General features: G+C 45.6%; 3 protein-coding genes and 1 long non-coding RNA gene across 13 annotated transcripts; 3 read left to right on the forward strand and 1 right to left on the reverse strand.

Moving 5' to 3' along the window:
- Positions 1-981: 981 nt before the first annotated feature.
- On the forward strand, positions 982-4,378 carry LOC109458229 (uncharacterized). The gene is made up of 2 exons (XM_019751681.2): positions 982-1,467; positions 3,035-4,378. Exons 1-2 carry the CDS (start codon positions 982-984, stop codon positions 3,719-3,721), a joined length of 1,173 nt encoding a protein of 390 aa, XP_019607240.2. The 3' UTR covers positions 3,722-4,378.
- A 6,835-nt stretch (positions 4,379-11,213) lies between these two features.
- Positions 11,214-39,153, forward strand: LOC141571589 (uncharacterized). The gene is made up of 2 exons (XR_012496446.1): positions 11,214-11,897; positions 37,739-39,153. It is a non-coding gene; the product is annotated as an uncharacterized LOC141571589 (long non-coding RNA).
- On the forward strand, positions 13,563-16,500 carry POU3F3 (POU class 3 homeobox 3). Its single transcript, XM_019751680.2, is given in 3 exon segments — positions 13,563-13,719; positions 13,722-14,133; positions 14,135-16,500. Coding segments are annotated over 3 exon segments (1,473 nt in total). The 5' UTR covers positions 13,563-13,598; the 3' UTR covers positions 15,075-16,500.
- Positions 23,408-31,273, reverse strand: LOC109458238 (uncharacterized). 10 transcript variants are annotated; one of them, XM_074332469.1, is made up of 5 exons: positions 31,097-31,273; positions 30,049-30,181; positions 27,084-28,356; positions 25,346-25,941; positions 23,408-23,556 (listed from the first exon to the last, which is right to left on the reverse strand). In XM_074332469.1, the coding sequence occupies exons 3-5, from the start codon at positions 27,175-27,177 to the stop codon at positions 23,488-23,490; spliced, it is 759 nt and encodes a 252-aa protein (XP_074188570.1). In that variant the 5' UTR covers positions 27,178-28,356; positions 30,049-30,181; positions 31,097-31,273; the 3' UTR covers positions 23,408-23,487. The 10 variants fall into 10 exon arrangements, with proteins under 10 accessions (XP_074188570.1, XP_074188569.1, XP_019607247.2 ...); XM_074332468.1 differs by lacking the exon at positions 31,097-31,273 and adding an exon at positions 30,930-31,090; XM_019751688.2 differs by lacking the exons at positions 27,084-28,356; positions 31,097-31,273 and adding an exon at positions 30,886-31,090 and having other exon boundaries at positions 25,351-25,663; positions 25,783-25,941.
- Positions 39,154-71,046: the final 31,893 nt, after the last annotated feature.

A 71,046-nucleotide genomic window follows, 5' to 3' on the forward strand; every position in this document is an offset into this window, starting at 1 on the left:
ATCAAGATACTGGCTGGTGAGGTTCTCTTGAGTTGAGTGCGTGCAAATTTTACTGCGAACCTTTCTCCAAGACAGGAGGGCTTATAAAGAATTATGACTAATAGTAAAACCACTGAATATTAATAAATCCAAGACACAAAAAATATACACAATTTCTAAATTATTGAAAGCAACATTAGGGCCAAAAGAGGACAACTAAAAGTATTCATAAAGTTTCTTTTTAGGATACTCTGAATCTCATGTTATCAAAAATACAGTTTGGCAATTGGAGTCATATTCTCAGTGACAGAGAGAAACATTTCGGCTTTTTCTGAATTCTCTCTGTCCTGCTTTTCCCTTGAGCGTTGAACAGTCTGGATGGGACTGGTTAATGTTTTCAGGAGGGGGAGTGTCATTTGGCCCAAGTTTTCTTCTGCTAGTCTGCTTTCCTCTTTTCTAATGAGAGATAACTGACAGCCCTGTTTTGTAATGAAATTATGGAAATCACAGACTGGAGGAAAAGGCAGTCATTATTTTAAAACTGAAAAGGTGTGGGTGTCTTCACTTCTACCCCTCCCCCCAAAAAAAATTCCCATCACTGGAAAGAAGCCAGTACATTGTAAAGGGGCTGAGGACAGTGGTACATAACAGAACACCCAAAAAGTGATTTTTCAGTTGATTTCTTCCGTCTCAGTATGCCTCAAAAATAAAAACAACCTCCATGCAAGCAATGTTTAAAGCCAAGACAGAGAGGACGAAGATTCACAAGCCCCTGAAACGTGGTTTCCCAGAGGGAAAAATTCAGTCTAAAAAACAGGCTGGACGATGGAAAAGCTCTCCGTGGCATTTCTCAGCGAACACTGTCCCTTTCAGCCTAACACTCGCTCACTTGAGTCAGGGTGTCCATGAATATCCCTGGACCACAAGAGGGATCTCTTTGGGAATCAGATGGAATGGAGGCGAAAGAAGTAGAAGCACGTGTAGAGAATGGGGGGGGGGGGGATGAGCTCTAGGGTTGCAGATTTAGATCTCAAGGCTGAAAAGGTTACACTCGCACCAGAGCATGCTGTAACGCCTCCTGCCCTGCCCTGCGCGCGCACCGCACTCACCCGCACACCCGCCCTCGCCCACACTCGCACACGCACACTGCTCCAAGCCGCTCTCCTCGCCAGACTGCCGGGGAAGCGGCCCCTCCAGGGCGCGCTTGCACGAGGTGAGGCGGCCCAGCTACGCCGAGCGCACAGCGCGGCTCTCCGAGCTCTGAAGCCCGCAGACGGGGAACGAGGCGCGCAGCCGCTGGCACCAGCTGGGGATGCACGGCGCGGACCGGAGAGGAAGCAGGAGCGGAGCGGCAGACCTGGGTTGGGCAGGAGCCGGGGAGGGGTGACGCCGCTGCATCCCTCTCCGCCCCAGTCTCTGTGCCCTCAGCCTCCTCCCGCCGCTCCTCCGCCGCTGGGAGTTCGCGTTTGGAAAAACACGCGGCGTCGGGTGCGTGTGCGCGCCGGCTGGGCCAGGACGTGGGCGGTGCGCAGACCCAGGCAGCCTGGCACCACCGGGGGCGGCGCGCGGGCTCCTCCGACGCTGGCCTGCAGGGGGCGCCCGCGCGTTCGCACCCCGCCGGGACCCAGCCGCCAGCCCCCGGCGCGGAGGAGGGGCCGGCGGAGGACCCGGACAGAAGCCGGTTGCCTCCGCGCCTCTCCGAAAGGTCGAGCGGAATCCTGAGGCTGGTGCTCAGCCGCAGGATTGGGACAAGGTTGTCACACTTGTCACCAATGAGGGGCCGCGAGGCGTCGCAGTCCGCTTTCCGGCCTCGGCAGCTGCAGGAGGCCTCGAGCTGCTGGGGAGTTTGCCTCCTGGTTGCTTGGGTTAATCACTGCTCTGGGGTCGGGAGCGGGGTGTGGGGGGAGGTTGGGGGGAGCGTTGCTTTTCTGTGCTCGCAGAGCCCCTCACTGCGTTGGGGAGTTTCCTACCACTCGGGGGACGAAGGCGAATGGAGTGCGAGCCTTGATTCCTGGCTGGGACGACCCGAAAGTATCACAAGTCTCACCGGCGAGCTGCGCCCTCGGCCTCCCCAGCAGTCACCCTCAAATGCAAGCCCCTTCCTTGGCCGAGGGTACCCGAGGCCGCCTAAGACACTGCCGCGCGGACGCGGCGAGCCTGGCCAGAGAAGAACCAGGAATCTGCTGTACTCACGGCGCCGTGGCGCCCGGCCCTGCCCAGCTAGCGAAACGCTTTCCCGCTCGGTGGGCTCTGCGCCCCCATCCTCGGGGACTTGCGCACCCTGCAGTTTCGCTGGAGGAGGAAAGTGGGGACCACGATCCCAGAGCCACAGTTCGCGTACTCGCAGGGCACCGAAGGGTACTCGATCCGGCCCAGCGGCTCTGCAGATACTCCAGGGGGGCGCCCAGGGCCAACAGTGCCCTTGGAGTCGACCTGATTTTGTGAAACCTCGAACTCCGGGGTGTCCATGTCCCTTTCTCACTCCAGAAGTTCAGCTGAGCTTTGAGTGGTGACTATACCCCCCGTCCTGACCCGGACCCAACAGCCAAACCAAGGTGTGCGGAATTTTTTTTTTTAAGACCCACATCTTATAAATGTGAGATTTTTATCAGGCAGCACAGATTACTTAAAGCGTACCATTTCTCCGCAATCCAATTTTATTAGGATTTACTCTCATTTGTGCTTGGCATCTCTGGGGAAATAATGCTTTGATTAATGTAATCCTGGCCCGGGATCCGCCACATGCCCCTCGACCCTCTCCCAAGAGAAGGGGCCTGTTTGACAAACAATAACAGAGCAGCAACTCTTGCAATCTGCCCACACCTTTGGGGGTGGCTAGGGAGAAGGTGACACACGTTCACACGCGGTTTGGTAAATGCAATGGTGAGAGGAGTGAGCGGGCTCTGCAACGGGCGAACTTTCCTGACGCATATCCCTAGGTTCACAGGCGCGGGGACTCATGGGGAGGAGCCCTGGGTGGGGTACGCGCGTGGGTACATGTGCGCGCCTGCCCTCTGCTTGCTCCTAGTGTCTGCCTCTTTGTCCCCCGCCACAGGCCTCCACGACTGGGATCTGTGCGCTCTCTGTGAGCAGCCCCCGGACTCAGGGTGCGTCCACAGCGCCCACCCGCGGCCCCAAAGCACCTCGAGAGCAGATCTTAGGGGATAACCGGGCACCGACCTGGGGCGCCCTGCAGCTGCCAACACCTCGGCCAGAAACGTGGGACCAAATTCAGCGGTTGTCCTCATGCATCCATGCATTCATCCATGCATTACAATACAAATCCGCGGACGCAGGCTCGAGAGCGGCACCTCGTCCTTGCTTCGGGCTCAGAGTCCCATCCCCTTTCCTGCTGTCCCTCCTCCCTAGCAACCCTGTCCTCCTCCCCAAGGGGAAAAGTCTCAATTACGAAAAGGAGCAAAGGAACGAAATCTCAGGCTTGGAGGCGCCGGCCCGTGCTCCTCTGGTCCCCGTCCCTGTCGCGCTGTCCCCACCCCCACCGTCCCCAGCTCGGGGAAGGCGGGGACACATTGGTGCGAGGGGTCCTGCCCTGCTCTGCCAGAACAAAGCCCACCGCGGGAGCCGGCGGCCGCGCACCGAGGCAGTGACAAAGGCGAGCGGGCGGCGCCGAGCTCCAAGTCTGCGCTCCTACCGCGGGACGCAAAGGAGGCCTAGAAGATGGGGTGCTATTTGCACTCGGTTTTTCCGGGGCGGCGGCATCTCGCTCCTGTGTACTCAATGACCTGTTAGGGTGACTCAGCGTTTACCTCTTCGCTGCCCCGCACCCCTGTATTCCTTTCTCTTGTCTCCTCTGTCCCCAGTCTCCTCCATCTCTCCCTGCTTTTTTCCTCCACCTCACTCCTTTTATCGTACCCTTCTCCCTTTGCCCCCCTTTCTAAAAATCTCTTTTCATTTTTTCTTTCCGTAGAAAAACGATGCTAAGTCGACTTCTGAAGGCCGCTCTGCGTGCCTTGGTGCTTAGGGAGAAAAGAGAAATAATGGGATCCTCTTAATTTTATTAGCAGACTATGCTTTAAATAAAATGAAATGCAGTCTCAGCAAGCGGAGCTGGGCCCTGGGCCCCCACAAGTTTCCTCCTATTCGGGAGAAGTTGCTTACGGTGGCCACAAATGGGGGTGTGGGGTAGTAGGTCCCCCACCTCTGTGGAATAGAAAACTCGAGTGAGTGATGGTGTTCCCAAGGCAAACCTTTCTATGGCAAGTTCCAATCTGATTTTATAACCCTGGAAGGGAATCGCTTGCCAGACCCTCCAATTAAATCGTAGTGTTTTCGAACTTAGGATACTTTAATAGTTACTGTTTTTCTGAGTGAAGTTTTGTTTGTTTTTGCGATGTGGATTAAAAATTAAGAGAACACAATCTGCGCCATTTAGACAATACACACCTTGACTTCTGGAGCCTTTTTGCACTCTGATATAACACTAAATTAAGATTTGTCGTCTGTCAAGCACCACAGAAGCCTGGGATTCTCCCCTTGGGCTTTATTGAGTAACCAGGCTCCCTGCAGAAAATTTGGGAGGAGGGTGAGTATTCAAAGCAATAGGGGACACAAAACTTTTAACTTGGTACAAACAAACCCCAGCGGCATGAAGCTACAGTGAGCAAAGTCACTGAGTTCTACCACCAAAGCCTCTTCGCCAGATATTTTAGGGCTGAAATTATATTGCTGCAAACCATGGAATATTTGAAGCATCAAATATCCATGAATATTAGTACTGTATTTTTTAAGTGAACAAAACAGCCACACTTTTGAAGATCCCCTAAGGCTGACCAGTCTGGAGTGGGCCTAGGGAAGAAGCAGGGCAGTGAAGTGGGAGCTTCAGCATTCATAGGAGAAAAGAAATCACAGAAGCACCATTTGAGGGAATTGCCCAAAAGAGCAGACTTCAGCCTGGCCAACTGCAATCTGCACCCAGCTCCAGAGATAATAGCTAAGTTCAAATATTTAAAAATCTAATAATACAAAACCAAAGTGCAAGAGTTGTCTTTTCACAATGTGCCACAATGCATCATCAATCGTGAAACTACTCGGTTCCAACCTAGATAGGAAACACTGTCTAATATATAGGGAATGTTTGGGGTAGCGAGAGCATGTCCCCAAAGGAGAGGAGAGTTCAATTCTGTTAGGACCACAAACTAAAAAAATCCAACCACTCCTCTGGCAAAGCTGAGTTAATATTTCTGAGTTTTGTTTTTAAAAACACAGACACAAATACACACACACACACACACACACACACCCCACCTCAAGTTGACCTTGGAATATTTTTCTGCCTAGGACATACCCATATGTTTTTTTTACTAAATCAGCATCCTCACTCTGATCAGTCAGCCGGCTCCACATTACCTAGCCCTGTGAATTTAAATTCGAAGAAGACCATTGTGTTGAGGGGTGGGGTGGGCAGCTGAGGGGGGCAGGCAAGAATAGTCCATCACACTTTGTCAGCTATGGCTTCCCTAGCGATTGGTAGCTTTCATTACCAGACTTGTCAGGTATACGCATGCAGCTAGAGTGGGCAAACTGTTGGAAATGGGTTGTTTCAAAAGCATGAACTCGATTACCAACTTATCATACTTTCTTAATTTAGATTCCCCAATCTGTAATGCGCACGAGTCTAAAGCTGTCCTATAAGCATCATAAGTAAAGCTTCTTACTTTAGGGTAAAAAATCGCTCCTTTGAATTTATAATCGCTCCTTCAAACCCTTCTAAGAAAACTAAGTGCTTGCTCCTTCCCTACAGATCAGATAAATCAGTTATCAAAGTGATACAAAGAACTGGGGGGAACCATCGCATGCTTCAAAAACACTTAGCAAGACCAAGAAACAACTCATCCACTGCCAAGAGGACACATACTCATTTCCACCCAAAAGCCACCACTGGAGGGTCCTTTCCTTTGTGTATGGCACACAGTGTGGGCTGTGAGTATGCTTAACATTTTAATTTGTAAATGCTAATGGCAAGTGTGTTTCTGCACTGCTACGGTATCCAGCACCTTATCATTCTCACCTGGAAGCAAATGAGTAAATACCCACTTTGTGTTATGTGCATTTGACCCAGGTAATGTTCTTCATTCTCTCATTTGGCAAAAGCAATTTCACCATCCCCAACAATTAAAAGTCTGTAGCTTTGCCCAGCATTCTGGATCTTAATTCATATATCCAGCTTGTTCATGTCCACCTCCAAATCATTACAGAATGCTAACGCAGTCTCTGTAATGTGTCAGTTCTCAAATTAACTTGTTGCTTTACCCAGAATTATTATTTTCTGTCTCTTCTACTTTAAGTAACCTAAGACTATAGATATCATGAGGAGAAAACATTCTGTTTCTTTCGGGTAATTTTTTTTAAGTACCTTTGCAAAAAAGGAAAGTAAGTAGTGGCCAAGATACAATCACAGATCTCATGAAAAGTGGAACTGAAATTATGCTCTAAATATGTACAATTTTAGCTTAACTAGTGTTCTGCAAAATGTCTGGCTAAATGTCTTCTTTCTCCTTAATAATTTTTAAACGCATCTAGAAGCCCAGACGTGCAAAGTAAGCTAGAGCTTTGAGGCATTTGTCCAGTTCATGTGGATCTCCCCCAGAAGTCTTTTGTGTGAAATGTCCACAGAGCTGAAGAAAAAGCAATGTTTGGGCTCAAATTACACAGTTTCCTCAATTCTCCACTTTGTTTTATTAGCACAAACCTGACAGTACATTTCCTGAGTCTAAATGTAAGAGCCTGCAGACAAAAATCACGGAATTAAAATGCTTTTCAGAATGTCTCCTTTGCTTACATTAGTCTCATAACCTTGCAACTCTCCTAGATTAAATGCCATTTAAAGCCAAACCTGGACTTTTGAAAGCCAGTTTTAAAGAAAAACTCATGGCTGGAAGCTGGTTCACTTGGAATAGAGTTAGGAAGAATAAGGTGCCTCTCCCCTTCTTCCAGGGCAACATTAGAGCTTCAGGTAATGTGCTCCTTCCTAACAGGCTCGGTGACACAGTCACAGGTGCGTTGAACTACTGAACCGTGTGGAAGGCAGCTTCTCACTTCTAGTCACTCATGGCTTCCCTTTCTTAGTCATGCTCTCTAAATATCCTTGGGAAAATTGTTAGCAACAAACTAATTCCTCAGGACCAGTCAGGATTTGCCCTTCACTATTTTAGGAAGTTTTCCAGGTATCTTTTTTATCCTCTACCACAATGAAGTTCAGTCTCTATTGGCAGTATCTAAAAACCTCTGAGGCGGAAACCTGGTGCTCTATTAAAACTTTTCTTCAACTGTGTTAAGTAATATTGTGCTAAAAAGTTTCAAACCCACAGTTACCTCTAACCCATGGCTCTTTTGTATCTTCTCTTCCCTAGCAAGCCTTTCGTTCAAGGATAAATCCAAAACCTTTCTACAGCCATAGGAGGTACCAAGAATTAAAATATCCATTAAATATCAAATGGAGTAAAAGAGATCCTGAACGCCTTGACTAAACCTCCAGGAACTCGAGTTTTATTTAGAAGTAAAAGCATGTATTACGTTGAGAAACATTCATTGTTTAATAGATACTACCTTAGAATGCATTTTACTTTCTTAACTTTTTCCCCAAAAATTACAACCTGAATGGTAGCTTTTATACATCTTATTACCATGACCTTAATATTTTTAAAAGTGTTTTTGCTTTCACAGCCAATTCTGTTTTCCTATATAAATTTCACTGAGAGAAATGGACGAATCTTTTTCTGAACTGTTTCTTTCAGGGCCATTTCACAGACATGGGTGGGTGGGAGATGAGAAAGTCATTGTCCTCATACTTAAAACCCTGCGTCATGAAACGAATTCACTCTTCATCGTGAATCGGCACAGAAAGGTTTGTTCCTTTGGCAAGTTTGGATGAGCTGATTTGCTTTTGAAACAGCTACATTTTACTCAGGATCGGCTAAGGCGAGTCACTGCGCCCCCTGCTGTCAAGTCCCTAGTGCGACTCCCGAGCACTTCCAAAGTTTATTTTGTTCAGTAAACCGTGTCGTATAAAATTAACAACCAACAAAATTAGCTTATATGTTTCAACTGTAAAAGTCCAAAACAAAATAAAGCTAGTTTTAGTGGCGCTAGAAATCTCTAGTTTGGCTTCTTCTCTTTGGCTGAACCAAGGTCCTTTTATCTAAAGCCCAGTGCACAAACATATAGCTTAATGTGACTAGTGTTCTTCCTTTTATTTCTTTCTCTATGGCAACCAATATGCTCTGCTCAGAAATGTTCCCCATCAAGGAAACAAATGATCTTCAGGGAGCAGCTCTATATGGCATCTGGTCCAAAGGAGCACAGAGAGTTAACCCCAGTCAAAAGCGACGCTGCCAAGCACGTAAACAAGGAGTGGTAAACTGGCGATTCTTACCCCCCTCCCCAACTGAAACCTCTTCCTCCCTCCTTACAAACCATTTCATTGATTTGGCATCAACTGTTGCCAAAGAAATTACAAATTTTAAATTGCAAGGTGTTCTGGATACAAAAGTGCAATAAAATTCCAGACATTTGAGTCTACCCCCTCATCACCCAGACGCGGCTTCCTTTAAAAAGAACAAAACCAAGCTTTGAGAATCCTGTCCAGCCTATTTCTCGAAGGTAAGGTGCTCACACGGGCTTGGACTTGGCCTAGCTATTTCCTCCAGTCACATTTATCTAATGAACTGCACCCTCAATTTTTACAAAACCCAGGGACAGTTAGTAAGGAGGGGGGCAAGGCCGGTTGTCAAATATGGAAAACAAAGTAAAATCTAGTTTGCGTTGCTCAAGCTCCAGCCTCTTTTAAGAATAAAATGTAGGATGTCCTGGTTAGTTTTGATTGATCACCCTCTTTCTGATGGGCTTTCACTGCCAAGCTGGGCGGCTGCAACTAACCGGGGTTCCCAGAAAGGACAGTAATCAGGGGTGCACAGACTTCCTGCCTCTTCTTTCCTCCCTGCTTCCTGCATCTCCAGCTCTCTGCCCTGCCTTTGCCAAGCCCCCCCCCATTCCATCCCCCTGATCCCAGCAGGAATCCCCTCACCCCGATCCCAGGCAAGCACACACAGTTCATTCACCACATCAGCACTAGCTACAGAAAGGGAGTTTCTTCCCTCTGGTCTTGATTTTTTTTTCAATTCCCCAAACAAGAAATATTTGTAATACTGTGTGCTTTTTAATCACTGCTTTTCTAGGGCCTTTTCCCCCTCACAATCAACAATTAAATTTAATAGCATTCCCCTTCCCGCCCCAACCCCCACTCCCAAAAAGTGCCTTTCTGTGGGAGCTTTGGAGTGAGTCCATCTTTTTATGTAATATTTTAGCAGGGCTGTTTTGTTTTGTTTTGTTTTGTTTTACTTTCCCCCCAACTCACTTTCCCTCCCTTCCTTCAAAACGTTTGTTCTGTGAACCCTCTCTTGTCCCAAGCAATAAAAATAAGCTCCCAAACCTAAAAGACCATACATAAACGGGAGAAAAGGGGGGGGGAGAGAAAGCAGGGAAAGAAAATAAAAAAAAACACTTACCGAGCAAACTTCCGGGGTTAGACTTTAAAATAAAGATGTTTTATTATTTTTTTAATAAGGTGACTGGAGGGGGGGAAGGCATATTCTCAACTCCCCAGAACCGATGCATCCTTAGCCTTCCCTTTACACTGACTCCTCTAAGCCCAGCTCTCCACTAGTCTATTATTTTCACCAAAATATATGAAAATGTATGCAAATGAAAATCAGCACTAACTGTTCTCCCCTTGTTATATACTTTGGATTTTTTTTCCAGACAAAACAATCACACTCGCAAAGGGAGGGGGCGGGTGGGGTGGGGCTGGGGGGAGGCTGGGGAGCGACTAGAGAACTAAGTAGGAGGAAAGGGGGGTACGAAGGGGACAGACCTCGGAACAGAAGTGCATTTCTCTTACCGAGAAGCACAGGGTTTTGGGGGGCTTCCCATTCGCGCACACATACCCTCCTTGAAAAGAAAGAAAGTGGATCTGTTTGCAGAGGCGCTATCACGTTTCATCAGGCCACCTGAGACTGCTTTTGAAAGCGTGTACTGTGAAATTCATAGCAGTAATTTAGACAAAATCCTCACTGTATATTAATGAAAGACGGCCCCATGGCTCTGTTCCTATCCTCCCCATTCAGTGTAAACAAAACCACGAGACTCTCGGTTTTTGAGCCGGATCCAAGCAAAATCGGCAGGAAAGGAAAACACGGGGTGCGGGCACAGACTATTCAAACGTCTGCACCTGGAGATCTTAGATTTATTCAATGAAATCTGTGTTCCATCTTTTATATATACATATACGCATACATAAATATAAAAAGGAACCTTAGGGGGACCCAGAGGAAAACATCCGTGCTGTTTGGGGTTTGGTTACCGCTGCCTTTCAGATCTATGCCTTAGCAATAATGGTTTTGTTAAAACCTACCTACGATGATCTCTCTCCCCCGGCAAGCAGGAGCTGGACAAGATTCTACATAAATTCTACGCGTCTACTGTTAATCTGGAGATCACGCAAAAGCTGCGTAACTGCGGCTGGGCTCTCCGGCTTTAACTGAGTTCACCTAACTGGGCCCAGCAGAGGACTTGTTCCTGGGGAGGGAAGGGCAGCCCGGTTCACATTTTAATCGAAGCACAGCGGCGGCTCCGCATCCACGTCCAGGGCCGCGGCTCCAGCGCTCGCCGCTGGAGCTGGGGGCTGCGGGTCGCAGGATCAGGCTAGGGCGGCGGGCGCAGAGCGGGCGCACCGCAGCCGGGGTGCGGGGTTCAAGCACACGCACACTCATTAGGAACGATGTATTTATTGAATGTCCGACTTGGGTTAGTTCATTGGAAATCCCAGAGGAGGGTTCAATTTGCCCTTGTTTTCGTTGCCACTTTCTCTTTTTCCTTGGTTCGCTGAGGTTCCTCAGTGCAGCGTTTCCGCTTGGCCGCGTCCCCCACCCCCGCCTCTCCCGCCTACCCCGCGCACTCCCCCGCCCGTCCCCCTTAACTCTTTCAGCCGGGCTGGGGCTGAGAAAACATTTGTCGCCGCCAGCCTCATCCACTACGCCAACCCAATGGAGACAGAAAAGAAAGAAAAAGCACACCGTGCCTAAGAATAGAGAGCAAGCAAACCCCACCACTAATAACCACACTGAAAATATACATACATTATATATATATATATATATATATATATATATATATATATATATATATATGCGCGCGCACACACATATACGCGCACACACACACACACACACACACACACACACACACACAGAATGAACGGTGGAGGGCGCGGCGTGTGGATCCCGGTTCTTCAGGCCGGCTCCTGCTGGAACGGGAATTCCTAAAGCCACTGGGGTGGAATACACTTACGATATATGTATGGGGAAAGGTCGGCCTGATTGCTTTTCAAATACATCGCCTGCCTCCGCTGACCGGCACCCTCCAAACTCACAAGGGCACACACTCTACTTGCCTAAATCCCCGAGGAGGGAGGAGGGAGGAGGGAGAAGAGGAAGGAGGGGGAGCGAGGCAGAGGGGGGTGGGGGAGCGCAGCCGCGGCAGCTAGCGGTCCGTCTCGCACGCGCGGGCACCGCGCTGGTCCGGGGCTGCAGGTTTCCCAGATGATGGCATCCGAGAACTTAAACAAAGGGGGCCGCCGCCGGAGCGCAGCGGCTGCGGAAAGTTGCGGTGGCGGATTTCCAAGGAGCGTGGCCACGACCCAAGCTCTTGGCGCAGCGAGCTCCCCCTTCCCACCCCCGCCGAGACAGAGATGGGGGCCTGCTGGTGAAGGAAAAAGGAAACTTTGAAACCACTGGGGACACATCTGTCTATAGGTATTAGCGTGGATGGTGCATCCTTGCCGCGCGCTTTACAAATCTCTGGGATGGCGAGGTGGGGAGGGCGGCGACACCACGCAGTCCTAGGTAAGAGTGGGTAGGTTACTCTTTTTCATGATTTTTTTCCCCTCTTCGTTTTCCTTCTGATTCTCACCACCCACCCACCCCCAACTTCTTCCGTCACACCCTACCTTTTCTCTCCCCTTTCCTTCCCTCCTCCCAGACTTCTAAGCGAACGCCCAGAACCACCGAGGGGACGCCGACGACGCAGCCGGACACTAAGAGTTAAGATGCGGCGGTGGGGGTGGCGGGGGAGGGGCAGGGAGGAGAAAGTGGAGAGGGGGAGGGAGCCTGGGGGACGACAGATTTCCAGCATCTACGATGCTCTGCCTAAATTAAAAAGCAACCAATCGGAACGGCCGGAAGGGGGGCCTCGCGTCCTGAGCCAGTCATTCCGGGCCTGCCAATCACCCAGCGGGTAGCCAATCAGCGGGGGCCCTGGCGCTCGACTTCCTTGTATTTGGGAAAGTGTGGTGGTGGGTGCGCGCTCGCGGCGGAGGGTAAACATTCGACAGTCCCCGCTCTGAGAGGGAGGGACGGAGAGCGAACTGTCAGATCCGCGCGCGAGCAAGCCGGCGGGCGGGCGAGAGGAGAGAGGGAGGGAGAGGAAAAGTGAGAGAGGAAGAGAGAGCGCGAACGAGGGCTGAGAGCGAGCTCCCGCGGCAACTCCGCTCCGGCAGGGCCCGCGCCAGCGCCGTCCGCGCGCCCTACGAGCCGCGCAACGTACCCACTGGAGTTGGTTGTGTATCCAGGATCCCCTATATGCACACACACCCCTCCATCTCCACCAATGCACTCTTCTTCCTCCTCCTCCTCCTCCTCCTCCAGACAACCGCTGGGAAAAAAATAAAACACCAACCCCAACCTTCAGCAACAAGGTAACAGAGCCATTCGACCTCATTTTTCTCCTGTTCCATTTTTTTCCTTGTTATATGTGTTTCCTCATTTCTGCCCAAAAGGAAAGATGTCGCCTCAGACTGTGACTGTTGCGAGGAGAATGAAAAAGGACTCTTGTTTCAGAGGTAACCAAGAGCTCCGGCAATAGCAACTTCAGAGAAATGCACCGTCGCAAGAAGTTTTCCTAGGACACAACAAAACTTGAAGGGACCGGACGGGGACAGCAGGAGCCAGCATCACCACGCCTTCAAGGACGGGAAAAGTTTTACGACTCCGAGGGACAACGCGTAAAATGTGTTCCTGAGGACAAGGACAGCGGCCAGGGGAAGGAGCGGGCGGCTGCAGGCTGTCCCCAGTTTGGTTCCGGAAGCGAGGGACGGCTTCTTTCTTTGTTGTCTCCCGTGAGATCGCCGCTTAGCAGGTGGAGCGAGCCCCGCGCTCGGGCCGGTCCGCGCCTGCCCGCCGGGACCGCAGGAGGAGCGGGACCCGACGCTCCGGCCCCGCGCCCCACTGGAGCGAGCCGAACGCGCCGGGGCTGGGGGGCGGCCACGACCCCCCCTGAAGGGGGTGGCCACGGAGCGCGCCCCGAGAAGCGAGCCCCCCTCCCCAGAGCGCTGCGGCTGCGGCCGCGGCTGCTGACCGAGGCCGGCCGGCGACCCCTGCGCCCTGCCGAGTGGCCTTGCAGCTGCTGCCGGGGCCGCGGCGGCGGCGGCGGCGGCGGCGGCGCGGGGCCGACAGGGGCCTGGGGCGGGGGAGTGGGGGGAGGGGCGGGGGGCCGCGGCGGCGGCGGCGGCGGTGGTGGCGGCGGTGGGGTGGCGGGAGCGGAGCGGCATGGCCACAGCGGCTTCTAACCCCTACCTGCCGGGGAACGGCCTGCTGGCGGCCGGCTCCATCGTCCATTCGGACGCGGCGGGCGCCGGCGGCGGTGGCGGTGGTGGCGGCGGCGGCGGCGGCGCGGGGGCGGCGGCGGCGGCATGCAGCCCGGCAGCGCCGCCGTGACCTCGGGCGCCTACCGAGGGGACCCGTCCTCCGTCAAGATGGTGCAGAGTGACTTCATGCAGGGGGCCATGGCCGCCAGCAACGGCGGCCATATGCTCAGCCACGCGCACCAGTGGGTCACGGCCCTGCCGCACGCCGCCGCTGCCGCCGCCGCCGCCGCCGCCGCCGCCGCCGTGGAGGCGAGCTCGCCGTGGTCCGGCAGCGCCGTGGGCATGGCCGGGAGCCCCCAGCAGCCGCCGCCGCCGCCGCCGCAGGGCCCCGACGTGAAGAGCGGCGCCGGACGCGACGAGCTGCATGCGGGCACCGCGCTGCACCACCGCGGGCCGCCGCACCTCGGGCCGCCGCCGCCGCCGCACCAGGGCCACCCGGGGCTGGGGCGCCGCCGCCGCCGCCGCTGCCGCCGCCGCTGCCGCCGCCGCCGCCGCGCACCTCCCGTCCATGGCCGCGGGCCAGCAGCCACCGCCGCAGAGCCTGCTGTACTCGCAGCCCGGGGGCTTCACGGTGAACGGCATGCTGAGCGCGCCCCCGGGGCCCGGCGGCGGCGGCGGCGGCGCAGCCGGCGGCGCCCAGAGCCTTGTGCACCCGGGGCTGGTGCGCGGGGACACGCCCGAGTTGGCCGAACACCACCACCACCACCACCACCACGCGCACGCGCATCCGCCGCACCCGCACCACGCGCAGGGCCCCCCGCACCACGGCGGCGGCGCGGGGCCAGGGCTCAACAGCCACGACGCGCACTCGGACGAGGACACGCCGACGTCGGACGACCTGGAGCAGTTCGCCAAGCAGTTCAAGCAGCGGCGCATCAAACTGGGCTTCACGCAGGCCGACGTGGGGCTGGCGCTTGGCACGCTGTATGGCAACGTGTTCTCGCAGACCACCATCTGCCGCTTCGAGGCCCTACAGCTGAGCTTCAAGAACATGTGCAAGCTCAAGCCGCTGCTGAACAAGTGGCTGGAGGAAGCGGACTCGAGCACCGGCAGCCCCACGAGCATCGACAAGATCGCGGCGCAGGGCCGCAAGCGCAAGAAGCGGACCTCCATTGAGGTGAGCGTCAAGGGTGCGCTCGAGAGCCACTTCCTCAAGTGCCCCAAGCCCTCCGCGCAGGAGATCACCAACCTGGCCGACAGCCTGCAGCTCGAGAAGGAGGTGGTGCGGGTCTGGTTCTGCAACCGGCGCCAAAAGGAAAAGCGCATGACGCCGCCTGGGATCCAACAGCAGACGCCGGACGACGTGTACTCGCAGGTGGGCGCCGTGAGCGCCGACACGCCGCCGCCGCACCACGGGCTGCAGACGAGCGTGCAGTGAGGGCTGGGGCGCTGCGACGAGAGGGCCGCCGCCGCCGTTTCCGCTGCCGCTGTCACCACCGCCACCGTCCCAGCAGCCCAAAGACCGGCATGCAGGCCCTTGGAGGAAAAAAAGAGAAAGAGAGACGAGCCGAGGAGACATTTTTTGAAACCCAAGGAAGGAGGGGCAAAACAAACAAGCATAATAAATACCCAGACGGTTTTAGATACATATATAACAAACAAAACCGGAAGAGAAAAAGGGGGCGATCGCGAGATCTCGTTTATACTGTGGTGGTGTTTCGTTTTTGGTTCCTGTTTTTGTTTTTTAAAGAAGGGTGAAGATGCCCAGCGCACCAAACCTGCACTCGGGAGGTCTTTCCCATCCTCACAAGTCCCACAAGGCGAAGGTGGACAGCACCTAGCACCTGCCTCGTCCTCTCCTCTGAAAAAAGCGCCCCTCCCTCCAAGGGCTGCCTAAAGTGACCCACCCGAACTTTCTTTCCTGGGAGCCACCTGAAAGAAAGCACAGGCACCGGGTTTAATCAGGGATGACTCTGTGCTCCGGAACCCTGTTCTTCTTGGCCATATTAAAGTCATTTCGGGACAAACTGACTATGAAATGGGAAGGAGAAAAAAAAGGTACAGTCTCCAGCAAAAACAATATTCACAGCTTCTGAAATTAACAAACTGAAGAGCAAAGCCAAAAGAAAAAGAACATGTTTTCTCCAAATAACCTTGGAAATAATAGCATCACGAAAGAACAGAAGGATGAGCAAGGGGACGGACATACGCCCGTCCACCGAGCAGTGAGAGAGGCCGGACCGAGCTAGGGCGCTGGCGGGCGAACTGGGCACAGAGCGAGGCCTGGCCACCAACCCCGGCTGCAACGGCTGTCACTCGGTTGGCGATGCCTAAAGATTCCACCGCTAATATTTTTTTTATTAATATTTTTAATTTTTTATTTCTGGACTGACTCAGATAAAGGGATTTAGAAAGACTGAGCACCAGCCGCTGCACTTCTTGGACTTCGCTCCTCAATCTGTTGCCAACTTTGATTGAATGGGTGCTGTGGATGTGATTATATAATACTGCCATTTCCAAGCAGTGTTTTTGGTAGGTTTTAATAAACAGACTTTTCAAAAGACGGCAATATAGAATTGTTAGATCCGTTGTTGATCTAAAAATATTTGCTTTATATTTTCATTAAATGACTTCTTTTAATATTTTATTCAGAATACTTATGAACTGCTGCAAAACGGTAATTTATTTTTCCCCAGATCTTGTATTACGTGTTTTTTTCAGACGAGCACAAATCAAAATGAAATGAAAATATGGACAGTTGTTAGGTAATAAGGGTATCTTTTGATGTGATCATTTGATTGTAATTTAATTTGAGTAGTGATTCCGTAAGAGCTGATCGAGAAAATAAATTTGTTAGAATGAAATAGTCTGTGTCTGATGCATAAACACTGTGTGGGAAGAAAAGAATTCTTTAGAAAATATTTTTTTACTAATGCAAATCCTTAAGTGATAGTGCTGAGGAAGTGAAGTCGAGCCTTCTCCACCTAAGGTGTATTTGGAAATCTAGAGTAAAGGACAGACATGCCAGAAACCGCTAGTACTTAAACTTAGTAGTCATTCCTTGGTAAACTGTAAATTTCGCAATATTTTTCTCTCCCTTAATTTTAGTGGGTGTTTTTAGTGTTTTTAGGGGAGATTGTCTAAATACTGGTACTTTTCTTGGGGATACCTGTGTCCTTTACCATCTTTATCAGAAGATTGGACTACATCACCAGTAAAAATGTGCCAACTCCTTATTAATAGTTAATACAGAGCCCCCCCCAAAGTTTAGCCTCTTTATCTTCTCATCCCCCACCATATTGCTGTCTCTTTCCTCTTTTTCTGAAGACTAATAATTGTGAAGAATAGCTTACAAGTCTATAAAATATTTTATATCGATTACTTCCCATTAATAACTATATGTAATTAAGTTTAAATTATTAAGCTGATTTTGATTTTTTTGTTTTGTTTGCTTTTCCTGTAATTAAGACTGTAGTTCTAAAATCCTGAATATGGTCCACACTGCATAACCCTCTGTGATTACCAGCTCAGACATAAGATTCTACATTTCTGTGTTTCGGTCTTTCCCTCGTGTGATTCTGTAATTTCTTTAATGGTGCTGGGGGTTTTAGCTTTTTGGATCACTCCTTAGATACACCCTGCAGAGTGGTCACATTTATCATGTTAATGTATCAATATTTACAATGTGGGAAAATGGAAGTGTGATGCCTCAGGTTGTGAGTACTGAAGACGCGAAAGTCTCTGCTTCATTGGGTCCTTTCATATTGTACTTTTAAAAAAGTATTTTGGGGTGATAAAGCAGTGATTTTTATAGATTAATTTCCCCCTAATCTCATTTAGCTGTCATTCACTTTTTGCCTTCTTCTCTCATCTCCACTTCCTCTCCCTATGATATCGATGCAGGGGTTAAAAACCCCGGAAAACTGTGAGAGCAACAAGGAACGGTTATTTCTTCCAGACAGACCCTGTGTCACTTTCATAAATCAAGCCCAGCCAGATGGCCGTGTATTGGGTTGCATTATTTTAAACACCAAATCGTACTAAAAATCACAATCATTTTGATTTGTGAAATCTGAAAAAGGCCATATTTATTAAACAGAGAGAAGAAAAAAATGAAAACAAGAAACCACAATTTACTTTTCTTGGCTTTCTTGTTTCCCTATTTCTCTTGCTGTTGTAATCACTCTGCCCCGCAAATTTACAACCTGGAGTGGGGGGTGGGGTGAGGACAAACTTCATCATTTTTTGAAGGTCTACAGGGGCAAGCAAAGAAGGCCTTATTGGAAAGCTGAGGATTGGGTGTGGTTGTTTTTTTTTATATGGTGGATACTACTGGCATGTGAGGTGAACTCCTGTTTTCCCTACAGGAATAGTAGTGGTTGATTAGACAGAGAATGGGTCTATTTAAAATTTTAGGAGCTATTTGCTTACTTGATTTGGCTGATGACAAAAGAGCTACCATTAGATTTCACACTGTTTTCTATTAAAAAGAAACCTTTGCAGATTACTTTGAAAGAAGCCCTGACTTAGTGGTAACAGAGTAACTTTTAATTGGGGTATCTGGGAAAGCAAGACCATTTTATTTCGTTATTTTGCATTTTTAAAAGTGAGCTAATGCTTGCACTCCATATTTTTTTAAATCAACCCTTTGAATGTATTTACAAAATTAAATTCATGGTTAAAAACAAAAGAGAGCAGATACAACTGAGAGGTTTTGTGCTAAGGCTGATACTGTTACACACGTAAATAATGAAAATATTGTTATATATCACCAGATCTCTTTAATGAATTTGGTCATTGTGTTCCTTTGCAGAGCAAGTGTCTTGTGCTTCGTAAAGTGCCCATTTGTTTCCTCCATTTCCATCCACCCCCTCCTCCCCTTCCAACCCAAAGGAAAGTGACAAAGTTCTGTTCCATCAATCTGGCTAATCCCAAACTAGGCCCATTTATAGTTTGTAGTCGGTCCCCTGTGGCTTCTGATCCGTTGTCCAAGCCTCAGTCATCCCATTCACCCAACGGTCTTCCCCTGCAAGTCTGGGCGATAAATCATTCAAGGTGTATTTAAAATAGTCACTTTGCTGTTGTTGCTCTGCCTTTTATTTTTCTTTTTTGAGTACTTAGCCAAGGACTACTTCTTTGTTCCAAAACAGAACTGTTCATTATCGATCTTAGGGAGTCCCCCTGCTTCCCTGTAGCCTCCAGTGTTTGCTCATTACCATGCTCATAATCTGTTTTGTATGAATGGTTTTCAACATTCAGAGAATAATTGGTTCTAATATTAAATGCAGTATATACGATTGATAGTTTTATCGATAAGTGTACTATTTTAAATAATTTTAACAATTAAATTTGTTTTTTAAATTATATATTTGTAAAGTATTTATCCTGTTGGAAGCAACAATATACTGTTGTATTTATTCGTTTATTTTTGTAATAAATGATCAACCTCTTCAAGCTAAATCAAAAATGACACTTTTATATATTTATACAAAATGCATTTTAAGAGATGGGCATATTTGCACCAATTTGTATGTAAATAGAGTAAGATCCATCAATAACGTGTAGCTTTCAGGACTAAATTGAAGGAAGAGACATTCTCTCCACATGGAGTTTAGTTTGCCCAAGTTCCAGGGTAATTAATCACACTCTAAAATGGATGCAACAAGTATTGGCACTGTATGCAGGCTTGAAATTAATTATTTAGGAGGTGGACCTGGTTTTTTTCAAGGCAGAAGGATAGAAATTAAAGAATTCTTTCATGAAATGCACGTGGCTGACTGGACCGATTAGAACAGATGCTATGTATCAGTGATAAAACTTAATACCTGGCTGTGTTCAGACTTCTATCCTGGGGAAGGGTGTTGAAAGAGAGTTCAGACTTTGAGGTTATCAGTGACCAAGAAACAAGGTGATGTAGAAAAAAGAGTTGTGTTATTTTTTTTGCGTGTTTTAAAAAAATATAGTCCTCTTAAAATGGCTGTGAGTGAAGAACCTCTTTCTCCTAGTCCTGTTCCTGACAGCATAAGCAGTCAGTACAGGTGGTGATGTTGTTTGTAAGAGTGATGTGTATGAAGCGTGGGGGCCACCTGTCCAGCTCTCCAAGTTCTGTAGGTCTCTTGATCATCTCAGTTCCTCAGGCGTCTGGTCTGAGGGCCTGAAGGTCACCCACGTGACCTCCCGGCCGCGGAGCCCCACCATGGGCTTGATCTTGATTTCAATAAGGAAATCAGAGGGCTCTGGGTTTGCCTCCTGAACTTTCCAGTCCAGGAGAGGAAATCGTGCGGAGGCTGGAAGAGATGGATGGGGGCGGGGGCAGCGGAGATAGCAAGAGGGGTACTTGTGTAATCAGATTCTTTGATTTTGTTAGCCTGGCTCATGGCCTATTAATTAGATTACTCTTTCATTCTTGATTTCACATCCGTGTTTGTTCCTGCATCCTAAAATGTGGGCGCGAGCGTGGCGAGCAGGAGCCTATGATGTCACTGCCGGCCAGCGGCGGCCTCCTGGCCTTCTGGAGGGTTGTGGGCTGAGTTCTTTATGAGCCGGGTCTTCCTCAAGGAAGAGCCGGCTCTGGAAGTGACCTCAGAGGGGTCTGGGCAACTGGCCTTCTTGCAGTGACACGATGTGTGAGCCTGTGTGTGTGTGTGTGTGTGTGTGTGTGTGTGTGTGTGTGCTAGCGCACGCGCGCGCGCGCCTGTGTGTGCAGGTGAGGGGAGGGGTCTGCAGAAAGTCGCAGCCTGGTCTCTCAAGCTCTAGGGACGCAGAGGGCTTGCTCAGGTGCAGGGCCTGCCTCACATGGAAATGGGAGATCAGAGGAGCGGAGAGGAGGGTCCTTCTAGGGACCTGGGGCAACGGCCGCCAGAAGCCCAGCTTCTGTCGGGACTCAGGGCAGGGCCCGGCAGCGAGGAGGTGGCGGGCGCGGTGGGTTGGCCCGATCCCTGCTTGGCCTGGCCAGGCCTTAACAGCTGGCCAGTCCCACAAGTTGTTTTCCTCGTGGCGACCATTCAGGAAAACGCAGGATCCTTTCTCAAAGATTTAAATTTCGCGGATGAATTACCATACAGCGGTTGCTTAGCAACTAAATTCAAGCGGGGCTAAGACTATGCAAGCTTTTTGTATTCTCATTAATAAAAATGCCACTCTGACACAGCAACCCGACTTTGGATCACTGCAACTTCTGTAAAAGCTGTAGGAGAATACAAACCGATCCTGCCATTTAATTACAGATCAAAACGGCTTGAAACGCGATGTTTTGTTCATCTATCTTCCTAAAAGCGATGTAAAAATAACGGCTTTTCAAGAGCAGTAGTAAATTTTTTTTTAATAGAGTTGTCTGTCGGGGTTACTGATAATTGTCCGATGAAACCTTTTTAAACACAGGTGGAAATGTTCCTTTTCAGCAACATTTCTACTTTTCCCCCTCAGTGCACTATTCTCTGAGCCTCTTCTGGTTTCCAGCCTAATAATAACAATTACGATTATTCTGGAAATACTCTGGCCTTGGGAGCCCTAGAGACTACAAGGGTTCCCGGTTAGCAGAACAATCGACGAAGCCGGTGGCTGCAGATAACCTGAAAAATTGAGGACCGACAGAATAGAAAGTTGTGAAAGTTTTCTTGGAAGGTTGGGGGAGTTGCTGAGCTTGGTGGACTCAGGTTGCAGAGGTTCTGACGCTCATCCTCTGAACGCAGGTGGGAAGTAAAGGCAGAAATGCCTGTCGACCTCTGCTCCACGCTGGCGGATTTTGCGTCCTGGGGTCCAGCCTCCTCTGCCAGGGAACTCAGTTGCCGCCTCCCTCTGCTCCGACCGTGGAGATCAGAGGGCTGAGTACAGGGCCTGCTGCCCGCCTCTCTGAGCGCCACCTCCTCGCTGCCCCAGCCCTGGAGCCCTGGAGCAAAAGTCAAAACGGAGCTGGGCCCTCTGAGTCTTCAAAGACTGACCCAGCCTAGACACCGGAGCCTGGGATTGCCATAAGGGGGGCAATCTGAGTCTAGCCCCAAGGGTGCAGCGCAGGGAAGGGGTTGTGCTGGTCAGAATGTGCCCGAATGTGTGGGTGGAGGGGGGAGCAGGGGTCAACCAGGACTGGCCTCGCGTGCGTGTCGGCCGCATTGTTTAGGAATGCGCCGAGGTTTCGGAAACTGGCCTGTGGAGCCGGGGCAGGGCGGGAGGAGGCCGGCGGCTTTGTGAAGTTTCGGCCGCATGCTCTGCGCGCCTTAGCGATCTGCATGGAGATCTTGGGGAGTCCGAGGCACCTGGCCCGCGCACCTCTGCTGACCGCCGACCGGGAACTCCAGCGTCCCGCGAACGCTAGGGTGGCAGTCAGGGCTCCTCCGCGTCACGTTCACCTCCCGCTCCCGGTCCCCGCCCAGGGACTGCGGGCCCCGGGCGTGCGCAGCGATGCTGAGCCGGAGGTGGGCAAGCGCGGGCGGCAGGTCGGTGCCCAGTCCACGCGCCGAGAAGATCGCGCTACGGCTTCGCTTTTGATGCTGCAAAAGGAGGCCGTGGTCAGCTGTAGAAAGATCCACGGGTAAAACTGAAACTTTCCAGATTGATTCCAGTAGCATTGCCAGGGAGCCTCCCCCCTTCGCTCACACTTTGGCAAAAGTGAGAACTTTAGACGTTCTGCCTGGAAGGGGAAGAACGATGAAACCCCCTCCCCCGCCCCAACTAATTCCATTTAACTCGATTTCCTTCTAGTGAGTACCAAAAAAAAAAAAAAAAAAAATGTGGAAATCAAACCATACGTCGAATATTTGTCGTATTAAGGGCTCCAGAGGCATCCAAGTTCGGTTTTTGGTAAAACGGACATAATAAACAGGAAGCCATTTATTTACAAATATAATTGTCCTAGACTAGCCGCATTCCATGTACGTAATTCATTAATGGAATTCGTTCCTTTTCCTCCCTTTGGAAAGAGAAATTTTAGCTTTTAAACATAGCTGGGTCTTGGGGGAGGGGAAGGGAGAGTGGTTAATTTACCTGTTCCTAGAAAAAGGAGCAAGGGTGTCTGGCCAATTCCTGTCTGTGGGGATGTTAAACAGTATAAAATAACCATTTACAAGACATAGAGAGGTTTGGGGTGTGTTTTTTTCTTTTTCACTCTTCAGAAAATATGTTTGTTGGTCATGGTTGCAGTCACCAGAGTTGGCCAACAGAAATGCGCTGGTAATATACCCTTAGTTGGTGTGTGAGTGTGTGTGTGTGTGTGTGTGTGTGTGTGTGTATTGTGTGGTGTGTGTGTGTTTGTGTGTGTGTTTGTACATGGGAACAGAACTTACATTTAAATAACTTGAGCTGGCTGGGACTATACCAGAATTTTATCTGTAAAACTCACTTAGTTGCCATAGTTTTAGAAATGTCTGTGGAAATGTGCCTGCTGCCCTCCCTCCCTTCTGAGAGGAGTTATATGCTAGCTCTTGGCTTCCTAGTTACCAGTATAAGCCAGTATCACTTACCTGGAGAACCTGAGTCTAGTCTTTTTTAATTCTAGAAGCTTTCTCTAACTGAAACCCCTTCCCCTGCAAGTTAGGAGAGAAGAGGAGAAGGGCGTTGTTTGGGAGCGTGCTGTCCAGGGGAAGGCAGAACCAGGTGTGAATCTGTAGGTGACCCGTTGAGTCCTGAGTAAACATCAGAAGCACAGGGCACACCTGAAGTATGTCTCGGGCTTTGTGAGTTCCCAGTACAGGGCATGTTTACGAAGGACAGAAAGAATGGTAACTGCTGCCCACATTTCATTGCTGTAGCTACAAAATAACAGGAAGGACACTGAGAGGAAAGCAAAAATATCTTTTTAATACAAAAACAAAAGGACAATGGATGTTCTGATGAAGAGCTTCCTGGGAAATCACACGTTAATTCTGTCCTCCAGGACTGCCTCTCCGCAGAAGGCAAGCCCATTTAGCCGGCTGGAGCATTGCACACTGAAATAGAATAGATATTCATTTTCAAAGAGCTCACCTTGTGCCAGCACTAAAATAAAAGATGCCAGAACCTGCCACTGTCAGTCTACCCAAGTTCAGACAGGGCTACTTCGTCGAGGTGGGAGTAAGGGCCAGGCAAGTTTGTTCCACTCAGACCGTTTAAGAATCTCCAGTGGAGAATCTATTTTTGAATCATATTTCCAAGGTTGAAAACCCTCCAGCAGAGCCTAAAAAATATTTTTTAATTAAATAGGACTAATCAGAAAGTATAGTATCACCCAGAAACTACTAGCTTGGTCTCAAGTATCTGTAACTTACAATAGGGGAAAACCCATCCATGAACAAAATAACATCTACAAACTATTCTTAATGAACATTTTTGGGGAGAAATCTTTAAAAACATTCTCAGATAATGCTATTGATTATACTTTGCACTCCTCGATGATTTTTTCCAAACAGGGCTTTAAAAATGTTTCAAACCTGAGAAATGTCTTTAACTCTCCCAAGAACTATTTAATAGTTGTCAGGGATGTTTGTAACAAGAGAGGGATGCTAAGCGAGTAAGTAGCCTTGAGTCCAGTGAGGTCTGGGGCAGTGGAAGTAGTGGGTTCTCAAAGGCCCAGGCTGCCTGCACCTAAAATGGGCTTTCTGCTTCTCAGTGAGGAGGGGCCAGCGGAGATCAGCACCATTTACCTAGGTACCTGATCCCACAGGCTTTCCCCTATTTATCAAAGAGGAAGAAATGAAAGTGAGGGGAGAGAGACCAAAAGATGGGTCAGTTACCTATCCCCTTTGTTCCTGGGCCTTGAGCTGGGGCTTCAAGGAGGGAAATAAAACGCCCCAGGGAATGAAGCCTTCACCTCCTTTTGCATCACCCTGACACCCCACCCCCACCCCACCCGGGTCAGAAAACCTTGTGCTGGCTGATTTGGAGCAAAATGGTAACTTGAGGACTCCCTGTGTTTGTTACATAACATACAGAGCCTTCTGCAGGGAAGTGCTCATATTTGATTTTTCTCCTAATGACTATGTGCAGGGAGAATGGCCCAGAAAGAAGGAGTGAAAAGAAATTAAATAAAAAGAAAAAACTATGGGTGACCGTGTAGCCATATGTGACGATGCATGTCAGCTTCTGTGCATGAAGACACTCCTTTCTTGCCCCTCCTGTGCGCCAGAGCATCCTCCGTTAAACACCTTGCCTAGGGCTGTACTTTGGTTTAAGAGGAGTCAAACCTAAATGGGGGCTGGGGGTGTGCAGTGTAGCCCCGGAAAAGTGGGACCTGGTTGCCCTGTATCCAGTAGGAGCCAAGTGAGTTCAGAGCTGTGTTATCCTCACCCTGCTCTTCTCAGAATCCCCAGATCCTTACTGTGGGAGGGCAGGTTACCCCTACCCATGCGCCCTGTTATGCCCACCCAGTCACCCTTGCTGGTGGCCAGAGAGCCAGCAGCAGGAGTCCGCCGCTGCAGCAGCCGGAGGTCACATTTAGAAAGCCTTTTCTTCGAAGAGAACCTGCCCCAAAGGCGAAGGCGGTGCAAACTGTTCATTTGCCCCAAGCACGAAGGGGAGATGGTAACAAAGAGAGAAGTATTTTGCAGGAGGGGATCTGAGCAGGGCAGTCATTAGGGCAGATCCCCGGCACCAGACCCTCTCCGCAGTGGGGAGTGAAGGAGGAAACCGGAGGGTGGTGGAGAGGCCCGAGAGGGGGAGCTGCTGAGGGCGTGCAGGCTGACAGAGCTGTAACAAAGGATTCGTGCAAAAGTAGTACCAAAGCTCTTTAAAGGATCACACCTTACAGGCCTGTCCCCAGCTGCCGGGGATAAAGTCCGTTGACTGTTTCCCTGGACTCCGTAGACTTGCCCCAGCTGTCAATGGTGCAGGGCTCGCTGGCAGGCCTCTCAGCCTTGGCCCCTGTGCTCCTGCAGCCGCCGCGGGCTTGGGTGCATGGCTGTGCCTGAGTCGATGGCCTTGTCTGTTCTTCAGGCAGCTGCCCGGTGAGGCGGTGGTCTTTTGGGGCAGCATACTTGCCCCTGTGGTTGGCCGGGGGAAAGGTCGTGGGCTGCAGTCTGGGCCTGGAGATGGAGGCCCAGAAGCATGCCACAGGCCTCCCTGGTGGGCGAGAGGAAGCGCGTTGGGGATGGCGGGGTCTGTCACCATGGTTTTTGCGAGGAAAGCAAGCAGGACACTGTGGAAAGGGTGCCCCCAGCATGCGCTGTTGGGGTGCTCACAGCGGCTACATGGGCATTTCTCCTCCGCCTTCGCTGAGCTCTTGGAGCACCTCAGTTCCTCTGGCCCCTCTACCCCACGGGCAGGGAAGCCTGGTGGTGACGCAGCATCTGAGTGCAGCCGCGGCCTCCAGTCGGTGGGTAGGAATTGCACTGTAACACCTGAGGACAGGAAGAATTGAGACGCAGGCAGGAGAGTGTGTGGGTGGTGAGGGGCCACACCATAATGACCCATGACTTTGCCCTAATGCCCCAATAGGTTCCCCCAAGACTCTGGTACAGCTCCCACCTCCCTCTCTGAGTTCATGGGAGAGGTATTTCTCTGGGAACTTAGGGCTCAGGAGTGGGGCTCAGTGCAGGCCTTCAGGAAGTGAGAAGCTCAGTGTCTGCCAGTTCAGGACTAGGAGTAGATGGAGGAATCCATCAGGCAGAGGTGTCCCTCCACTGGTGACAAACCGGCTGAAGAGGACAAAACTTTGGGATGGGGTAGAAGTGAGTATAAAATCTGGTCAGTGACTAAATGCTCTACTTCACAGTGTTCCTTTTCTTTAATTCTGCCCAGGGCAAGCCCCTCAGAGTTGCTGCAGACCCAGGCATCCAACTGCCTGCACCCACCCTGCCAGGCCTTCTAGCCCCCTCACCACCCCCTCTCCAGTTGCCCAGAGCAGACAGTCTGCCAAAGCTGGTGCAAGCCCTCAGGCCAGGCATGCAGTGCCCTCCCCAACTCCCCCCAACCCTGCTGGCCTGGGCTGGGCTGGGCTGGGGCTGCCACCTCACAAATGGACCCTTCGGTGGGGCCTGCTCAGAAATTCCAGCCAGCCAGCCCAGCATGGCAGAGAGGGCTGGAGGCCTTGAGTGACACAAGCGCCTACCCCTGGCTACATACAAGTGCAAATGAGATGCATTTTGGCTGATCAGTCCACTGTATTTTATGCAACTTAATGTGTCTATGTCTTGTCAACTCTTCTTGTCAGGAAGAATAGCAAAAAATTTTAAAAAGAGTTTTTTTTGTGTGTGATTTCCAACTGCAAATGCATCCAGGGAGATGGGGTGAGAGTGGGGACAGGATGGCTTGCTGACACAAACAACAGTTTATAAACCCTCCTAAAATGCAAACTTAAGCCACAAAGAAGAAACGAAAAAGAGGTGGGGGTGGGCTGTGGTTGCTGACAAGAAACCTTGACAAAACTAGGTGGATTCTGGCTGGGAAAAGTTTAAAGCCATAACACATTTTTTTTAGAAACAAAATTCATTTGTATTTACTTGGGTGCAGGGGACAGATCAGCCTCCATCTCCCAGCTTACCTGACATGTTGAACAACGTGTAGGGCTGCTTGGTGGTGGTGGTGGTGGGGGTCTCAGGAAGTTCACCAGGAGGAAAGAGGTTTTCTGACACCATGTAGGCCCTATCTGTGTTCGGGTGCTGGCTCTCCTCTCTTTATATCTCAATTTCCAAACAAATTGTAAGTGCAGGAAACTGGCCTCCAACTCTCACCAGATCTCCCCACCAGGTTTCCTCAGAAAGCAAGTCTCTCAGACCTAGGTGGTGATGCCGGCCTTAGTAAGGTAAGGGGTCGGATGGAGGGGAGTGGTGGTAAGTCTGAAGGACCAAAAGGCTTCTGGTGTTCTGCCCTAAGCCACCTCCCTAGGTTCACAGTGCACTTTGGTAGAGCTCTGGTGTTTCAGCTCAGAGCCTGAGAACTGCCCCAGGACAGCCAAAGAGGACCACAGGACCAGCTCCACTCTCTACCCCCGCCCCTCCTCACAGGTATTTGCTGTTCTGGGCTTGTCTGCCCAAGAAAAGGGAACAGTGGATTTTCTCAGCCCAGTTCCCAAGCCCTGCCCCTCTCCCCCATGCCAGGCTTAGTGGTAGGCAGAGCCAAAGTGCTGGGAGTTAGCTGAACTGTGTGTCAGCCTCTGGTCCCCTCTTTCATGGGGTTCTCAGAGTTTGCAGGGCATTTGTTCTCGGGGTGCCTCTGGGTTCTTAGGGACAGCAGGGAATTTGCTGTTGACATCTGAAGCTGTCCGGTTCATAATATCTGCCTCTGGGGTTGGCTGCCCACTCGAAGAAGCTGTAGTAGCTTTCTGGTCAGGACTCAGGGTCTTACATAGGTTACTAACAGGCAGAGGCTTGTATCTAGGGTAGCCACTGACTACCCCAGGGAGAATACCCCAGGCCCATTTTACTCAGGTAAGGTTTTTCAGGTGAGGATACCCTGTTACCTGTGCCATCCTGTTACCTGTGGAGGATTCCTTCTCTGCGGTATTCTTTAGATGAGGTGTGAAATGCCCTCACTGCTGAGCAATTAACGCTAACAAAATATTATGGGGGGGGGGGTGATGTGCTTCACATCTAGAGTAGGGGCCACTTAGTACTTTAAAACTACCCAAACTTTTACACTGCTTAGCGGAGACGTTTGTTTGTCCCAAGCAGCTCAGGTTTCTGCCATGCAGCCTGGGCATTTCCATACCAGCCTGGTGAATACATCAGAACCAGATGTGTGCTGCTGCTGCTGCTGTTGCTGCTGCTGCTGCTGTTGCTGTTGCTGCTGCGGGTGTCCACCCAGGAGCTGAGGTTCTGGGGAGATGTCCCCCACAAAACAGACTTCAAATTCATTGCCCTAACGTACTCAGTGTTCTGACAGGCCAGTATGAAGGGCTGAGCTATGGGGCACTGAGCAGAGGTAACCTACACCCAGATGAATTGCCGGGTCCTCCCACTGCTGGGGCCCTTCGCTGTCTGCTTCATGTTGGCTGACCAGAGCTCCTGCAAGCTGCCCTCTCCTCTCTTCTTGCTATGGACTCCCAACAGTGATTCATTCCCTCTCTTCCTTCCTGCTTCCTTCTCCCATCCCAGCGGTGAGCATGGATTTCCATTTGGGATAAGAAGGGTTGTTAATAAAGAAGCAGTGCAGGGTGGCAAACCATCTTCACTAATAAATAAATCCAGCCACAGTAGCCTTTACACCAACGGACTATATTCACTAACCTTTTCTTTTCAGTCACCCATCCAGTGGCCAAAACCATTTTAACCCATAAGCAAACAAGACATTTAAAAGTGTAGACCAAGTGCCTACTTTTCCTTTGCTCCCCTGAGTTGACCATGCCTCACTGCCTCGCCTCCCAGCTATCCCGATATCCATACCCCAACTGAAGATTTAAAACACTTCCTTAAAATCTTCTGGGGTTTTCAGCATTAACAGACTACTTGGAGAGAGAAGGAACCCTCCCCACCCCAATTCTGCATCCAAACCAAATACGTTGTAACCACCACCATTAATTACACTTTGCATACTTGACATGCTAGCAATGTAGATTCCATTATTTACCAGAAGCAGTAATAAACTTTACTGGAAGAAATAAACTGAACACTGACCGTGGGATACCTACTGGAAAACTCTCTGAAAACTTCATCTTATCTTCTTACCTCCTTTATTGGGGTGATGTGCTATAAAAATCTTGGATAGCAGAATTTTAAAACAGCTTGATTACCTTAAGTAGTGTTGGAGTCCTCAACACCAATCATTAGTAATAAAGTCACTAATAGTCACAATTGGTATTTAATTGCTTGATGTGATTGTGGATTTATTCCCCACCCGATTTAGTTTCAGAGGGAAGTACAGGTGGTTCAGAATCAGTAAACGGAAGGCATTTGCAGGCAACTTTTTCACCAGAAGGGGAAGTACTTTTGTTATATTTGCAGACATGTGTCTCACACATTTTTTTTCCTGTTTTTTGTAAACTATCTAAGAATAAACATTACAGATCTGGGTTTTAATTTATCCAGATGGGATCATACAGTACCTAGGATTTTTTTTTTTTTTAATATGCTGTAGAATTGAGGACACATGGCTGCTGTTCACACGGAAAGCAGAAAAGAAAGTCAATGTGAAAGCAGAAAGAACTGAATCGCTAGTGGAATCGAATATCTGAGCAAGTCCACTTGATTCCTTCGCAGGAAGAGGGTGAGCGGTTGCGAAACAAAGTTTCCCTGGGTCTTTTAAGAGGGACACCGCGAAGCGGGCCAGACCTTCGCACCTGCGGCCGCTCTGACTCTGGGTGGTGCGACCTCTCTGCCCCGATCAACCCCCGCCCCCCGCCCAACACACAGACTCCTCTGTGCTGGCGCTCCGCGTTCCTTCCAGCCTGGCACCGCTTTTCGGAACCTACCGGAGAACTTCCTCTGCCAGGGTGCCGTCCGCCTCTTGCCTTCGCCCTCCCTCTCCTTGTCCCCTGCTCCTCCTGCCGGTTCCCCGCGTTCTGGACTCACCCAGAGCGGTCCTTCCACTCCACACCCGGACAGGAAACCAGCTTCGGTCGGGGCACCATTTGAAACTGCCTTTTATCAATATCACCAAAGTCAAGAGCGCACACTTCAGACTCTGAGCTCCGGAGCCTGCTTCCTGCAGAAAACCGGGGATCGGGGGAGGGCGGTTAGAAATCCTCAGGCCAACCGCGACTCCAGCTTTCTTACGGAAATGACCGCCAAGGCCGCTCTCCCGGAGCCCGGCTCCCGGACCTCGGTCCTGCCAGCCCCTGGTTGTCCCTGGCCCTGGTTGTCCCTGTCCCTGGTCGCAGCGCTCGCTCTGAGCCGGGACCGCCGCGCGCGGGGCCGGGCCGGTGGGCTCCCCTCCGCCCGCGCGCCGGGCCGCGCTCAGTATTAAATATTCATAGAGACCGCTACTTTCTTAAAGGAGAATCTACCGCGCGGGAAACTTCACAGTCAAGGGGACGCACAAAGGAAGGTCTCTGTTCCTGCATATTCCCGAGGTTGGGGAGATGCAGCCCCTCTCCGCTCAGTGTCCGCTTGGACTGACATTAAGGAGAGTACTAGAGGAAGGGATCATCTTAGCGTTAAGTGACTTTTCTTAGAGGATGTGGAAGAAGCGATGGACTTGGCGGAGGAGAGAAAGCTTGCCCCCTGATCCCTAGATAGTTATTTTCAAACTAGCTCTCGCATCTTACACCCTAGGGTCTTCAGGGTCTTTTTGGTTTTTAAAAAGGAGACTGTCCGACATCCCTCAGGCTCCACCGGCATTGGGGGCAGCAAGAAAGTTGGCCCTGTGTTGTTGGAACCCACGCACGCCCTGAATTTAGTAATCCTTACCCTGAACAACAGTTTCATTTGAACGATTAAAACAACAACCACACCTTCACCTGTCCCCGTCTCTCAAAAAGTGAGCCCTGTTTGTGGCGGCAAGTCAGGGCGGGAAAGGGGGCTGCAATGAGCGCGTTATCGAGGCTCCTGTCTGTGCCCCAGTTCTCGCCTCGGCGCGTCCCTGAGCCCTCACTCCCGCGCCCAGAGGCCCCGCGGTCACCGGCAGCCGGCGTCAGCTTCCCCAGTCCGCAGCCAGCGCTCGGCTCCTCCCCGGGGAGCGCGGCCAGGGCCCCCGGCGCGAGCAGAAGTGGGAAGAGGGAGGGCAAAGGCGAGAGTTCTGGGCTGGCCGAGCAGAGGCCCGCCAGGGAGTGCGTCCCCGCCGGGGCCCGGCCAAGCCGTGATGGGGCCACGCATGGTGCCAGGGTGACGCCGCGCCCTGACAGTCATACACACTCACACTCACACTCACACCCGCGGTTCTTTTTGTTCAGGGCCAGGCGCACTTTCACAAGTGGTTAGAAAGTCTTGGGCGCCATCTAACGGGAGCAGCACAAAGTTGATGACGGGTGGAGCTTACGACCGAAGAGGCGCGGGTGTCAACGTGGAGGGCCCTCTCCCCTACCCTCTTCGCACTCCGGAACTCGTCACCCCCTTCACACCAACACACAACACACACACGTTTGGGAACTCAGGAGTCCCCCGAAGCCCGTCTTCCCAGGGGCCAGGTAGCAGCGCCTGCCTGCCAGCCTGGAACCGTCCCCTGCACCGCTGTCCTCTCCTCCCTTCCGAGTAACCCCAGGCCACCGAAGAGGAAGGATAGTCTTGCACCTGCCTTCATAGGGCCCTGGTGTCATTCAAGCTCTCTCTTGTTCCTTTTGGCCTGTGATGGAAAGTCCCAAGTAGTGCCAGGTGGTCGTAGGTGTTTTCCAAAAGGAACAGCTACCTAATGAAGAGGTCTGTTGTCAAAGAAACTTCCAGAGGGATGGGGAAAGGAGGTGAAAAAAGATAATGGTGGAGAAACAGGAGAAGGGCCCAACTGAAAGATTTGGTCTTTCAGTGGCCTAAGTGTCTCCGGAGAGGGAAGGATTGGGTTCTCAGGAAACTGGGTGATGCTATTGAGGAGCCTGACACGTGGTGATGCCCAGGAGGGGCTTCTGGAGGAGGAAGAAAGTCCAGCGCAGGAAGGGATGGAAAAAATGGACCCACCTACCTAGAAAGTGGGCTGGAGCTTGAGAAGGCCTCCTCTGAGGGTTCTAGGCCATTGTGAAGGCCAGTGGTCATAGGAGATACACATTTGGGCCTTGCACTCTTGTCAGCTCAAGGCAATCGTGCAGTGTGGGAAGGTAGCAGAAGGGTTGGTGTTTCTGACCAGCGGTGAAACAAGGATGAAAATGGAGGAGAAGTGCCAGTCAGGCCCAAACCACCTTCTCCTCACACCTGAGCAGCTGCCATCTGTCATGCTGTTTAACAGTGTGAATGGGTGACCTATCTCCATGCCTCCAAGCAAAAGGCCAATGGCAGAGACGGTCTGTGGGCAGTCTTAGACACCTGGTAGTTGGCCCTGGTGATGCCACCAGAGGTGGCTGGGCTGGAGTCTAGATTCCAGGGGAAAGCAGTGGATCTCCCCAGTCTAGGCCCAGAGTTGTTGAAGGACTGAGAGCCTTCTGCCCTGGTCTCTCGGGTTTATAAAATGGAGATTAGAATGCCTGTTCCTCCCTCAAGTATGTTACGAGGGCAAAACATGAAGTCAGATACTGTGTTTCCCCAAAATTAAGACCGGGTCTTATATTAATTTTTGCTCCAAAAGACTCATTAGGGCTTATGTTCAGGGGATGTTATACTGAAAAATCATGCTAGGGCTTATTTTCCAGTTAGGTCTTATTTTCGGGAATACATGGTAACTACACATTAGTTTATTGTTGTAAAATACACATATAGCTTCCTAGCTTAACCATTTTTCAGTGTAGAGTTCAGTGGCATTAAATACGTTTGCACTGTTGTATAACCATCACCACCACCATCACACAGAATTTTTCATCTTCCCAAGCTGAAACTCTGTACTCATTAAATACTAACTCCCCACTCCCTCTTACCCCAATCTTTGGTAACCACCATTCTTCTCTCTGTCTGTATGAATTTGACTCTAGGTTCCTCATGTAAGTGGAATCATACAGTGTTTGTCCTTTTGTTTCTGGCTTATTTCACTTAGCATAACATCCTCAAGGTCCATTCATGTTGTAGCATGTGTCAGAATTTCCTTCCTTTTCAAGTTTGAATAATACTCCATTGTATTTATAGACCACATTTTGTTTATCCATTCATCCATTGATGGGCACTTGAGTTGTGTACACCGTTTGGCTATTGTGAGTAATGCTGCCGTGCACATAGATGTACAAACATCTCTTTGAGATCATACTTTCTTTTGGGTAATCACCAAAAGATTACCCATGCTGGATCAGATAGTAAATCTACATATAATTTTTTGAGGAACTTTCATACCATTTTCCATAGTGGCTGCACCATTTTACGTTCCCAACAGTGGTACACAAGTTCCAATTTCTCCACATCCTCACCAACACTTGTTATTTTCTGTTTTGTTTTTTGAAATAACAGCATAATGGGTGTGGAGTGGCATCCAATTGTGGTTTTGAAACAGTTTTTTAAGTGTAAATATAAAACATAATGAAATAAGACTAATAGAGCAAATTAACTACAGGTTTAGCAGAGTCGAAATAACCTGATTACTATTTCAAATCTCTGATCTTTAATTTTTGAGTCCAGTTCTATGAAAAAGGGAAAGAGGAGAAATGGCCCAGAGAGAGGGGCGCCCAGAACCAACGCTGTTTCATGATCATGTTTTGGCCTTTCTCTAATCCAAGCTGGAAAATCGAGGGACTATATAGTTTCAGTGAATCTATTCCTTTCTTTATTTCCAAAGGGAGACCAGAGAGTCACCCTCTCTTAAGCAGAGGGGAGAGAGAAAAAATTGTGTTTGCCTTCTTCCTGGATTCATTGATTTATTCCAATTGAAAGAGAAGCTAGTGTCCCAGACATTTGCTGTGTGGACTGGTCGAAATCTTTGAAGTCCTTTTTCCTAGAAAGGGCTTGAGAACCAGCAAATACGTAAGCAGCAGCGAGGCCCCTTGTTTGGGAGCTATCTCACACGCACAGCATCCCTCTACCTCCTTACGTGGCCCTATTGCCTGGCAATCTCAGGTCAGCCTTATTTAATAGCTATGTGTAGAGTATTTACAAAGTGCTCTATTATCCTTTCTTCTTCTTTTTTATATTCCAGCCTGGGGAAGCAGGTTGGTTTCCTTTTCCCCCACACATTAAGTGAAAATATCCAGAGTGGGCACAAGGTAATAAATGGAAAGGACTGTGGTGACAAGGTCATGGCCGAGGCTCCTAGCCTGAGCTTTTCCTTGGCCCACTGAACCACACTGTTTCTTTCATGTGACAGGAGGGTTGGCACAGGACAGAGATGGGAGAAACCAGAGCAGCAGGCCTTGGCAGAGACCTCAAACTCCCTCCTGCCAGCAGGCAGACTTTTCACTTGCTGAACTGCTGAAGGTCAGTGATGTTTAGCTCTTTGGGATTCAGGGGTGTGGAGGAAGGCAGCTGGGAACCCCCTTTGGGAGGGGGTTTGTGGAGGCAGATCTTAGTACCTCAGCTCCAGTACTTGGCTTGCCCTCCTCTTTAACTGCTGTGTCTGCTCCCCAGAGAGGACTTACTTCACATCAGGAGCTCCGTAACTTAAGACAAAAGAAAAAATCACTACTGTGACACACGCTCACACACAATCATTTCCTCTTCTCTTGTTAAAGCTACTTCCATGTGAAAGAGAAGATGCAGAAGAATTACCCTTCTGGGGGGCTCTGGGGCCGGGAGACCTCTCAGTATTCTGAAAGGGCTTTGTAGTGTTTGGATGCAAGCCATTTGTTTCTAGAGAGAATCACATTGGGTAGGAGCTCGTTTTTTCCATTTGCAATGGCTTATTAAGTATAAGCATCTCTCTTCTCTGTTTATTGAGTGATTAGCTCTCCCTCCAACTGACCCTGCCAGGGGACATAGCCAAAGTCTATCCTTACCACACAGTTAACCTGCAAAATGTCCTTCCCGTAAACCCAGAGACCACAGACAGGGCTCATGCTTAATTCTGGTGTCTTATTTTTATAGTCTGCAATAAGGATCTCCACTGATGACACAGTGTGCACTAATGCCACCCATATTTCCATGGTTCCAGTCCAGTCCCAGTGTCTCCACTGTGAAATGGAATCTAGCTCTATCAGAGGCAAGCCAGCATTGTGCCCTCTGCATGTGGCTTGGCTGGGAGGCTATGGTCTCATGGCTCAATTGCTGTCACTGGATCTTTTCTAATTTGTACAAGGACCCTTCCAACAGAAGACTGTCCTTCCTGGCCTCATGGGACTTGACAAGGATTAAAGGAAAAGGCTCCTTCGAGCACCTGGATGCAAGCAGCTGAAAAATCAGGAAACTTGTAAGCAGCAAAGATTAACCAGCTGATTGGTAGCTGGTTGCCTGGCTGAACTAGATGGTTTCTATCCAGTAGTCAGGTTAGTATAAGGATGGACTGGCTGTGCTTGCAGACCCAGCCTTCATCAGTTAGATTCCAAAGATCAGAGCAGAAACAAAATCATGCAATTTACCCAAATTTAAGAGACAAAATTCAGTTGTAGGGTTTGTTCTGGAAATGAGGATGAATTATTTCTAAGTGGATCCTTTCTCTTCTCTGCCAGTTTCTTCACAGTGATATAGGGAAAGCTGAGGATTTATCATTGATATTGTTATATAAATGTTGTCTACCTGCATACACCATAGGATAGACAAAGTAATTAAACTATTTCCAACCTCCTCCATCTGCTCGATGGAAGCTCGGTGCTTTTGCTCTGCATTATGCCTTTATGATAAGGCCGCACTCTTACTAGTCTACATTTAGGATTCGTATGTGAGTGTTGTACTTGCTGTGTGAATCTGTATTATTTTACACTTGGTAGAATACAAGATGGAGGCAGATCCTGTGTATAGTAAGGCTTAGCATCTCTTCTAAGGGTTGGGATTATTCAATATGGCAGTCACCTTATCATTACCATTTCTTGATAACAAATAGATCTCACATTGCAGTACTAAGGGAGGGTTCTGGGTGCTGGGTGCTGCATTTGTATTTGTTGCTGGTGCCATTGAATTCCTCCCTGTAAGAGCTCATATAACTCCACCCTTGTTTCTTCAGGTGGTGCCCTCAAATCCATTCTGATCTGTTTGCCTCTCCATAACAACGAATGGTTCCAGAACCCAGAAAAGAAAGAAAAACTCTCTACTCTGCAAAGATAGACTTGAGCTCTGTTTGATCTCAAGATTTACTGCATTATGCTCCAAAATTTCTGTGTGTGTGTATCATACCGAACACAACATACATGCACACACAACACACATGCACACATAACACACACAACACAACACAACACACACACACACAAACACATATGTGTCTTAAGTCACATCGGGTCTCTGGCCACTGCTCTTCTTCCTCTGGGTGTCCAGGGGACCATGTCCTAGAAGGGAGACCTGAGTTGGCATCAGGTAAAATGGTAGCCAAGCCCTGCCAGTCCTCTGAGATGAAGTGTGGTTACCTCAGTTGAGAGCAATTGGATGAGGCAAGAAAGGTGACTTTTTGTGTTTTTTGTACTTAATTTATAATTTGTTTTCTCCTTATTTTTTTTAAGTCTCTCTGGAAAAAAAAATTACCCATCTCACCAAGGCTAAGAGAAATCCCCAGAAGCAAGATTTTCTCCCACTTGGGCCAGAATATTTAAAGATAGCTGTGTATTCCTTTGGCAAACAGAATGGGGCAGCAATCATGAGGTCAGAGGTGCCCGCCGGGGGCGGGGGGAGGGCACTGGTTCCCCCTCCTCACTGGGTATCCTCCCCCTGAAACTGCAGCCTCTGCACTTTTTTTTTTTCATAGCAGAAGTCCTGTTCCATGGCGTGCTTATTAAATCCATACCTACTGAGGGGTGCAGGTGGTGTGTCCAGGTTACAGAAAGCAAGTAACAGGACGGGCATGATGTGCCTTCCTGGAGTAACAATTTACTACATGATTCTTTAGGGGACAAGGTCAGGAATTTAACTGAAAGATAATTTCAAACTACACATTTATGTTAAAACCAGCATGGATCTATTGTACAATAGCATACGAAATCATCATATAATTTAAAAAACAAAAACCAAGACTTGAAATGCGTTTTGTGACTCGAGATGATGGCTTTGAACCAATACCTATCCCTTCTTTGCATCCAAGCACATGCAGTTTCTTCTGACAGTGATATTTTGGTGGAAAATTTTGAGAATGCTACCTTAGAACTTATTCCCCCTCCTTTATGTGGTTCGGATGTTAAGTTTCGGGACGTTACATTTTCAGATTCATCCTCTCTCCATGCGCCGCCCCCCCCACATAGACAGATTTGGGGCCACCTGTTCACTCCACAGCCAGGAGGATGGAGAAGCTCCCTCTTGCCAGATTCTCTCCTTCATCCTGCCTAGTCCACAACAATGCCCTCTCCAGCATTTCGGGAGGAGAAGCTCTCACTTGGCTCCACTTCCAGGTTCTGTGTTTGGACCAAGCGCAGTCTGCACAATGATTATGTCAGTGGGACCGGCTGGAGGGAGACCTGTTGTTCTGGGGGGAACAGCTGGGAGGCCCCAACACCTTCACATGGCCCGCTTGCTCCTAGGTGCCTGACCATGCTCCCCACTGACATAGGGTCCCACGTTTGTATGTGTTGCTGGTGCCATTGAATTCCTCCCTGTAAGTGCTCATATAATTCCACTCTTGTTTCTTTAGGTGGTGCCCTCAAATCCATTCTGATCTGTTGGCGTCTTCATACCAAGAAATGGTGCCAGAGCCCAGAAGAGAAAGAAAACCTCTCTACTCTGCTTTCTGTTTATTCCTCCCAAAAGTGGGTGTGTGTTTGGCTAATCATCTGCAAACTCTGTGTCCGTCACTGTGCTCCAGAGTTATGCCTATGGGCATGGTACCCATCTGTTCTTCTGGCCAAGGGCTTGGGACAGGGTTTATCTCTTCTGGGCAGGGACAGGTTGGGTGCCGTTCCACTGGATAAACCAACACAAGGCTGCCCTTTACTATGAGCAGAGATTGTGGAAGAGAGTCAGTTTAGCAATTACATTCTCTAAACAGTCAATAAGGCAAAGACAATGTCTTAGAAACAACTTAATACATCAGTATGGTGAAAATACTATTTTGTATAGGCTTTAAACTCCTAGAAGGTAAAAGACATCTAGTTTATTTCGCATATAACCTTTTTATTTCACATCTAGTTTGTTTCACATCCAGTTTATTTCACATAGAACCTTCTTTTATTCATATCTGATCTTTTTTCATATACAGTTGTTACACAGAAGTTCACCCTGCCTTCTCTGTCCCTCTCTCTCTCTCTGTCTACAAATATGAGATAATGTATGTATTGGATTTATATATATACTGGGGGTGCCAAAAAATGTATACACATTGCTTGTATTCATCTTTTGTTATCGATATATGTTGAGTATTACAATTTTCATACAGTTTTTTCCTTTCTTAACACATGTATACATTTTTTTGGCATTGTGTGTGTGTGTATCAGAGTGGGACCTGTACAAAATATATTTTATAATATATTTAATATACACTTATTATAATATTATGTATGTTTTTTTCAAATAGGCTCTTCAACCAGTTGCCTTGAATTTTGTCTGATATAGCCTTAGGTATGTCCATTAGAAACCAATACATTTGCCTAAATTTGGTAAAATCTCGAGTCAAATTTTTAACTGTGGTGATTTGTTGGGAGAATCCTGCATGGTTCTCAAGAATCAGTGTGTGTCTCTGACACATGAGCTGGTGCTGTATGGACATGTCCCTAAGTTGTGTCATATCTGGGATATCTGTCACTACATTTTCATTGTTCCCTCCACTCCACTGCATTTCAAGGTTGCTCTTCTTTTCTTCCTCCTTTGAAATTGGGAGAAGAATAAATAAAATTCACACTTATAAGGAAAATAATGAAGCAAGTTGATATCTTGGTTATTGTCTAGGTGGAGTTATTGATTCACTAAGAGCTTATTAGAGCAGATAACATCTACTGTGAGGGAATGGGTTTCTGAGAAATACAGTGTTTCAAAGTGAAAGGTTGTTTGTTTGTCTGTATGTTTTTCAAGACTTATCTGAGTTTATCAATTAAAGCTATTGGCCTGACTTAAGCACAATCTTTCTGGTTGCAAAGAAGACCTGGATGTTTTTATTTACCCTTTTCTTCCTTCAGCCTTACCTTGTCTCTCCATAAAGTAGACATTGGAATTAAAGTGATGTTCCTCCTGACTTTTAAGATCCTACACATTGATGGCCTGAGTAATCCAGTGAATTTCACCATCCTCATCTGACATTGCGTGACTAAAACACCCAAAATCTGAGTTCAGAAGCAAATTCACATTCTAAGTTTTTTGAGAGATGTGTACACAATCTCACGTGATTCGTTCTCCTTTTTTTAAATTTCAATTTAACTTTCTTCCTCTAGGAAAAAACCAAGAAGAAATATCACAGAATAAAGCAAAAGTTTTGCGAAGTGTGTTTAGTATAAGAATTGAATACTGGCACAACAGGTGAAAATGACAGGTAGTAGTAAGCAAGAATATCGAATATCCAAAAATAATAACCGTCTCAATGTAATTCTGTCCCTAGATGGGTCCTAGGGCGAATGTGATTCCCACATCAGTTTCCGAGGCAAGGCCCTCATGGAGAGGAAGGGATGACGAGCTCGGTTTCTCTGTGGAAAGCAGGTCTTTCCTGTGGAGAATTGCAGGATTACTCCTAAGTGGATTAAGGGGAAGTCCTGGAGAAAAAGAGCCTGCGTTTTCTTACCTGCAGTCAGTGAGCGGCCAGGGCCATTAGAAGGGTGGATTCCCCTGGGGTGTGATACACCAGCAATGCAGCCCCCTCCCCAGGCCTAGCGCAGCTTTGGCCTCCGGCTTTGTGAAGCAGTTTAAGACCCTGGATTAACTTTGGGACATTGACAGAAACTGCACATTGACAGTTTTTTGTTTTTTTTCCCCCTTCAAATTGGGCATGAACACACATTGGTCTGTCATTAGGCAGGGCTAGAATGGATGGTCTTCCCTCAGTGGGAGCTTTGTGCAATGTGCTATATCATTTGCGAAAGATCTGGCAAAGAAAACCAGAAAGATTACACAGCAGCTCTGGATTCTGTCCAGCTCCCCATTCTCAGCCCAGTTCACTTCTTTTAGCATCTGGGAGACTCTAACAAATGCAATTCTCTACTTGTGATACTAAAAGGGAAACATCCTCCCATACCATCGTGTGTTTGATGTCAGAAAATCAACATGTTGTCTTGTCATGTTGCAAACATTTAGGGATGAATATCAGTAGGGTTCTGACTGTTGGGACGACTATGGAGGGTAGGAGTGCCCCTTCACTAATAGGAAGTCAGAATATACTTGGGATTGTAGCAAGCTCTTTTGCTAGAAAGATCTTTTCTCAGAACTGCTAAGCTTACCAGCAGCTTATGGACAGAACTAGAAAAGGGGGAGGGAATGGGAAGATGATGGAAAGGATATTTTCTGCAACTCTCGCTTCCCTAGGTAACTCCTCAGTGGTGAGTTTCTAACTGCTGCAATGGTGTAGACTTGCTTTTACTGGTAAGGACTGATTAGAATAGAGATCATGCTCATTAAGGTAGACATGATGCCAATCTAATATGATCAGTAGTGAGAGGATGGTGGAGGGATGACAGAAGAGTGTGAGTACAAAGGGTGGTACACAAGGAAACTGAAAATTTGTTTGGAATAGTGGTGAAAATCCAAACACATTTCTTTGAGGGTAGTATCAAAAGAAATCCACTGTGAAAAAACTCAAGGTAATACCAGAGGATGGAAAAACCAATTGTAGAGAAGGATTGGTCAAGGATAACATGAGAACTTGTGGAATTCAGTGCTCCAGAACCTTGGAACTGCTGGTTGAGTTGGCGTGGCAAGCAAAGGAGGTCCTCTCTCTGCCTGTTCTGATTCTCTAAGGTGGCAGGGCTCACCTCGCCACCCCAGGGAGCCACCCTGCTGCTCTCCCAGCATCCCACTAATAACTGTGAATCCACTGAATAAAAGCTTCTCTGTGAGCCTTAAATCAACTCTGAAGGATCTTGGACACCCGTTCGCTGAGGAAATCAGAACACACCACCGCCTTCAACACATCCAACAGCATAGCTAATGGGGGTAATTGCAGGGCACACATGTCTCTGTTGAATTAGGCAAGACCCTCTATTCCTATAAAAACCCACAAGGGTTTGGTGCCATGAGCTAACAACGAGCTCTTCTCTGACTCAGAAGGGCTACCAGGAGACGGCCACACAGCCTTGTATTGTGGCAGAAGGAACAAGCCCCATTCTGAAATGTGTAAAAGGGTTGCAGGCACGAAGTTCCTTACTCTCCCTTTGTGGAAGAAGTTCCCTTCTAGGAAGCACAACTCCAGGAAGATAGGAAAAACCTAAAAGTGTTCCCAGGAACAATAAAGCTAATAAACCAGAAATAGAGGTTGTTTAATCTGGAACAAGAAAACTGGGGATCATTGAAAACAATAGTTCAAGGAGTATAATGATGCTTAATAAATACCTAGCGTATCTGGAGGGGAGCCGTGCAGATACAAAATGTAGAAAGCACATCCCACTGTTACACACACACACACAAAAAAAAAACCCATCATTTTTCCATCCTTAATTGGGGCAGAAAAGGGGTAAACTGGCACAAGCATGAAGCACAAGGGATTTAGGTTAAACTCTATTACTGAAAAATGTCTGTCCGTTCACCTCAATGGTGGAATATTCTCATGCTGTCAATTGATCCAAGCACTTTTTGTGATGCTACTGTGGATACGTACAGTGAAGAAACTCAGCTGGCTGTCCTTCCTACGGCTCAGGGTAGAGCTGCATACATGAAGCAACAGGGAGATTCACAGAAGAGTGAAAGAGCCTCTGGAAACTTTCATCCAAGAGGATTTTAAGCGTAGGCTGGAATCACCAGTGTGGGGACATTTTAGACGTGGAATTGCTCTGTGTCTCGAGGCTAGATTAGTAAAACAACCAGGTGGAATGGCTCCACCATATCTTGGCAATGAAACTTGAAATTTCTGAAATTTAGGCAAAAGATTTCCTATTATTTATATCCCCTAGAGAGCCTCGAAGGATGCTAGCACATAATGGGTGCTCAGTAAATGTGGTAATGTGGGTTGAAGTGCCTGATCCACCAAAGGCCTTTCCCAGTCCCATGTGCTTGCTGAGCCGGGTGCAAACTCTGTCGGAACACCCAGGCCTTCCCCCCCAGGCACCAAGACAGACACAGGGGAACACATAACTCTGTGTACACGTGCAAAAGCATTTTTATTTTCAGGCTTTCAGTGGAGATACTAAAAACAATGTTAAAAGGGGCAACACTTAACAAGTACAAACTTTTATTCTGAATAACAACTAGGAACAGTTAGGTATTTAAATCATCTAAAATTTTTCTTTTGTAGAATGGCTGCACAGTGAAATGCTATACAACACCGGCTTTTCCTAAGAATGGAGAGTGGGCACTGGCAGCGAGGAAGTGCTATCATTCATTATCCATCGGAAGTTCATCCCTCTCTGACATAATATGCCTTCACTGTCTATGCTGCACTTGAAAAAGACAACTTTTATCTGAAAAACACAGGCCTCCATCTTCCTGTGGGCAGCCTTGCTACATGTGTGAAATGGGCATGTTTATACAGGCTCTAAGGGGGCAAACATTAAATACTTTTCAAAGGGTGAAGGTTTATTGGGAAGGTCTCACAGATTACTCTCCGTTCTGTGAAAAATCAAGAAGCTAATGTGGGTTTTGAATAGGCCATGTGTGATGTGCTTTATGAGGAGACAAAAAACGGTCCTGAATAAAAGGGCAGCTGAGATCCCAGGCTGGCAGCGGGGTTTGCCATCTCCTCTTTCTTTACTGCACCATGATTTGGAAGGCTTTCAGAACTTGGTGAGGACATGTTTTGTTGTTGTTGATCAAGGATTTATGCTTCTTGGAAGATACTGGGGTTGATTATGGGCAGAAAAAGTGAATTATCTTTCAAGGCATGGTTTTGTTCTCAGGACTCAAGAAAATGCTTATGTAAATCCCACCCCCATAAGAAGGAAGTATAAAGGGAATATCTGTTAAGATTTATCATATGGAGTCCTTGGGTTGCAGCCTGATTTTGCCATTCCTTACCCACCCATCCACCCACCCACTTCCTTTCCCAATCTCAGGAGAGTCACAGTATCCAATTTGGGGTTTATACTTAACACCTACAAATCTTGGCTAGGAGACCTCCTTCTTTTCTTCTTCACCACCACTCTCCCTCTCACTGATCCAAACACTTTGAGTCAACGCTTCCCAAATTATGCCACTGAAAAGAGGGGGCAATTTTTTTGCATCAATATTGCAAAGGCCTAAAATGTTTGTTTTTTTGTTTCTATCTTAGTCATTAAACTTTAATCAAATTTTAATAATGCTTTTTAAAATAAGCTGAACTTAGCTTCTAATAAATATGTTGGGGCCTTGCTCAGTTTGCCTCGATTGGAACTCAGGGTAAGAGGGCCCCACCTCCTTGGCTGTAATAATAACAATACCACCTACTAGGAACCAGAGACTGTGCTACTAAATGTTTTCCGCTCATGATCTCATTGCATCCTCAAGTAAATATGTAAAAATAAATGAGAAAACAGAAAGTCAGAGAAATTAAGTAACTTGGCCAAGGTCGCCCCTACGAGTCACTGGGACCCATTCCTCCAAAGCCTGGACCCTTTCCACACATGAACTCTTCCCTTCCCAAATCAGGGCCTCATCTTTAAGATGATCCAGAGTTCCAAACCTGAGACCAGCACTGAAAGGGGCACCATCGTAAAGTGCCCCGCAGGTAACTGGTCCTCCTCACCTGGTATTTCTATCTGGAATCACGCAGGAGGATACATAGCAGGTGCCAGGTAAATGCTTGTTACATTGAATTAGTTTACAATTTTTACAAAAACCGCTGAGTCTGTAGTGTGAGGAAAAAGCTTGACATGTCTAATTAATAGATACTGCTAACATACAGCAAATATATTATTAAATCATCTTTTCTTGTGAGTTTTGAGTTTTATTCACTGACTTAACAGAATCCAAAGAGATTCAGTGGGTGGAAGGTAAATTGGACCTTGTCTAGGTGTGATAGGGAGATGGCTCATGTCCCATTCCTTTCTTCTTCACCTGGGTAGAGTGTCCTGTGTGTTTACGAGGGGCCCGCTTGCACATGTTATACTCGTGGCTGACTCTGGTGGGACTCTCAAATCAACTCTCTTCCTTCCATCCTTCCTTCTCTTTCTTTCATGACCACAGTAAACCTTTGGGGTGGGGGTCCTCATTAGCCCACCTCTTTTTCCGAGGAACAGCCTGAGTCTGATGAGAGGAGGAAGTGACATCAAGCACCCCTATTAATAAGAAAAATTGCCAGCCCCTGAATATTGCTAAGTGCCTAACTATTTGGTGTAAACACTTGGATGTTTGCCTTTCCCTCTTTCTGGCTATATTGGGTCTCCGGACTTCTCCTGATTCAGTGTTTCTTTAATAACTCTGAGAATTTATGATCCCATCATTTCAAACCTGCTGGGCCTTGGCAAGTGTGTGAGAGACAGCCAGCCCATCCAATATGTTCCTCCACACCCGGGGTGTGACAGGCAAAGAGATTCCTGTCCCACGTGTTCCAGCCACAGGCCACGTGGGTGCATGTTCTTCGTGGCCTTCTGGAGGCCAGGGCTAAGTGCTGTTTTCTGATTCAGCAAGTGATTCAGGAAGTTCTACCATCAGGACAGACATTACACCTGGGGCTCTAGGGGAGAGCTGGTTCAAGGGAGTATGAAGGGGTAAAGGCACGGGCTTTGGAACCAGACTGTCCTACGTTAACTTTCAGGCTGTGCAGTCTTGAGGCAGTTCCTTTGCCTCTCTGGACCTTGAGTTTCCCCCTCTGTAAGATGGAGAAAGTAGGCTCTACCCCCTAGGTTTTTGCAAAGATTACATGAGATGATTTATGAAGCGTTTAGCAGAATACTTAACATCTACTACGTATTCAGTAAATACCAGCTCCTTTTCATTCAAGGTCTTGTTGCCCTTTGAATCATTTTACTCATCATATGTATTAGTGCTGAGGTATGTCATCTGTATGTAATATAAAATATGTAATATATTTTATATTAATTTATATGAGTACTATGTAACACTAATTTTATGTTAATATTTTAGCATGTTAAAAATCAATGAATATTTAATGTTGATTGGATGTATACCTAATGTTTATATTTTGAGTGTCTATTATGAGCATAGTATGCAGATCAGTAATAGCCTATTTTTTTGCGGCTCAGGTGACTTAAGCATTTTGACAAATAGTCAGACTTTTTTATTCAAAATTATGGTAGCAGAATATATAAATTCATTTTAAAACCAATTCTAAAATGTGATAGAATGGTTTGATGACAACTGAATTCTGAAGAAGGGTTTATGGGCAGGTTTCCTAAGTGGGTGGCTATGACTTTGGAAAATGAGCCTCTGGTTGTTATATGGGGAAAGAAGGATCATCTCGTCAATCATGGAATTTCTGTTCATAGTCATTCAGTAAGATAGAAAATATTTATGGGAAATGAAACTTTTATATAAATCTTCTTGTTCCTCAGAGGACTTGAAAGGCACAATCTCCCCAACATCAAACATTTCTGTGAAAAATTAAAAATTCAGTCAATCAACCAGCTGTTTCTAAATGTACAAAAATACGGTACAAACCATCTGAATTTGTCAGTTTTTGGTTGGAGAAATACATCATTTAGACACAGCCTAGAGCACATTATGCACATAGCTCACTGAAGAACACAACTTTCCTGAGGTATAAAGAGAGAAATATCACCAGCAAAATTTTTCCATCAGGCGACACCTGTGTTCAGATCAAAACTGCTGATGATGTGATCCTGGACTCTGAGAGTCCAAGCTGGACACCTCATTGAGCCCTGAGCCTTCTGCATATTTCTGGGCAATGGACTCTTCTTTACCTGTCAAATGGCAGGACTGGATGGAGTGAGCCTACGTTCTAACATTCTGATTCTGTGATTTTGTCATCAGGTTCTATGGTGAAGGTGGACCCACTGAGAGAACAAGAACTTAGGAACCTCTGTTCACCTCAATGTGGGGCAAGAAGAACCAACTGCATCACACGCAAGGTGGCTTCCTCAGGCATATGCATTTAAACAGTGGCAGAATTAGAGAGAAGCTGCAGCTTTTGAGCATTTCAAGTCATTCTAGCATTTACTAATCTTGGTGGTTTTACAAACCCAGCTAACAAAAACATTTCCTCCTCAGACCCAGAAGCCTTCTATTTATAAAAACCAGAACCACAAGGGTGGTCAGTAAAAATAGAAAAGCTATAACAATAAAATCTCTCAAGTCAGCAAAGAAAGCTATATCTTTTGGGCTAGTAGATGACACCCTTCTTCTTACCTTCTCACAATGAAAATTGTCAGCATTAGCTTGTTAAATCTTCCCAAAGGAAGAGAGAGAAAACTAAGAGATAGAAAAATGGAACAAGAGATATATGGAGAGAAACAGGAAAAGATACACACACAGAGCTAGGTAGACCAATGAAAACAGAGACAGAACAAACCAAGGTCATCCCATTTATAGCTATGAGGGAACTGGAACTAGTTTCAGACCAATGGGCATCAAAGGGGGGTGTATCAGGATTCTCCGACTGCAAAGTACAAAGTAGCCTACCCAAATAGGCTTAAGCAAAAACAAACAAGCAAATAAATAAATAAGTTCAGTGGTGAAGATATGGCCATTTAAGAGATTCACCCTTTAGCTTCATGTGATGGAAGATGAGTAATGAAGACGTACGAGGATAGAAAGAGTCACTATTAGATGATCCAAGATGGCAGAGTAGATAAACACTGCTTGCCTCATCCGATGAACACATCAAAATTATAACTCAATTATAGAACAATCAACCTGGAGAACCACATGAAGTCTAGCTGAACAGACGTTTTATGACTATGGATATAAAGAAGCCATGTTGAGACTGGTTGGAGGGGCTGAGACACGAAACAGGCTGGTACCACACCCACGTGTGACGGTTGAAAATTGGGAGAGATGTCTCAGCCACAGAGGAGTGAGGGATGCCACGAAGGAGTGAGGGATGCCAGCCCCACACATAAGGCTCCCCAGCTTAGAGTACTGGTGCTGGGAAGAGGAGCCCCCACAACTTCTGGCTGTGAAAAACAGTGAAGATTCCAACCATCTGTGGGACAGAAAGCTGAGGGAAACTCAGACTTTCTCTTAAAGGGCCCAGGCAGGCACTCACCCTAGGCTCTTGTGACTCTGGGAGCATCGGAGACATAATGGGGAGAGACTGTTACATAAGTTCAGGGTGAGGACTGGAAGGTCAGTTACCATTTTCCCTGTGTGGGACACTTCTTCCAGGCAGCTGGCAGGTGGGGGCCATATTTCCTGTGTTGAGCCCACCCCCACAGGTCAAATCTGAATCTGACTGGACTGGTAAACTCTGCTGCTCCACCCAGCTGACTCACTGAGACCCTACCTCACCCAATTAGCATACTGCAGGAAGCTTTATTAGCAGCTGAACCTTACAGGAGCCTACTGGTGGCAGCAGGCCTCAGAGTGTCCTGGCTTTTTTGGAGTTACCCCAGACCTGGTACAGGTGGCAGATATCCTCAATCGCAGTGCGGCCTCTCCCACGTGTTTCCAGGTAAAGCACAGGTAGCAACCAACCATGGATTGCTTTCTAGCTCCTACCAGGTACTCCCCAGCCAGTCACAGGCAGTGGCTCACTTAGGCCTGCACCAGAGGCCCTCCCACGAGGCCCCAGAACCAACATACTTGGAGGTTGGTTTCAGACTATAGCAGAGCACTACCCAATTAGCCCCAAATGCGGCACGTGCAAAGAGAGGTCTCAACAGACACCAGAGCTCACTGGGGCGAATCTCACTTCATAGGGTAAGCCCCGTGCACAGCAAACCATAAGCTGTGGATGTGGCCAAACCCCAAAACCAGTCAGTCAGAGGGTCAATACCACCCACTGACATGCCAACAGTAATCAAGGCTCAACTATAACAGGAAGGCACACACAACCCACACAAGGGACACTCCTGGAGAACCCAGCTCAGGTGACCAGGAAGACTGTGCCACTGGGCCCCACAGGACCCCTACTACTTAAGGCCACCCAACAAGACTGGGAGACATAGCATCCTTAACTAATACATAGAAACAAACACAGAGAATCAGGCAAAATGAGGAAACAAAGAGATACATCCTACATGAAAGAACAGGGGAAAACTCCAGAAAAAGAACTAAACAAAATGGAGGTGAGCAACATACCAGATACAGAGTTCAAAACAATGGTTATAAGGATGCTCAAGGAATTTAGTGAGAACTTCAACAAAGAGATAGCAAGCATAAAAAAAGGACATAGAAATCAAAGAAAAGAATCAGTCAGAAATGAAGACTACAATAACAGAAATAAATAATTCACTAAAAGATATCACCAGCAGACCAGATGAAGCAGAGGATCAATCAGCTATTTGGAAGAGAAGGTAGCAGGAAACACCCAATCAAAGAGAAAAAGAAAAAAGAATCCAAGCAAATTAGAATAGTTTAAGAGACCTCTGGGACAACGTCAAATGGGACAACATTCATAGCACCGGGGTACTAGAAGGAGAAGAGAGAAAGCAAGGGATTGAGACTCTATTTGAAGAAATAATGACTGAAAACTTTCCTAACCTGACAAAGGAAATAGGCATACAAGCCCAGAAAGCACAGAAAGTCCCAAACAAGATGAACCCAAGACATATTATAATTAAAATGGCAAAGGTTAAAGACAAAGAAAGAATCTTAAAAGCAGCAAGAGAAAAGCAGTTAGTTAACTGCAAGAAAGTTCCCATAAAACTGTCAGCTGATATCTCAACAGAAATGTTGCAGGTCAGAAGAGATTGGCATGAAATGTTCAAAGTGATGAAAAACAAGGACTTATATCCAAGGGTACTCTACCCAGCAAGGCTATTGTTTAGAATCAAAGGACAGATAAAGAGCTCAGACAAGAAAAAGCTAAAGGAGTTCATCACCATCAAACCAGTATTACAAGGAATGTTAGAGGGGTTTCTTTAAAATGGAAATAAATTAAGATAATAAATATGAATATAAAATGGCAATAACTATATATCTATCAACAATTGCTTCCAATGTAAGTGGATTCAATGCTTCAATCAAAAACATAGGGTGGCTTGGAATGTCCGGTTAGCTCAGTTTGTTAGAGTGTAATGTTAATAACACCAAGGTTGCCAGTTTGATCCCCACATGGGCCACTGTGAGCTGCGCCTTCCTTAAAAAAACAAAAACAAAAACAACAAAAAAACCAAAGGTGGTTGAATAGATAAGAAAACAAAACCCTGACATATGCTGCCTATAAGATGAGACTCACTTCAGATTGAAAGACACATATTGAAAGTAAAGGAATGGAAAAAGTTAGTTATTTCATGAAAATGGAAGTGAAAAAAAAAAAAAAAGCTGTGGTAGCAATACTTACACCAGACAAAATATACTTTAAAACAAAGGCTATATGTAAAAGAAACAAAGAAGGACCCAGTAATCCCACTGCCTGGTATTCATCCAAAGAAACCCAAAACACTACTTTGAGGGGATGTGTGCATCCATATGTTCATTGCAGCCTTGTTTACAATGGCCAAGATGTGGAGGCAGCCTGGGTGTCCATCGATAGAGGAATATATAAAGAGGAAGTGGTACATATATACAGTGGAATATTACTTGGCCAGGGAAAGGAATGGGTTCTTGCCATCTGCAGTGGCATGGATGGGGCTGGAGGGTATTGTGCTGAGAGGAGTATGTCAGACAGTAAAAGACAGATGCAATGTGATTTCACTTATATGTAGAATCTAAAGAACAAAATAAACAAACAAAACAGAAACAAACTCATAGACACAGAGAACATTTCAATGGTGGGAGGGCTATTGAGGGGGTGGGTGAAAATGGGAAAGGGATTAAGAAGTACAAATTGGTTGTTACAAATAGTCATGGGGATGTAGGGTAGAGCATAAAGAATATAGTCAATAACATGTATGGTGTTACATTGTAATAATTATATATGGTGTTAGATGGGTACTAGATTTATCATGTTGATAGATCAGAGAGGAGTTGGGGGGCAGGGTGAAAAAGGTGAAGGGATTAAGAGGTACAGATTGGTAGTTAGAAAATAATCATGGGGATGTAAAGTAAAGCATAGGGAATATAGTCAATAATATGGTAATAACTATATATAGTGCCAGGTGGGTATTAGACTAGTCAGAGGGATCACTTCTTAAACTATATATATGTCTAACCATATGCTGTACACCTGAAATTAAAATAAAATAATATTGAATGTCAACTGTAACTGAAAAATTTAAAAGGGGGGGGTAAGAAATGTGAAGGGGAATAAGAAGTTCCAATTTCCAGGTATAAAACAAATAAGTCTTGGGGATATAATGTACAGCATAGGGAATATAGTCAATAATATTGTGATAGCATGCACACAATGTCAGATGGTTGCTCAACTTATCATGGTGATCACTTCTTTAGGTATATAAATGTTGAATAACTATTGTGTGCACCTGAAACTAATATAATATTGTATGTTAGCTATATTTTTAATAGAAATCTTTAAAAAAAAAAAAAAAACGTAAGAGGATAACTTTCTTTGAGAGATTTACCTGCACATACAATTTTCACTGTATGATTAGTTTCAAGAATTAGTCATTGATGTTAATATTATTTCATTAAATTAAAATGGCATGCTTCCTCACATAAAACCCTAAATGTATAAGGAAAGGGTCAGTCTGAAGAATTAAGTTTTCTTGACAGTGGACGATACATAGACTACACTATGTGCACACGCACTAGCATAAAGTTTGAATTGTGGGTCCCTCTGAGTCACTCAATAATGTACCCAGGGATCCGTGCTTACACTCACTTAATGAAAATGAAATAAACACAGGTTAGCAAAGAGGAGTTAGAAACACTCCAAAAATGATTAAGATCCCCAGAAATGCATCCGTCATTGGAAGGATGGCTAGCCCTTGCACTCACTCTGGGTCTGGATTTTACCCTGAAAAAGCCTGAGCCAATATCCAGAGGAGTGAGCCATTCAGATCGGCTCTTTGGACTATAGAGAAAACAGAACAAGCCCGGAGCAGAGCCCCGGAGTTTGGCCAGCAAGATAATCGAGGAGTCTCTGGGTAATCTGCAGAGGGCAATAGTTGACCTTCTATTTAAGGAAAAGAAATGTCTTGCATCAGAATAACCACACAGACTGTCAGCGTAGCTTTCAGTGAGGATGGTAATTGCACTGACATTAGTATTGAATGAGGATTGAAAGATGTGAAAGATGTAGTGCATAGAAAGAAATTAACATCAAATAGGTACATTGATAATGCTTAAATAAGGTTTGCTCTGATGGCATAGTTACATACACAGTATCCTACTGTATATGAAAGCATATGGATTGCTTATGCTAAATGTTTGTTGTAGAGGACGGTGGGTCACCTGGTGGCCTCCAAAATCTGACTGTCCGAGTTGAGATTCTGGGTCTGTCAACGAACACCATGTCCTTGGACCCATTCCTCAGCCTCTCTATGCCTCTGTATCCTTGTGTGTCCAATGAAGGTTTGTGAAAGTTACTGTGAGGATTAAACGGGATCAGATATGTACAGCACATTTGCCAACCACAAAAAGCAGACTGTCTAAAATAGCTATAGATATCTTTTGGGGGAAAGATGAATACATGCACAGAAAAAAAGAAAACTCCAGGCCCACAAACAAACCAAGTAGTCCTGGGGGAGATCTAGGAGCCCCTAGTGCCGCTGACCTTCCCACAAGTAGGTGGGGGTCACTGAGGCCACACCTCGAGGACTATACAAGGTAAGGCCAGCTCCCCTCAGCCTGTCTACCACTGTGGTCATTTGGGATGACGCCTCTATAGATATTTCAGACAGTCTACTTTTAATTGAAATGGCCAGATGCTCTCACTGAAAGGACTCTTATTGTCTATCTGTGGTTGTTCATTCTACCCACCTACCCAGCCAGCTCCTTGGGGCTGCCTGTATCAGGAGATGACAGAGTAACTGAGCTGGACTGACACCCTCTCCTTGCCCTGCCAGCGGATGGCAAATGCAGAGCTCAGGGGAGGAGAAGCGGACCTGCCACGGTGAGCTGTGTGACCAGAGAACTCACCGGAACTCACTGTCCTGATTTTTCACCTGTAAGTGGAAATTTTTGGTCCATGTATCTCTCAGGGATCATGGGGGAAAAAGATTAATGCATGCAATCATAGAAGGATAGGAAAGCAGTTTTTTTTTTGTTTTGTTTTGTTTTTCTTTTTTTTTTTTTTTATTAAATTTATTGAGGTGACAATTGTTAGTAAAATTACATAGATTTCAGGTGTACAATTCTGTATTACATCATCTATAAATCCCGTTGTGTGTTCATCACCCAGAGTCAGTTCTCCTTCCATCACCATATATTCGATCCCCCTTACCCTCATCTCCCACCCCCCACCCCCCTTACCCTCTGGCAACCACCAAACCATTGTCTGTGTCTATGAGTTTCTGTTTCTCATTTGTTTGTCTTGTTCTTTTGTTGTTTTGGTTTATATACCACATATCAGTGAAATCACATGGTTCTCTGCTTTTTCTGTCTGACTTATTTCGCTCAGCATTACACTCTCAAGATCCATCCATGTTGTCACAAATGTTCCTATATCATCTTTTCTTACTGCCGAATAGTATTCCATTGTGTATATATACCACAACTTCTTCATCCATTCATCTATCGAAGGACATTTTGGTTGAGGAAAGCAGTTTTAAAAGTCAAATTGTTAACAATCTAATGTGACATGGGGGTAAATGCAGAGAAGGGTAAGTCTACATAGAATTATTAAATTAATAATAATGTCTAACATTTATTGAGTGTGCTAGGTATGGCTCACATGCTGTACATATTTCATCCCATAGCAGGAATAGGAGAGCAGAAGACCAAGAGGAAACAGAGCAGGGGAATGGGGGGGCAAACTGACATTGAACCAGACTCAACTAAGCTAGCTTCTGTGCCGGTCAATCATTGACATACTCTCAAAAAATCCTTATAAAGTAGACCTCCCAGCCTGGACCGCAGCTCTGTCATGGTGTATGATTTTCTCACTGTCCGCATCCCATCCTCACTTCACACGCAGCCCACCTCTTTGTACCAAGCTATCTCAGCGCTCATTTTGTGAATTTCTCTACAGGGTCTGACAATTTCAAAGCTAATCAGACTTGATGGAAACTTAAGGGTTATTTATTTATTTGTTTAAATTTTTCACTACCAATTGTCCGTATATTTTAGGTAAACAACCCAATACAACCAGGTCGCTGGGAATCTCTTCACTTGGTACAGCTCCTTCACATGCTCTAATTTATAGGATTTTACTCTCTACCTTATGGTTGTTTATTTTTCTTAATAGCCTTTTATGAGGGGCCTTATCAGAAGCTTTCTGAAAAGTACAGTAAATTACGTCCATTGGGTCAACTTTGTCTCCAGTTTTATTAATCTGGAAATTATAACTGTAATATTTCCTGAAAATGTCTGATGCTACAGAAGCCACAAATGTGGTAATTAACATGCAGTTTGAAGAATTCATTCCCAGATACTCAGACACATGGGAAGACAGGAGAGCCACGGGAGACAAACACGCGTGAGGAATTCTGTCATTCTATTCTTGTCATGTTTAGGTTACTCTCCACTTCCTTTGTATGTCCCAGTTTTCCTTTTCGTCTCAGAGGTGAAGGTTGGGTCTATTCGATAAACACATTGGAGAGAAAGCTTGTCCATTTGGGGGTTTTGAGCATTTTCATAACCACATAGGATTTGTTGTGTCAGAAATGGGCATCCCCAGGCAATGATGTGTCTGACACAGGCCACGGGGCTGAAGTCCAGGTAGTCCTGTGGAGCATGAATGCCTCTCTAGGAAGCTTCCAGAATAGTCTCTGTTGGCCAGCTCTGACCTGCAGGTGGGCAGCTGAGTGTATTCCAGCAGGTAGGTAGCTGGGACAGATTATCAGGGAGGCTAGCTTTTGGCATAGAGAGGCTTGGTATTAGCCTTAGGAGGTCTGGGCAGCAGGGAGCGGGAACTGGAAAGGAGAGGCCAGAGTGCAGTGTCCACGAATGAGCCAGGAACAAATGAGAAGGGGCTGTGCCAGAGAGGCGGGCAGGACATCAGTGACCTAAGGCCTCGGGATTTTCTTGCTGTTTGGCTCAGTCTTCTGTGTCTTCATGCGGGTTAGACCCAAATCTGCTCCTTCAGCTCTGTGTCTTGTGGTCTCTGCCACCTGCACACTCGCCACACTTCTGTATGCATCCCTATCTGGGGTGTTGTCCAGACCGGGTCCAGTCCCAGGTGGACTAAAGAGCCCTGTAGGATTCTACGTCAAAGACCCTGAGACACCAGCAGCTTTGATGTAATGTAGTGCCTCTCAAAGTTCAATTACATAATAGCGGCATTATTTCTCCCTTACCTTTGTACCAAATACCTTTTACTTAGTATGTTTTAATCACCTCACAACCTCATCCATCAGTGACCCGAGAAGCATACCTTGTGAAACACTGAGATTATGTCAGTGATTCACCTGGCACAAAACCTAGCTTACAGTTGAAACTGATTCAATGTCAGTTTGCTCCCTGGCCCCTCTGCTCTGTTTCCTCTTGGTCCTCTGCTCTCCATCTCCTGCTATTCTCCTCACTCCCTCCTTGAAATGGGTGAAGCTTGTCCACTGATCTGTGCCCAGAATCTCCTGGAAGGAGGTCTGTTTCAGCAGAGGTGGATTTGGGTGGAGTTTTTATGGTCTCACACCTGACTGTGGGCAGTGCCTGTGCCCATGGAATCCAGTACCCGGCCTGGCTCATCAGGGCACAAGCATGGAGTGAACTGAGAAGCCTCAGGTTTCTTAGATTCTGTCTGTGGGCCACTGGACCTTTCAGTCCCTGCCCTAAATATCCCTAATCCCTCCTTTCTCCTTACAAGTTGCCATTAAAATTCTAGCATACCTCTGCCAGGTGATACAGAAGCGGAGGTGAAGTGAGGGTTACCTGCCAGAGCAGGAGTGGGCAACAGGCTGCCAGAGTTTTAGAGTTGAAAGCACTGTTCTTTATGAAGAAAAAGAAGCCAGGATGGAAAGTGAGCTGCCTAAGATCACATGGCTCGTGTGAGTCGGAATGAAAATCCAGCCTCTCTAGCACGTTTCTGCTTTCTCGATTGCCAAACAGGAGACACTTGAAGCTTTTCCAGTGCCCTCGCCATATCTACACTTTGTGCGCCAAACAGGGGGAATCACAAAGCCACACAGAACCTGTGGCAGCCGATGCCAAGCCAGGCTCAGAATTTGGGACAGGCAGCAAGGTGAAGGCATTCCAGACCACTCGGGTGAAGTTCATGTTATTCAAAGATTGCCTGTATGCATGTATATGAAGCTACACACATTTCAAGATGCCAGTTTAGCTCTGCTTTCCATCAGATAAAAAAATGGAAGCAAAGTCACAGGCCCACACAGAAGTGGAAATGATGCTGGCTAGTTTGTGGACAAGCTGAAGGAGGCGGCATCCTAGGAAGGAGCAGAGCAGCAAGGCGGACCTTCTGGTGTCTTTATGGTACCTGACTCAGTGACCCCTGTTCTTTTCAGCAGCAGAAGGCTGGGGAAAATAAAAACGCTTACGGTTTGAGCGCATCTCAGACTAGGGCGATAAAATATGTATACTGCATAGTCTAGGTTACACATTAGCAACTGACTACTGCACATCAAATAAGTGTCCTTACCCCACAGAACTTGATAGAAAAATGTGGAACGGGTAAAGAAGAAAGAAGAACCGTGAGCAGAAGTATTTCATTTCACTCCTTGTATGTACAAACATGAATAATTTGACGTGATGTTTAGACAGTTTCTGTGTAACGTAAGTCTTTTAATTAAAATGAAAGAAAGGAAATATGCTTTAAATATGAATGTGAAAAGGTGTGAGCTGGCAGCCCCCAGCCTGCCTGCTCCCCTCTCTTTCTGTTGCTAGAGAGCATGATAAAATCTCATCTTCTTGTGCTGTCTTTCATAATGTTTATGGTTGTTTTAGGTAGCACATAAACCATGCTGGATGTGATACTCCCCTTATTACATGTCGGGGCACATATTAAACGAGAGCCTGCCCCTTATTCTGTTGTTTACTTCTGTGGCAAATCAGTTACTGTGTTTTCCTCAACTCACCAGGCAATATCGCGGGGCTGCCTGCGGCCGGGAAGGTAAATGCTAACTTTTCAGCTTGTGCCAAACGGCACGCCCTGGACTCACCACCGAGTGAATGAGAGCAGTATATTTGGAGCTGAAAAATGGGCTCGGATGTTGGCCCTAATAAATTACGTGATTATTACAATGCTGCACTGTTCCAGCCCATATTATTTTATTTTACCTTTCGCCAGTTCCCCAGTTGCCTGCTCCACTTCGCCTCTGTTTTCTGTGTGCTTAACTTGTAAAATGCTAAACAAGTTTTGATATTTACCTGTTTATGATTAAATTGCAGAATGATCTGCTCAGTTCTGTTCTAAATTAAGGTCTGCATTAAATGTCATAGCATTTATCTTTCATAAAATGAGACAGCAAGGACACTAATTTCCTAGGTATTCAATCACTGCCCTGTGCCACTTGAGAGACAGCCCAGAAGCAAGCCTGCCCACAGTTCACAGCTCACTGACAGCCCTGAGATGGAATCATAAAAGTCAATTAATCATTAAAAGCTGTTACAAGCACATATCGAACCAGTCTGGCACAAAATGTTAATCAGTCCAATATCAATATAATAAATTCCTGCAAATTGGAGCAATCGATATGTTTAGGGCCTAATGAATCAATCTGAGGGCACTGGGCCGCTCCTTGGGGTCCCCATGACATAGCAGGCAGCCGAGTGCTACATCTCTAGGCGTACTGCCAACAGAGGTCACCTATCCTAACAGGCTGTTCACTTCAGCCGCAGTTACCACGGTGACAGCATGTCACCGGTGCCCTAGTGTCCTTCTAGGTAAGGTGGAAACCAATGCATCACTGCCCTTGATGGATTTGTCAATAATACTTAGCAGGGGAGGGGGCTGCTCACAGAACTCTCACAGGTCTACAGTCCCTGAGCAGTTTGGTATGATTTAATTGTCTGAAGAGGTGTGTGCTTCTGCATATATGCAGGAACTAAGCAGTGGTAACAGGAAGAGGGAGTTGGCCGTCCAGCCAACTGCGTTCGGAAGCCTTGGGAAAACAGCACTGAAAATAACAGGAGGCCAGAGCGATGGCTAGGGTGGTGTTACATTAACCAAGTAGCTGTGTAAGTAAGAAATAACCTGGAGCCTCTCAGATTAAGAATTTATTAGCTACAAAATTTTAATACATTACTTATGAGTGGAAGTGGAATTGCGTATTAATCGCCCCAAGGCTTAGACACAGAGGCAGCATTTCTAGACACCTGCTTATGGACTGTAGATGTTCACCACGAAAAGTCTGTCAGGATAAATTTGGGGCAGCAGGGGTAATTGGTGAGGGGTCTCTCTCCCCATCCTTTCCCCTCCCCCTTGCTGAAGCACAACCGTGACTCTGAAAGCTTGAAGCAGAACAAGCACACAGAAATGGGATTTTAAACCAGATTCTTCATCATCTGTTTTTAAACACCAGTGTTTTCACGTTTCACATCATTTTATCTTTTGCTATGCCTATTAAAACTGACCAGTGAAGGGAGCCAAGAGCAGTTTCAGCATTGCAGAGGGGAGATGAAACCTCTTTAGAGATAAAAGAAATCTCGGCGACTGAGACTGAGGAATCACAGCGTTCCAGAACCTTCACTGTCATTTAACATAAAACATAAATGTTAACACTGAATAAAATAATATCCTGGCTGATTATTTTAATAGTCTCCAAGTACAACTTTTTTCCCTGGATTGCTATTATATAAGGCATGGACTGCACATGCTCCTGCTGCTATAATAGGTCAGTTCTGTTTGGTTTAGACCCCAGCAGTTACTGTGTTTGTCTCCCTTGCGGTCATTTATTTCCTTATAGAAAATTAGAAGCTATGCTAGTCCAAAGAAATGTTTATTTCTACTAGCTAGTATTTTTAAAGACTTTTTTCTTACCTGAATAAAAAAAAGAGAGGGGAAAAAAATCATTTTTTTTAATAACGGTGGCCTGAATAGGAAACATCAAAATAAATTACAAATTCTATGCTAAAGAAATAACTATTCAACACAGTGAGACAGGGTGATGTTAAGGGCGTGCAGACAAAGGTAACGCAAAGCCTCTGCTTAATTGCCCTGACACTATGCTTAGTTTCTCCGGCTACATTCTGAGAGCTCAAAATCTCTCATTGTTATTAATTGTATTCCTTTTAGAATGTAATGTCGTGTCGCTGCAGGCTGAGCTAATGAAACATACCCATATTACCAAAATAGGCATATTTCTTTTTGTTCAACGCCTTCTATCCAAACTGTCGACTGAAGACATTGTGTTAAAGATCCTTTCATAGAGTAATATAAAGAATATCTCAACTACCTCAACATTTCTATTACCCGATTACTAAAACGCCCAAGAGGACTAAACAAGGCAGTGTGAATTCCGTCATCCTATAAGACTTTAAAAATGCTGCTAATTTCTACCTCTGATTTATGTTAATATTAATGCTAGATTACATGCTATGGCTTCCAAACAGCCAAACCAATTTGCACAAAGGCAGGGCGCTGCCATGCACTGGAGCTATATGCCTCTATTATAATGAGAATCTGAATTATTTATCTCTATTTATCCTACAGGAGTTCACTCGACCCCAGTCCCATTTTCTTTTCCTACTGCACATCAATGCATGTAAACATGACTTCATAGCAGCTGCACACTTCATATACCCTGTCCTTTTTCAGCCACAAGGCACAGCAATAGGCAGTAGACAAAAATGTTACACCACTAAGAGAATTCATTTAAGCATTTATTTGAGGTAAACTCTCCTAATTAAGTCAACTTTAACACAGACACGCAAATGGCAGCATGCATACGTATGTGTCTGGAGCCTAAACAATGTCTGGTGAGCCCAAAGGAAGTCAGACAGCAGCAAGCCAAGGAGACAGTTAATAAATTCAGTCTTTCTATAACCTTTCTGTTGGAAAAAACAGTTGTCTGTGGGGTGTTTTGAGGGTTCTTGTGGCAGGATGCGCTTTCCAATTCTTTGTTTACTCCTAGATCAGCTGTGTTACGATGATTTGGTGGTTCTGATTTGGCACTGATACTCCAGGTGGCCTGGTGAATGTGGAACCAGTGTTTCTGGGTTTCTCTTATTTAAGGACTATGTAGAAAGGCTGAGATGAGTTGCAGTGATGGAAAGTCCTAGGGAGGATTCAGCCTCATAGCTGTGGACTGGTATATTAGTCAGCTTTTGCCAGAGAAACAGAGTATATATATATATATATATATATATATATATATATATAGAGAGAGAGAGAGAGAGAGAGAGAGAGAGAGCACGAGATTTATAAGGAAGTGGGTCTTGCAATTACGGAGCCCGAGAATTGCCCCAATCTGCCATCTGAAAGCAAGAATCCCAGGAAAGCCATGGTGCAGTTTCAGTCCAAGTCTGAAGGTCTGAGAACCAGGGAAGCCAATGTTGTGAATCCCAGTCCAAGGGCAGGAGAAGACTGATGTCCCAGCTCAAGCTATCAGGTAGAGAGAGAACACGAGGGCTCCCTTCCTCCACCTGTTGTTCTATTCAGGCCCTCAGTGGATTAGATGATGTCCACCCACACTGGGGAGGGCCATCGACTTTATTCCGTCCATCAATTCAAATACTAATCTCCAGAAACATCCTCACAGACACACCCAGAAATAATGTTTTACCAGCCATGTGGTCATCCCTTAGCCCAGTCAAAATAGCACGTGAAATTAACCATCATAAACGACCTTTGCTTTCTGGGAATGGGAATATTCCAGAGGGGCTGGTGCATCAAATAGAACGTGATGGGGAATGTGGGAGTAAAGCATTTACAAAGCTTTACAAACCTGATATTTCTGTCAGAAGAAGAGTGAGCTGTTAGCAAGTAGAATTCTCAATGTTTTAGGTAGCCCAAAATGACACGTTAAAGGAATACCCTTTATTCTGCTGTTTTGAAGGGTTTTTGGAGGTTCAATTACTTGTGGCGAATTATCTGAACCAACTAAAGTATAGTTTACCAGAAGCCACTGACAGGCCCAATGTAAGGTATGTACAAAGTAGAATTGAAATAAGTAAGGCAAACAAATTTGGAACACGAGTTTGTATTTATACACAAAAATTTACTAAAACATCAAATGGTAAAGTATTAATGAGCATATAAGGCAAATGGCAACACAGTGGAATTCATCCAGTTAATAACGAATAATTTGTGAGAAGGGAGTATAAAACAAGAATATTAACAATGAGAATAGTGAGACTGAGGCTTAGAATTATGTAGGATATAATGATTTATTGTTCTTTTATATTATTCCTTATTTAAGTCACAATACAACGTGTAACACAGTACACATACTTCCTTAGCACACCCTGTAAAAATGCAAACTCATATATATAGTGAGATTGGCTACTGGTTCCTTTCCTTTATGCATTTCAAGTTCCCAAAGGGGACAGGCTGAAGTCTCAAGGCTGTGGCATCATGGAGAGAGGAGTGTGGAGAGGTTGGGGAGCCAAGCAGATGAACAATGGTGGGCAACGAACTTTGGGGAAGAGAGAGTTAGAGGCTGGGTCTCTCTGTTGGTCACATTCTTCAGTCCCATTCATGGAAGAGGTGCCAACTAACTGGGAGATTCCAGGCATAGAGCCATTATCCCAGGAAGCCTAGCCAGCTCCAAGACCTAGAATCAACCCCATGGATATTTAACCAGCACAGACACAATAACCACCATCACAACAACAAGGCCATCTGGGACCAAGCTTGGTTTGCAAATGAGCAGCTAGACACCTGGACGTCTTAGCTGGCAAGCTGCTCATGTTCATCCTGGGCTATTAGTCCCCTGATAACATGACCTTTCATTTCACATAATTGAATTTTTTGGATTCCACTCATGGCATTGTGACAGGCTCTTACTGTACATTTTCTTTCTTTTAAAGTTGCATTCTACTATAAAAGCAATACATGCAGTAAAATAGTGAGATTATACAAATATGTATAAGGTCAAAGTTCCCTTTATTCTTGCCCTCTAGGGTTAACTACTGTTATTGTCTGATGTACATCATTTCAGATTTTTTAATTTGTATATGGGTAATACATGGTGAAAAGTCCATGAATTTAATTGTCCGACTGCATATATATTAATATGTAACTGAAGAAGAGTTTTGTCTTAACAAAGTTAAGTTTCATAGGCCCTAATATTAGACATTAATGTGTATATTAGTTTCCTAGGGCTACTGTAACAAATTATCACAAACTAGGTGGCTTAAAACAACAGACATTTATTCTCTCACAGTTCTGGAGACCAGGAGTTCAATATCAAGGTGTCAGCAGAGCCATGGGCCCTCTGAGGTTCAAGGGAAGAATTTGTTCCATGTCTCCTTTCTAGTTTCTGGTCACTTCCAGCAATCTTTGGTGTTCCTTAGCCTCATCACTCCAATTTCTGCCTCTGTCTTCATACGGCTATCTCCCCTTTGTGTGTGTCTGTATCTAAATTTTCCTCTCCTTATAAGGACACCAGTCACTGAAGTAGGGCCCACCCTAATTCAGTATGACCTCATCTTAACTTGATTGCAAGAGCAAAGACCTTATTTCCAAATAGAGTCACATTCACTGGTCCCTGGGGTTAGGACTTGAATATACCTTTTGGAAGGACACAATTTACCCCACAGCAATGTGGAGATATTCTTTGAAAGTCATGACCAAATAGTTAAGATTTAAACCCACAGAACTGAATTAGTTCAATTATATTTTAACTTTGGGGATTTGTTTGGTGGCTTGCTTGCTTCTTTGCATACAAACTTTTATATATATATATATATATATTTATGTAGTTTGGCAATCATTCCTCACCTGGTTTGAAATGCTGTATTATGCCTAGAAAGGTCTTCCTCACTCCAAGATTACAAAAATATCCATTATTTCCCTTTATGTCTTTGGTCCATTTGAATTTTTTTTGGCGAGCAGTAGTGATCCAGCTTTATTTTTTCAAAGGGCTATCCAACTATTTAATAATCCAACTTTCCTCCGTGGATATGCCACTTTTATAATGTAGAAAATGTGCAAACATTTTTGGGTCTATTTCTTGACAATTCATTGGGTCCTTTGATCTGCTTGTCCATTTCTGTACCTGTGCAGTGTTCACTCACTTCCCTGTTTTCATAACTGTGGCTTTTACAGAGACTGTTTTCTATCCTTGATCTTTTTTTTCTTCTTCCACAATTGTCCTGGCTGCTCCTAAATAAATGTTTATACCTTCATATGAACTCTGGTATCATTTTATCATGTTAAGAAAAAAAAAAGTTGGTTGGGACCGCAATGAGTTCTTTAAACAGTTGACTTTTTCTCTGTTAAAGTAAATTTCTCTCTCCATTGTACAAACGCTCTGATTTCCTTTCCTCAATAGTCCCTCAGCAGATTTGTAGTTTTCTTCAAGTAGGCTTTCGACATTTCTTGTGTGATTTATTTTTAGACATTTCACGTTTTTTGTTTGTTTTCTATTGTGAATGGAATCTTTGAACTAAATCCTGATTTGTCCTCCTACTCATTCTCTACCTCAATCTGTTAGCAAGTGCTGGCAGTTCTTTCTGAAATATACCTCAAACCTACACACGGTTTCCTGTCACCACGCCACCGCTATCTCCTCTCGCCTCGGTCGAACGTTATTCTGTTTCCACCCATACTTCCTACCACCCATTCTCTGCATGTCTGCCAGAGTTAACTTTTCCAAGGGCATATTAAATCATATCAATGCTACGCCCCTTAAAGCCCTTCCCTGGCCTCCTATTGCCCTCAAATTAAGCACCGGTCTCCTGAGGGTGCCCTGCGTGATCTTGCCTGGTCCTGCTCCAAGCCCCTTCCTGCCCGTGCTGGCTCTTTACTGTCTTTCCAACATGCCCGCTCTTTTCCTACAGTGCCTTCCCCTTCCCCCTTCTCATTTCCTTCTCTTAGTCTTTGCATGGCTGGCTACCTCTCATCCTTCATGTCTCAGCTCAAATTCCACCTCCTAGGAGAGGCCTACCTATAACGTAGGACTCCCCCAGCAACTTGCCCGTGGCTTTTCTAATTCCATTATCCCATTAGTCTCTTGAATTCCTTCACAGCACTTGGCACTGCCTGACAAGTCTTATTTGTCCATTTATGTATTTGCTAGTTTATGGATTGTTTATCTCCTCTAATTACAAGACAAGTTATTAGAGAACAGGACTCTGCCTTACTGGTGTCCCCAATGTTTGGCATAAAGGAGCCTCTCAAGAAAAATGTGTTGAATAAATAAATAGAATGTTGTTTCCCTGGTGTTTTTTTTTCCTTTTGTCTTATGTTTGTATGGTTAAAAGCTATTAATTCTTTTTAGTAAGTGGATACCTATTTCTTTTGCTTTAAAGTAAGATTTTATTTAATTCTCAGAGGGGATTTCAGGTGTACAATCATATAATTTTATCTGCAAATAATAAAAATGTTGCCTCTTCCTTTACGTGCATAATTTGCACCTTTTATTTTGTGATTTTAATTTCTTTTACCAGTACTTCTGAAACAATTTTAAATGATATTGGTGATAACAGAGAACTATGGCCTGCTACTGACTTTAATAGAAACACTTTTTAGGGTTTTACCACAAAACATGATATTACGATGCTGATACTGGAATGAATATGTGTGTGTAGTTTTATCGTGTTCATGAAGTATGGCTCTAGACCCATTATAAGAAGGTGTGTGTTTTTTTTGTTGTTGTTGTTTTGTTTTTGTTTTGTGTGTGTGTGTGTGTGTGTGTGTGTGTGTGTGTGTGTGTTTATCAGGAGTGGATATTATCCCTAAGAAATTTTAACATTTATTCAGATCAATAAATGATTGGTGATTAATTTATTAAAGTGGTGAATTATATTAACACATTTCTTAATATTGACCTATTATTGCATTCTGGAGCGAACTCCACTCATAGTTTTAAACAATATGCTCCCATTTCTGTTTGCTAACATTTTATTCAGGATCTTTGCAGCAACATGCATGAGTACCATAGGTACTGTAGGTGGTTCATCGTACATGATTCCCTGAACGGGCTGTCATTCATGAATACACTTTGAACAAGAACATCTGTGGAAGTGAAGTTGGGGTAGAAAAGGAAAAAAATAAAAAACAGGATTCAGGACCCATATCATCACAGGGTGATAATATGGTAAAAATTTAATAATCTATAGAAATACCTAAAGCACAATCACAGCTGGTAAAACACCCTGCAGGATTAATGTTCATTCAAAAGATGGCTCTGGATCAAAAGGGGAGAAGGAACAATCATTCTTTAACAGTAAAAGGACAGAACTATGGAAGCAGACTGGAGTGAACTTTCAAAAGGTCACTCTGCTTATAGAGAAAGGAACTGCCAAGGAACGTCCCACTGGCACAGCTGCCCCCAGTGATGATCTGGGTCCCCTGTGACCACATGATCTTCTATGAGCTAATGGTGGCACAGGCAGAGTAGAAGCTAAGACGGACTGTAATCAAACAAGAGTGAGAAGGATTTCCCTTTCTCTCAGCAGTGTAACCACTCAGGTTTACTTAAATCCAGTTTAAATGTAGTTCCACTAAAGATTTTCCAATGGTCTACAATAAAGAAAGCAAGAATCAATCCGTAATTTAAGCAATTTATGGGAACATCAATTATGCTAAAATTAATTTAATTTTTCCATAAGTTGTTAAGATTAGATAGTGATGCTTAGTTCATTATAGCCTGCTGATGATACTAGAAAGTACTTTGGCAAAATGGACACAAGTATATCCATTAAAACATTCTATGTTCTGTCTTTCTCATTCTTTTTTAAGTATTTGCATTTTAAAAATATTCCTAGAGAACCAGATGGGTGATGGAAAGTCTCAAAATATCAGGTTTCACACGTGATACTAATATTGGGAGAAAAAAAATGACACTACAAATTATTTAGTTATTCTGAAATCTGTCACTTTTTGAAAACAACATCAGAATTAGAAAAGAAAAAAATGAATCGTGTAACATTGTATTCTCACATTTTCAATACAGCCAGTGAATCACAAGGCAAAAATCCATTAAAATTGTTACCCCAGAGTCCTAGTCTGAGCCCAGCCTCCTGCCTTCCACCAGAGAAAGAATACTAAACTGCCTGAGAAGGGAGAAACTATGTCCCTGGTCCTAAGAATCCAGAAGATCCCCTGAAAATCTGGACAGAAGCCCAGAAGATATGTGGGAGCTGACCCACAGATGACAACCTAGGACACAAAAGGAAGACCAGCTCAGTGCTGTGTGAGTCAATTCCAGAAGCCAGGTGTCACGAGATGAATTCTCTTAGGAGCCCTTGATCTGAGAGTGCGTTGAGTGGTTGACCCTCTACCTGGTCCAGCTGCCATGGCCCTCTGCATCTCTGCTTGTCCTTCAGCCACTGCCACCACCTGGCTGCACCCACTGCAGCTGCTGGAGCTGGTTTCTCTGTGGCCCCTACCTGTAGGGGTGCCTCGGCCTCAGGCGAGCCAGGTCAGGCTGCTTCCCAGCTGGGCCCCCACCAGCCACAGTCAGCTCCCACTTTGACATGAAACCATTGAAATGGAAATTCAGTTTTACAAAGTGCAAGTGACTGATAATGAAGACGTGAATGATGCTTATGAGAATTTTATTTAATTTTAAATCAATTGTGTATTTGAGTTAATTAACAAAGGGAAAAAGAAAGAACACAGGAGTGCTTAATCTCATGTCATTATTCAAATAGAAGAGAATACTTCTTCATATAAAATTCTTAGGGAAATTGTCCATTTCCCATTTTCCCTGGAAATCTATTTTTATGGAAGAACTTGGACCCAATTCTTCTGTAAAAATTAGATTTCACTTTATTTTACATTATGCAAACAAGAAAAAAGGTCCAACCAAGTGCTCGATTGTATTTACAATTCACTTATGTTATTGTATAGATGATCTAAAAATAACATTATTTGCAACAAAAAACTTGGTCTTCGTTGTAATAAAGTATCCGAGGAAAATAATATCATCATATTATTGTGATAGAATTAAAGGCCAAAAAATGTGCTGTTATAGAGATACTGGGACTTCTTTGTGGAGTCAAAGCTCTTATCTTCTTTGGGCTGCTCTTTCTTCTTGGGGGTTAGTCAAGGTCAAGGTTGGGCAATGGTGATTATTCTAGCTCTCTCTGGCTTCCCTCAGACTTAGAAGAGCAAAATAGCTACAGTCTCTTCACTGTGTGATTATAGTGGGAAGAAAAGAAAACAGACCTTCAGAGTCCCTTTCCTTCACTCGCAGGTTCTTGCTTTACGTCCTCCCTTTGCCATGCGACTTAGGCAAGTCACTTAAGCATTCTGGGTCTTATTTCATTCATCTTTAAAATTATAGTAGCTACATCATAGGACTATTGTAAATATTAAATGACAGATGATTTATCAACTATTGCAACAAGGAAGTGCTTAGTAGACTGCCAAAAGTATAGTCAGTATTCTCAAAATGTTAGCTAATATTATTGTTGCACCTGAAGGAGAGTATAAAACTCTCCAAATGGAAGAATTATTTTGAATTTACTCAGAATTTAGCAAATAGTTTTTGTTTGTTTGTTTGTTTGTTTGTTTTGCAAAATGAGATCCAGTTGATTTTAAGAAAGAGTACAACTCTACATGTATAAAATGGAGTGAGAAGTCACTCACAAAGTCATAAAAAGTTGCAAGGGGTGCAATGAAAGGGAATTGCTCCCTGCGATAGCCCATGGGATGGGGGGAGGGGGCAGGCGCCAGCTGTAGTGCATAGTGGTTCAGGTGGTGGTAGAGGGGCAGAGTGGATGCTTGAAGCATATATATCTATGGGGCATCAGGATGGGGAGAACAGTGGCACCCATGTCCTGAGAATGTGTAAGAAGAGCATTTGTCAATTGGGTTCTGGCTAGCTCTGATGACGTGGAAATCTCGTGTTACCTCTGAGTGTTTCCAGTCAGGTTAAAAGCAAAGTGGAGGGACAAAAGTGGAAGAGAAGGGAGAGGTCAACTATTGGTCAGCTCTCTCCACATTCATCATTGATCACCATGTCCTCACGGAAGGCTGGTCCCATGCCCACTCTTGGTCAGTCTTTCTATTCCCAAAGCTGTCAAGTGCCATTTAAAAGAACAATTGAAAACACTGTGTGGGGTGAGAGGTCCCCACAGGAGTCACTAATAAATGGAAAGGGATCCTCCACTCAAATCAAGTACATGGGCAGCTGGACCACCCTTTCGCTCTTTCTTCCATGACTCCAAAGGATCATTTTCTCCCCATTCTTTAGGATTTCAATAGGAGACTCAAGATGCGTATTTAATTTATTTTATCTTATTTAATTTGGTGTAAAGGCACTCTAGGCCTGAGCACTGAACTGTGGCCTGGGTCATATCTACAATATAACAGGATTTGGGCATAAATGGAGGCTGTCCAGTTTGCTGAGGACGATGGTTACCAGCCACGGTGAGTATACACTGCATTGAGACTCGTCCTGCTGCTCCACAGGAAGAAGATGCAATGATATCACCATCCCTTCTAATTCTGAGGGGGTGTGACACTCACCATGTCAATGCTATCATCACCTTGCCGCCGACTAGTCTGGATTTGTTTTGGACAGAAGATTCTGGAATGTGTTCAAGTATTACTCATCTTCAGATTTTTTTCACCTAATAAGTTTTTTCTTTGTCTTTTTTTTTTTTCACAATGATTTATTTGTTTGGTTGTTTTTTTGTGCTCAATAAACACTAATTTCTTTTTTTTCCTCATTCCCATGTGCCCAACCATTTGGCAATCATCAGCTTGTTCTATATATCTATGGGTCTGTTTCTGTTTTGTTTTGTTTATTCATGTTTTTGATTCTGCATATAAGTGAGGTTATAATTCACCCAGTAAGTTTTACTATTTGAATTATTACTCTCAAGATTCATAGCTTTATTTAATTTACCTCAGTGGAAGAGGAAAAGGGTAGTGATGCTTCATGAGTATTCTTCCAAAGGAATTCAAGCCACTCAGATGCTATGCAGCTCAAATAATGCTTTACTTAGCCTTGTGGTCTGGTCCACAAGCCAGAGGCAGAGCTTTGTAACTGTGACAAGCTGAGCACTAGTGGGCCTGTTGGGTTTTATAAAATGATAGAATCCTCAGCTGCCATTAATGTTACTGTCACTTTTCTCCATGTCTATTAGAGCTTGAGAAGCATGTACTATCAGAACATTTAGACCACCAGCTCTGGAACAGTCATTCGGTCCAGGAATGAGATCATTGGGAGCTCTGCTACAGGATATAGTACTAGAAGGAGCATTCTCTTAAAATATATGTGAATAATATTGGTTTAGCAAGACCTGAATGACAGTTGTGAGCTTCAGCATTGGCATTTTAAGAAAACTATTAATTGAAGTATAATATAATGCAGAAAATATCTACATACACAGGTATCGTAAGTGTACAGCCTGATAAATTTTCTCATCATTATTCTACTCTTGTTATTTGGAATAATAGATATTTATATACTTCAAAAATAAACAAACGGTAAGCACATTTTGATTAAAATGGAAAAATGTATATATCTGTGTATATATGTTTGTATATATCCTCTGTCTTTGAATGGAGGCTCATTTACAATGAATGTCCAGGTTTTTAAGCTGGAAAATCTACATATGGTACAGAAATGTTAGCTAGATTTTCTAATGTCCCTCACGTTCTGCTCTCATTCCAACTCTTCTGTCAAAGCCAAATACTTATCCTCTCTGCATATATTCTTGGAATATTTCTATTTAGTAAGAAAACAATATTGATGAGCATCTCTGTTTTATTAAGTTTGTCAAACAAAAGAATATCTAGTCTGTTGGCCAGAATTTGTTAATCTGTTATCACGGCTCTGTCCCAATCATCTTGGAGAGGCTGTTTTCCAGCACATTCTTGGGGTCATCCTATAAATGTTGTTCATCCACTTGTTAACTCAACAGAGTGCTAATTATTGATGTCAAATCTCAGCGCCACTTTTCTGTATATTATTTGCATTTCTGAGGAAACTTCCATACTACATCTCCTAGCTCCTCTGCTGGGTTGGTTTATAATAGGAGCTGTTAGTTTCTACCCAAGCTTCAGAAACCTATATCATAAAAGTTTTTTTTTTTAAAAGCAACCGAGGAGTAACACTTATTTTTATGAGGAAAAACTAGGGCAAAAATTCCGTATTGTTGCATAACGAAGGACCGTTCTGGACTTGATGATATTATTTTTATTTATTTTTCCCTTTGTTTTTAAAAATTGTATTTAATTTATTGGGTTGACATTGGCTAATAAGATTAGATAGGTTTTAAGTGTACAATTCTATAATACATCATCTGTATATTGCATTGTGTGCTCACCACTCAAAATCAAGTCTCCTTCCATCACCGTATATTTGACCCTCTTTACCTTCTTCTACCTTCCCCATCCCCTTTTCTCTCTGGTAACTACCATACTATTGTCTGTGTCTATGAGTTTTTTGTTAGTTTATTCTTTTCTTGCTTTCAGTTTTATATCCCAGATATGAGTGAAATCATGTGGTTCTTATTTTTTGCCGTCTGACTTATTTCATTTAGCACAATATTCTCAAGATTCATCTATGTTGTAACAAATGACAGTATTTAATTTTTTTTTATGGCTGAGTAGTACTTCGTTGTATATATGTACCACTTCTTCTTTATCCAATCATCTATCAAAGGACATTAGTTGTTTCCCCCGTTTTGGCCACTGTGAATAATGCTGCAATGAACATAGGGGTACATATATCTTTACAAATCCTTGTTTTCAGATTTTTCAGGTAGGTACCCAGAAGAGGGACTGCTGGATCATATGGTAGCTTTATTTATTCTTAATTTTCTGAGGAACCTCCATACTGTTTTCCACAGCTGTACCAATTGGTAGCTGTACCAATTTACATTCCCACCAACAGTGTATGAGGGTTCCTTTTTCTCCACAGCCTCTCCAACACTTGTTATTATTGTCTTGTTGATAATAGCGATTCTAACAGGTGTGAGTAGTACCTCATTGTGGTTTTGATTTGCATTTCCCTAATAACTAGTGAGGTTGAGCATCTTTTCCTATATCTGTTGGTCATTTGTATGTGTTCTTGGGATAGGTATTTGTTCATGGACCTGATGATTTTAAAATGTCGTCTATCAAATGACAGTAATTAAAAAGCAAAGAACTTATTTTGAATCCACAGTGAGGATTCAGGCATATCTGGATATGTTTGGTGATTGGAAGGAAGACAGGCTGAACCAGAACCAAGCTGCAAGTGGACTCTGCTGTAGTTAAAGGAAGAGGGAGAGGGTTGCAGTGTAAAGTTCCCTGGGGAAGGGGATGGAAAGGTGTCTGTCTCCTGCCTCTTCTCCCACCCAAGGATGAGTTCTGACCCCTGATGGCAGTTTTCTATGGCACAAGCTACAAACAGGGAGATACTCCCTGAGACTGCAATAAAAACAGTACTATTTCAGGGTTCGGATGACAGAGGGTGACACAGAATTGAAGGAAGGGCCAGCCTGGTAACCTTTCTGTGGACTGCTGAGCTCCCTGGCCACAGGGAGCCACCCACAAAACCTGTGCCCACAGGGGGCATCAGACATTGCCGGTGGCCAGTGGATGTGAGGTGAATGGTGGATGTGGTTGAGCCACAGGGTCACCAGGGGGTCAGTGGGTCTAGGGGGCTGATTTGCAGCAAGCAGAGGTCTTGCATAGAGGCAGAGCAAAAGCCATGGAAATCTGAGTTATTTCTAGCAAATGAATTCCTACCA

The sequence above is a fragment of the Rhinolophus sinicus genome, linkage group LG05, assembly GCF_036562045.2.
Source record: "Rhinolophus sinicus isolate RSC01 linkage group LG05, ASM3656204v1, whole genome shotgun sequence".
Lineage (NCBI taxonomy): Eukaryota > Metazoa > Chordata > Mammalia > Chiroptera > Rhinolophidae > Rhinolophus > Rhinolophus sinicus.

What these genes read in the sequence shown, in the direction of transcription:
- LOC109458229 (XM_019751681.2), top strand. Translation starts at nt 982, where the DNA reads ATGAGCTCTAGGGTTGCAGATTTAGATCTCAAGGCTGAAAAGGTTACA. An exon ending in GGAAAAACACGCGGCGTCGG is followed by an intron (nt 1,468 to 3,034) that starts GTGCGTGTGCGC and finishes CCCCCGCCACAG; the next exon opens with GCCTCCACGACTGGGATCTG.
- LOC109458238 (XM_019751686.2), bottom strand. An exon ending in GAGTGGAAGGACCGCTCTGG is followed by an intron (nt 25,942 to 30,048) that starts GTGAGTCCAGAA and finishes TCCTGTCCTCAG; the next exon opens with GTGTTACAGTGCAATTCCTA. An exon ending in GCTGGGGACAGGCCTGTAAG is followed by an intron (nt 23,557 to 25,345) that starts GTGTGATCCTTT and finishes ATTCTATTTCAG; the next exon opens with TGTGCAATGCTCCAGCCGGC.